Raw genomic sequence first — 72,089 nt, 5'->3', positions numbered from 1 at the left:
CTAAGGGACCAACATTTACTTTAGTCACTCTTTTCCGTTTTATATATCGGTAAAAGCTTTTACTATCTGTTTTTATGTTTTGCGCAAGTTTACTTTCATAATCTATCTTCCCCTTCTTTATTGCTTTCTTAGTCATTCTTTGCTGTCGTTTAAAATGTTCCCAATCTTCTAGTTTCCACTAACCTTGGCCACCTTATACGCATTGGTTTTTATTTGATACTCTCCTTTATTTCCTTGGTTATCCACGGCTGGTTATTGTACATTTCTGTCTGGCATAAAAATAAAAAGGGAAGGTGGCTCAACCGTGGCTATCAAGGGAAATCAGGGATAGTATTAAAGCCAAGGAAGTGGTATACAAATTGGCCAGAAATAGCAGCGAACCTGGGGACTGGGAGAAATTTAGAACTCAGCAGAGGAGGACAAAGGGTTTGATTAGGGCAGGGAAAATGGAGTATGAGAAGAAGCTTGCAGGGAACATTAAGACGGATTGCAAAAGTTTCCATAGATATGTAAAGAGAAAAAGGTTAGTAAAGACAAACGTAGGTCCGCTGCAGTCAGAATCAGGGGAAGTCATAACGGGGAACAAAGAAATGGCGGACCAGTTGAACAAGTACTTTGGTTCGGTATTCACGAAGGAGGACACGAACAACCTTCCGGTTATAAAAGGGGTCGGTGGGTCTAGTAAGGAGGAGGAACTGAGGGAAATCCTTATTAGCCGGGAAATTGTGTTGGGGAAATTGATGGGATTGAAGGCCGATAAATCCCCAGGGCCTGATGGACTGCATCCCAGAGTACTTAAGGAGGTGGCCTTGGAAATAGTGGATGCGTTGACAGTCATTTTCCAACATTCCATTGACTCTGGATCAGTTCCTATGGAGTGGAGGGTAGCCAATGTAACCCCACTTTTTAAAAAAGGAGGGAGAGAGAAAACAGGGAATTATAGACCGGTTAGCCTGACATCGGTAGTGGGTAAAATGATGGAATCAATTATTAAGGATGTCATAGCAGTGCATTTGGAAAGAGGTGACATGATAGGTCCAAGTCAGCATGGATTTGTGAAAGGGAAATCATGCTTGACAAATCTTCTGGAATTTTTTGAGGATGTTTCCAGTAGAGTGGATAAGGGAGAACCAGTTGATGTGGTATATTTGGACTTTCAGAAGGCGTTCGACAAGGTCCCACACAAGAGATTGATGTGCAAAGTTAGAGCACATGGGATTGGGGGTAGTGTACTGACATGGATTGAGAACTGGTTGTCAGACAGGAAGCAAAGAGTAGGAGTAAATGGGTACTTTTCAGAATGGCAGGCAGTGACTAGTGGGGTACTGCAAGGTTCTGTGCTGGGGCCCCAGCTGTTTACACTGTACATTAATGATTTAGATGAGGGGATTAAATGTAGTATCTCCAAATTTGCGGATGACACTAAGTTGGGTGGCAGTGTGAGCTGTGAGGAGGATGCTGTGAGGCTGCAGAGCGACTTGGATAGGTTAGGTGAGTGGGCAAATGCATGGCAGATGAAGTATAATGTGGATAAATGTGAGGTTATCCACTTTGGTGGTAAAAACAGAGAGACAGACTATTATCTGAATGGTGACAGATTAGGAAAAGGGGAGGTGCAAAGAGACCTGGGTGTCATGGTACATCAGTCATTGAAGGTTGGCATGCAGGTGCAGCAGGCGGTTAAGAAAGCAAATGGCAAGTTGGCCTTCATAGCAAGGGGATTTGAGTACAGGGGCAGGGAGGTGTTACTACAGTTGTACAGGGCATTGGTGAGGCCACACCTGGAGTATTGTGTACAGTTTTGGTCTCCTAACCTGAGGAAGGACATTCTTGCTATTGAGGGAGTGCAGCGAAGGTTCACCAGACTGATTCCCGGGATGGCGGGACTGACCTATCAAGAAAGACTGGATCAACTGGGCTTGTATTCACTGGAGTTCAGAAGAATGAGAGGGGACCTCATAGAAACATTTAAAATTCTGACGGGGTTAGACAGGTTAGATGCAGGAAGAATGTTCCCAATGTTGGGGAAGTCCAGAACCAGAGGTCACAGTCTAGGATAATGGGTAAGCCATTTAGGACCGAGATGCGGAGGAACTTCTTCACCCAGAGAGTGGTGAACCTGTGGAATTCTCTACCACAGAAAGTTGTTGAGGCCAATTCACTAAATATATTCAAAAAGGAGTTAGATGAGGTCCTTACTGCTAGGGGAATCAAGGGGTATGGCGAGAAAGCAGGAATGGGGTACTGAAGTTGAATGTTCAGCCATGAACTCATTGAATGGCGGTGCAGGCTAGAAGGGCCGAATGGTCTACTCCTGCACCTATTTTCTATGTTTCTATGTTATCCCTTCTCTTACCGCCCTTCTTTTTCACTGGAATATATTTTTGTTGAGCACTATGAAAGAGCTCCTTAAAAGTCCTCCACTGTTCCTCAATTGTGCCACCGTTGTGCTAAGATGCTCCACGCGAGAGCGTAGACCACCTGAGAGACTGAATGTATAAAGACAATAAGACCTTGGGGGAGGGTGATGTCATGTATCTCACACTACTGTATATAACTGTATCTTACCATGCTATACATGACTGTAACTAGATATGACCTGTCACCACAAGCATACTTTACCACCAGGGGTGCACTTGCAGGACACACTGCATACCTGTTCCACACAGGTACATAAAGGCAGGTCTCAGGCAAGTGTGGCACTCGAGAGCTGTGAAATAAAGGTGCAGGTCCAGGGCGACCTTGAATTCAGCATGTGCCTCGTGTAAGTCTGTACTGCAGGGTCAGGACTTTACACTTCTGTCTTTGCCCACCTACTGCTGAAACCCTCATCCATGCCTTTTTCACCTCTAGACAACAGTTCCACATGTCTCCTGTCTGGCCTTTCATCCTCCACCTTCTATGAACTTCAGTTCATCCAAAACTCTTGTATTCTATCTTGCATCAAGTCCCACTCATCCATCACTCCCGTGCTCACTGACTTACATTGGCTCCTCTCCCTCAACGCCTCCAATTTAAAATACTCATCCTTATAGAAACATAGGAAAATAGGTGTTTCAACTCTTTTGTGGCCTGGCCCTTCCCTATCTCTGTCACCTCCTCCAACCTTACAAACCTCTCTCAAACTCTCCCTTCCTCTGACTCTGGCCTCTTATGCCTCCCCATTGCCCCACTAATGCAGCTACCTGGTCTCCAACATGATGGAATTCCCTTCCTTAGCCTCACTGCCTCTCCCACTCCTCAAAAGACCCTCCTTGAGCACCTCTTTTACCAAGCTTTTGGTCACAATGTCTCCGTCTTTGTTTCAGTGTCCATATTTGATTATGCCTCCATGAAGTGCCATGGGACATTTTTCTATGTTAAAGGTGCTATATAAATGCAAGTTGTTTTAATACATATTATCATCATCATATGCAGACGCTCAGAGTCAAGGATGACTTGCTTCCACTCTTAGAGTGAGTTCTCAGGTGACTGATGAATCCAATGAGGGACCTACAGTCTCTGTCACAGGTGGTGCAGACAGTGGTTGAAGGAAAGGGTGGGTGGGAAGCCTAGGTTAACGCATGCTCCTTCCATTGTGTGCTTGGTTTCTGCTTGTTCTCGGTGGTGGGACTCGAGGTGCTCAGCGCCCTCCTGGATGCTGTTCCTCCATTTTGGACGATTGTGGGCCAGGGATTCCCAGGAGTCGGTGGGAATGTTGCACTTTATCAAGGAGGCTTTGAGGGTGTCCTTGAAGCATTTTCTCTGCCTACCTGGGACTCGCTTGCCGTGTCGAAGCTCCGCGTAGAGCGCTTGCTTTGGGAGTCTCATGTCAGGCATGGGGATGATGTGGCCCGCCCAATGGAGCTGATCGAGCGTGGTCAGTGCTTCGATGCTGGGGATGTTGGCCTGAGCAAGAACACTAACGTTGGTGCGCCTATCCTGCCAATGGATTTGCAGGATCTTGCGGAGAAAGCGCTGGTGGTAATTCGCCAGCATTTTGAGGTATATGCTGTATATAGTCCACGTCTCTGAGCCATATAGGAGGGCAGGTCTCACTACTGCATTTAGGGTTAGGGTTAGACCATCAGCCGGATTTGAGGTCCTAGTCTTCACACACTCTCTTCCTCAGGTGACCGAAGGCTGCACTGGCACACTGAAGGTGGTGTTGGACCTCGTCACCAATGTCTGTTCTTGCTAACAGTAGGCTCCAGAGGTATGGAAAATGGTCCACATTGTCCAAGGCCTCATTGTGGATTTTGATAATCGGGGGGGCAGAGCTGTATGGTGGGGTCAGGTTGGGAGAGGACCTTTGTCTTGAGGATATTTAGCTTAAGGCCCATGCTCTCGTACACCTCGGTGAAGCTGTTGACGATGGAGGCTGAACTCCAAGCTGAGTGTGCGCAGATGTAAGCGTCATCTGCATACTGTAGTTCAATGAGAGTTTGGGACGACCTTGGATCTGGCCTGGAGGTGGCGGAGGTTGAACAGATTCCCATTTGTTCTATAATTTAGCTCCACTCCAGCGGGGAGCTTGCTAAGGGTGAGGTGAAGCATTGCAGCAAGGAAGATCAAAAAGAGCATTGGTGAGATGACGCATCCTTGCTTGACCCCAGTCCAGATGTGGATTGGGCCTGTGGTGGATCCATTGGTCAGGATCACGGCTTGCATGTCATCGTGGAGCAGACGAGGAGGATGGTGACAAACTTTTGAGGGCAGCCGAAATGGAGGAGGATGCTCCATAATCCCTCACAGTGTCAAAGGCCTTTGTGAAGTCAAAGAAGGCCATGTACAAGGGTTCGTGCTGTTCCTTGCATCTCTCTTGTAGTTGTCACATTGTGAAGATCATGTCCGTTATTCCCCTTTGTGGACGGAATCCGCATTGCGATACTGGAAGGAGCTCTTCAGCCACAGGGAGCAGATGATTGAGGAGGATTCTTGCGATGACTTTCCCTGTGGCCGACAGCAGGGAGATTCCTCTGTAGTTACCGTAGTCGGGCGTCCGATTGGTGAGTAGCTTTTCTTTTTATTTTTTATATCAGTAAATAAACTGTAACATTGTTGTTACCAATTTAAGGGTATCTAAGGGTTAAGGCATGGCAGGAGAGCTCGGTCACGTGTTATGCTCCTCCTGTACCATGTGGGAACTCAGGGACACCGGAAGTGTCCCTGAGGACTACGTGTGTGAGAAGTGTATCCACCTCCATCTCCTGACGGACCGCGTTGCGGAATTGGAGCTGAGGGTGGATTCACTCAGGAGCATCCACGATGCTGAGAATGACATAAGTGGCACGTGTAGTGAGTTGGTCTTACCGCATGAGAAGGATCCACAGCCAGCTAGGGAATGAAAGACCAGCAGGAAGAGTAGTACAAAGAAGGTAGTGCAGGGGTCCCATCTTGTCATCCCCCTGCAAAACAGATACACTGCTTTGAGTGCTGTTGAGGGAGATAACTCATCAGGGGAGAGCAGCAGCAGCCAAGTTCATGGCACCGTGGCTGGCTCTGTTGTACAGGAGGGCATGAAAAAGAGTGGGAGAGCGATAGTGATAGGGGATTCAATCATAAGGGGAATAGATAGGCATTTCTGCGGCCGCAACCGAGACTCCAGGATGGTATGTTGCCTCCCTGGTGCAAGGGTCAAGGATGTCTCCGAGCGAGTGCAGGACATTCTAAAAAGGGAGGGAGAACAGCCAGTTGTCGTGGTGCACATTGGTACCAATGACATAGGTAAAAAAAGAGATGAGGTCCTAATAGATGAATTTAAGGAGCTAGGAGCTAAATTAAAAAGTAGGACCTCAAAAGTAGTAATCTCGGGATTGCTACCAGTGCCACATGCTAGTCAGAGTAGGAATCACAGGATAGCACAGATGAATACGTGGCTTGAGCAGTGGTGCAACAGGGAGGGATTCAAATTCGTGGGGCATTGGATCAGGTTCTGGGGGAGGTGTGACCAGTACAAACCGGACGGTCTGCACTTGGGCAGGACCGGAACCAATGTCCTAGGGGGAGTGTTTGCTCGTGCTGTTGGGGAGGAGTTAAACTAATATGGCAGGGGGATGGGAACCAATACAGGGAGACAGAGGGAAACAAAAAGGAGACAAAAACAAAAGACAGAAAAGAGATGAGTAAAAGTGGAGGGCAGAGAAACCAAAGGCAAGAAACAAAAAGGGCTACTGAATATAAAAGGACTGCAGGAGGGGTCAAAACTAAAAATCATGGTTTAAAAACTAGGATGAAAACACTCTACCTAAATGGACGCAGCATTCGAAATAAAGTAAATGAGTTAACGGCACAAATCATTACAAATGGGTATGATTTGGTGGCCATTACAGAAACATGGTTGCAAGGTGGCCAAGACTGGGAATTAAACATACAGGGGTATCTGAGGTTTCAGAAAGATAGGCAAGAAGGAAAAGGAGGTGGGGTAGCTCTGTTAATAAAAGATGATATCAGGGCAGTTGTGAGGTATGATATTGGCTCCAATGAACAAAATGTTGAATCATTGTGGGTGGAGATTAGAGATAGTAAGGGGAAAAAGTCACTGGTCGGCATAGTTTATAGGCCCCCAAATAATAACTTCACGGTGGGGCGGGCAATAATCAAGGGAATAATGGAGGCATGTGAAAAAGGAACGGCAGTAGTCATGGGGGATTTTAACCTACATATCGATTGGTCAAATCAAATCGCACGGGGTAGCCTGGAGGAGGAATTCATAGAATGTATACGGGATTGTTTCTTCGAACAGTATGTAACAGAACCTACAAGGGAGCAAGCCATCTTAGATCTGGTCCTGTGTAATGAGACAGGAAAAATAAACGATCTCCTAGTAAAAGATCCTCTCGGAATGAGTGATCACAATATGGTTGAATTTGTAATACAGATTGAGGATGAGGAAGTTGTGTCAGAAACGAGCGTACTATGCTTAAACAAAGGGGACTACAGTGGGATGAGGGCAGAGTTGGCTAAAGTAGACTGGAAACAAGGACTAAACGGTGGCACAATTGAGGAACAGTGGAGGATTTTTAAGGAGCTCTTTCATAGTGCGCAACAAAAATATATTCCAGTGAAAAAGAAGGGCGGCAAGAGAAGGGATAACCAGCCGTGGATAACCAAGGAAATAAAGGAAAGTATCAAATCAAAGACCAATGCGTATAAGGTGGCCAAGGTTAGTGGGAAACTCGAGGATTGGGAACATTTTAAGCAACAGCAAAGAATGACTAAAAAAGCAATAAAGGGAAGATAGATTACGAAGGTAAACTTGCGGAAAACATAAAAATAGATAGTAAAAGCTTTTACAGATATATAAAACGGAAAAGAGTGACTAAAGTAAATGTTGGTCCCTTAGAAGATGAAAAGGGGGATTTAATAATGGGAAATGTGGAAATGGCTGAGACCTTAAACAATTATTTTGCTTCCGTCTTCACAGTGGAAGACACAAAAACCATGCCAAAAATTGCAGGCCACAGGAATGTGGGAAGGGAGGACCTTGAGATAATCACTATCACTAGGGGGGTAGTGCTGGATAGGCTAATGGGACTCAAGGTAGACAAGTCCCCTGGTCCTGATGAAATGCATCCCAGGGTATTAAAAGAGATGGCGGAAGTTATAGCAGATACATTCGTTATAATCTACAAAAATTCTCTGGACTCTGGGGAGGTACCAGCGTATTGGAAAGCAGCTAATGTAACGCCTCTGTTTAAAAAAGGAGGCAGGCAAAAGGCAGGTAACTATAGGCCGGTTAGTTTAACATCTGTAGTGGGGAAAATGCTTGAAACTATTAAGGAAGAAATAGCGGGACATCTAGATAGGAATAGTGCAATCAAGCAGACACAGCATGGATTCATGAAAGGGAAATCATGTTTAACTAACTTACTGGAATTCTTTGAGGATATAACGAGCATGGTGGATAGAGGTGTACCGATGGATGTGGTGTATTTAGATTTTCAAAAGGCATTCGATAAGGTGCCACACAAAAGGTTACTGCAGAAGATAAAGGTACGCGGAGTCAGTGGAAATGTATTAGCATGGATAGAGAATTGGCTGGCGAACAGAAAGCAGAGAGTCGGGATAAATGGGTCCTTTTCCGGTTGGAAATCAGTGGTTAGTGGTGTGCCACAGGGATCAGTGCTGGGACCACAACTGTTTACAATATACATAGATGACCTAGAAGAGGGGACAGAGTGTAGTGCAACAAAATTTGCAGATGGCACTAAGATTAGTGGGAAAGCGGGTTGTGTAGAGGACTCAGAGAGGCTGCAATGAGATTTTGATAGGTTAAGCAAATGGGCTAAGGTTTGGCAGATGGAATACAATGTCGGAAAGTGTGAGGTCATCCACCTTGGGAAAAAAAACAGTAAAAGGGAATATTATTTGAATGGGGAGAAATTACAACATGCTGCGGTGCAGAGGGACCTGGGGGTCCTTGTGCATGAATCCCAAAAGATTAGTTTGCAGGTGCAGCAGGTAATCAGGAAGGCGAATGGAATGTTGGCCTTCATTGCGAGAGGGATGGAGTACAAAAGCAGGGAGGTCTTGCTGCAACTGTATAAGGTATTGGTAAGGCTGCACCTGGAGTACTGAGTGCAGTTTTGGTCACCTTACTTAAGGAAGGATATACTAGCTTTGGAGGGGGTACAGAGACGATTCACTAGGCTGATTCCGGAGATGAAGGGGTTACCTTATGATGATAGATTGAGTAGACTGGGTCTTTACTCGTTGGAGTTCAGAAGGATGAGGGGTGATCTTATAGAAACATTTAAAATCATGAAAGTGATAGACAAGATAAGAGGCAGAGAGGTTGTTTCCACTGGTAGGGGAGTCTAGAACTAGGGGCACAGCCTCAAAATACGGAGGAGCCAATTTAAAACCGAGTTGAGAAAGAATTTCTTCTCCCAGAGGGTTGTGAATCTGTGGAATTCTCTGCCCAAGGAAGCAGTTGAGGCTAGCTCATTGAATGTTTTTAAGTCAAAGATAAATAGATTTTTAACCAATAAGGGAATTAAGGGTTACGGGGAGAGGGCGGGTAAGTGGAGCTGAGTTCACGACCAGATCAGCCATGATCTTGTTGAATGGCGGAGCAGGCTCGAGGGGCTCGATGGCCTACTCCTGTTCCTAATTCTTATGATCTTATGTCCCCTTTTTTGAAGATGGTCACAATTACTTTATTCCTGAGATCTCCTGGCATGCTCTCTGCCTTCCAAATAAGAGAAATGTGGTCATGTATTCGTGGCAATAGTGCTTCTCCGCCATGCTTTAGTGCTTCGCGGGAATTCCATCTGCTCTTGTTGCCTTGTTATTCTTCAGCTGAGGGATGGCCTTTTCTACCTCGTGCTGGGTTGGGATTGTGCTGAGATGGTGGTGGGTAGCATGCTGCAGGATGGAGTTGAGGACACTTGCGTCGAAGACAGAGTCTCGGTTAAGGAGATCTTCGAAATGCTCCTTCCAACGGGCACTAACTGCCTCTATCCTTGATGAGTACCTCACTGTTCTTGGCCAGCAGTGAGGTAGGGCCTTGGGTGCTTGGGCCATAGGTGGTCTTGACTGCGTTGAAGAATCCACGCACGTCGTGGTTGTCGGCTAACTGCTGGATCTCCTGTGCTTTCTCCACCTATCATCTGTTTTTTAGATTTTTTTGCTGGACCTCGGCCTTCAGCCGTCAGTAGAGCTACTTCCTTGCTCTCGTATTGGGTTGCTGTTTTATTAATACATAATACAATTAACAACAGCCGCTTTATTATATTTGGCAGCAGTCATCGTTTGTTCTTTACAAAAGCAAAATACTGTGGATGCTGGAATCTGAAATAAAAACAGAAAATGCTGAAAATCTCAGCAGGTCAAGCAGCATCTGTGGAGAGAAACAGAGTTAATGTTTCAGGTCTGTGACCCTTCATCAGAACTGGAAAAGTTCGAAACGTAACAAATTCCACCACCCTCCTGCGCCTGGCAGAACTTATTCTCACATTGAACGACTTCACTCACTTCCTCCAAATTAGAGGTGTTGCTATGGGAACCCACATGGGTCCCCTTCTATTGGTGCCACAAGGGCCGGTAATGAGTATGCAAATGAGTTCTGGCCAGGCGGCCAGCTTCCAGCGCCCCGCTGAGAAATTTGTTGCCGGTTTTGCAGGGGTGGTGAGCAGTACCGCTCGGCGGCGTCGAGCCAGTGTGCAACATCCCCGGTTGTGACTCCGTTGTGAAATTTGTTTGGAGTGAGACCCGTAGTGCCCCATAGCGTGCCGTAGTGGGACTGCCTGCGAAAACGGGTGGTCCGAGCTGTTCTGGCAGCAGTGAGGGAAGGAATGACAACATGAGGTAAGTGTGATTGTTTTATTTTTGCGATTTATCTTTATGTGGGGTGAGCAATGTATTTGGAATGTTTTTCGTGTTTTTTTGGGCAATTTTTTTTTTCCCAGGGAAGCCTCTCTTTGGGTGCTCCAACAGATTTTCAGTTGCTCAACCAGCCTCGCGCCTTAAAAGAGGTGTGGAACACCTCCCTTAGCGTTCCGCTCCACACTCAGAGCCCAGCTGGTGAACTTTGTGACTGCAGACGGAAATCATTTCCCAGCGCAAAATTTACCGCCCCACCGCCATTATTGCCCGAAAAGGCCTCCACCGAAAATCCAGCCCCAGGTTCCAGAGCTACTTGGATTCCCTCCCTCACCTCGTTTTCCAGTACATTGATGACAGTATCGGTGCCGTTTTCTGCTCTCACCCTGAACTAGAAAATTTCATTCGCTTTGCATCCAATTTCCACCCTTCCCTCACCTTCACATGGTCAATCTCCGACTCTTCCCTTCCCTTCCTCGACCTCTCTGTCTCCATTTCTGGGGATAGGCTATTGACAAACATTCACTATAAGCCCAGTGACTCCCACAGCTACCTGGACTAACTTCCTCTCACCCCGCATCCTGTAAGGACTTCATTCCATTCTCCCAGTTTCTCCGTCTCCGTTGCATTTGTTCTGATGATGCCACCTTCCACACTAGTGCCTCTGACATGTTTTCCTTTTTCCTCAACCGAGGATTTCCCTCCATCGTGGTTAATATGGTCCATGAACGTGTCCATTCTAGTTCCCATACTTCTGCTCTCACCCCTTCCCCTCCCTCCCAGAACACAATAGAGTTCCCTTTGTCCTCACCTTTCATCCCACCAGCCTCCACGTACAATGGATCATCCTCCGCCATTTCTGCTACCTCCAATGTGATCCCACCACCAAATTCAACTTCCCCTCCCCTCTCAGCATTCCAAAGGGACCGCTCCCTCCGCAACACCTGGTCCACTCCTCAATTACCCACTCTCCTTTCCACGGCACCTTCCTGTGCAAGCGCAGGAGATGCCATACCTGCCTTTTACCTCTTCCTTTCTCACTGTCCAGGGCCTCAAGCACTCCTTCCTGGTGAAACAGCGATTTACTTGCACTTCTTTTAATTTAGTATACTGTATTCCCTGCTCACGATGTGGTCTCCTCAAGAACAAACACAGATTAGGTGACCGCTTTGCAGAACATCCGTTCAGTCTGTAAGCATGACCCCGAGCTTCCGGTCGCCTGTCACTTTAATTCTCTGCTCCACTCCCACTCTGATCTCTCCGTCCTTGGCCTCTTAAACTGTTCCAATGAAGCGCTATGCAAGCTCGAGGAACAACACCTCATCTTTCGTTTAGACACTTTACAGCCTTCTGGACAATATCGAGTTCAACAATTTCAGACCATGACCTCTGTGACCTCTGACCATACTTTTTTCCCTTTTTTTTTACAACCTCCCCCCCTCTTTTTTTCTCTTCCCCATAGCAGTTGGTGATCATTCTGCCATTCACACCCCATCTACACTCATCTTTTGTTTCTTAACTTGTACCATTACCATCACATTTTTGCCCATCATCCCTTTTGTCTCTTAGGGCTGGATTTTCAAGAGGTTTGCAACCGGGTTTTCGCGATTTGACCCACTGCGACGAAAACCCGGTCGCAAAGCCCGGGCGGGACCCTCGAGTACCTGTTTGCGGCGGCGCTTCCAAGTACTGCTGGGGAGAGGTGTGCCGACGTGCAATGACTCCGAATGCATTTGCAATCGAGTTTCGGCACTCTCCCGACCCGTATGCTGGGCCCCGAACACCGCAGACCTGCCAGCAGCGGTAAGTATGAAAACCTGCAAAAAAAGTAAGTTAAAGTTTTAATTTTTATTAATTTTTTGCAGCGATTAGTTAGATAAGTGTCTTGTAAATGTTTTTAGAATGTTACTTAGAATTTTATTCTCCCCCTCCCAAGGCCTCTGTCGCAGCGCTCCCGGCCCCGCACTAAAGTTGGCGAGGATCACGTTTTTGTACCGAGAACGCTTGTGCAACGCCTCCCTTTGCAATGCGCCCCCCCCCCCTCAAAGGCCGAAAGTTAGGCCTTAAATTGTTAGCGCAGCGAAAATGGTAATTTTCACTTATCACTTGCGTTTTCACCCAAAAATCCCAAAACACGAAAATCCAACTCTTCTGCCTTCCACCCTATCACAGATCTTCCTTTTGGTTCTTTCCTCCCCTCTCCCTTTCACTGCCCCTACACTTCCTTAAGAATCTGTTACATCTCAAACTTTTCCAGTTCTGACGAAGAGTCACAGACCTGAAACGTTAACTCTGTTTCTTTCTACAGATGCTGTTTGACCTGTCGAGATTGTCAGCATTTTCTGTTTTTATTATCGTTTGTTCTTTTATGGTTTTGAACTTGATCATAATAAAAAAAATTGTGCATGTAATAGCATAACAAGATGTTTGTGAGATAGACTTCAAAAAATATATTTTACAGACATAGCTAAATAAAGTCATTGTATGTTCTTAGTCAATTTATTCAGTAAGGCTATCACACAGACATGTTCAGTTATTGCACAGAAAGGGACTAGATCTTCTCTTTGATTTTGCAATAGTTCCATTTTGCATTATTGCACATCCAGAACAGCACTGGATGATAGAATATATTAGTCTACAAGGGGCAGTCTTTGGCATACTGTGTTGCCAACCCATCAAATTCTAGATGGATCCTAGGGCATCTTTGACCAAATTGGCAGCTTTCCACCAACTGTTATTTTTTGTTTTGGAATGTGTTCTGGGAAACAGACCATAGAGCATAGTCCCCTGCTCAGGAGATACTTCATAACCAATCAATTTGTATCCTACTTTCTTTGCAAACTCAAATTCTGAAAGACGTAATGTGGCACTTTTCAATGCTATGTTAAAGACTTTCCAGCTGTATATAAATGAACTGACTGAGGGTTCCTCCCTCATCACCATCCAAAAGTCACTAAAGATGAGATATTCTTCCAGACTTAGCTGTCCTCTGAGGGAACTTTCTCACATGTTCCAGTGCCTCCTCCCTTTGGAGAGCCATTAACAATGTTCCAAATTGAGTCATTTTCCTGTAAGAATTTTTCTATGAAGGATAGCTAATACAAAATGTTCAATATGACCGGATTTATTACTCTTAACACAGGGAGCATATCTTACACACACATATTTGCACACAAATCCACCCAGCACATATTCCCAGATACTTTTATCCATATCCACACTGCAGCCCACATCCATGGATACTTTCTGTACACATCCACCCTTTAGCACACACACCAGATATCGTCGTCAAAGTGCCACATAATAGGCTTGCCAGCAAAATTGAAGCCTATGGAGTAAAAGGGACAGTGGCAGCCTGGATACGAATTTGGCTAAGTGACAGGAAACAGAGAGTAGTTTTGACCAGTTGTTTTTCGGACTGGAGGAAAGTGTTCCCCAGGGGTTGGTTCTAGGACCATTGATTTTCTTGATATATATTAATGACTTGGACATGGATGTATAGGGCACAATTTACAAATTTGCAGATAACACAAAACTTGGAAGTATAGTGAACAGTGAGGAGGAGCGTGATAGACTTCAGGAAGACATAGACAGGCTGGTGAAATAAGCAGACGTGGTAGATGAAATTTAGCGCAGAAAAGCGTGAAATGATACATTTTGGTAGAAAGAATGAAGAGAGGAAATATAAACTAAAGGGTACAATCCTAAAGCGGGTGCACGAACAGAGAGACCTGGGGGTATGTGTGCATAAATCGTTGAAGGTGGCAGGGCAGGTGGAGAAAGCAGTTAAAAAGGCTCCACCATTTAATACGATCATGGCTGATCCGATCATGGACTCAGGCCCACTTCCCTGCCTGCTCCCCATAACCCCTTATTCCCTTATCGGTTAAAGCACTGGCTTGGCCCTAACTGGAGTACTGTGCCCAATTCTGGGCACCACACTTTAGGAAGGATGTGAGGGCCTCAGAGAAGATGCAGAAAAGATTTACGAGAATGATTCCAGGTATGAGGGACTTCAGTTACGTGGATAAACTAGAGAAGCTGGGGTTGTTCTCCTTAGAGCAGAGAAGATTGAGAGGAGATTTGATAGAGATGTTCAAAATCCTGAAGGGTTTGGACAGAGTAGATAGAGAAAAACTGTTCCCATTGGCAGAAGGGTACAGATTTCAGGCGATTGGCAAAAGAACCAAAGGCGATGCAAGAAAAAACCTTTTTACGTAGCGAGTGGTTAAGATCTGGAATGCACTGCCTGAAAGGGTTGTGGAGGCACACTTAATGTTATCTTTCAAAAGGGAGTCGGATAAGTATCCGAAGGAAAAAAATTGCAGGGCTACGGGGAAAAGGCAGGGGAGTGGGACCAGCTGAGAGTTGGCACGGGCTCAACGGGCCGAATGACCTTCTTCCGTGCTGTAATTCTATTCCATACACATATCCACCCAGCAGCACACATCACTGGATATCTTGTGCACCATCCACCAAGCAGCACTCCTCAATGAATACTTTGCACATATCACCGGGTACTTTCAGTGCAGTAATGAACATAAGAACAGAAGAAATAGGAGCAGGAGTAGGACATTTGTCCTCTCGAGCCTGAAACACCAATCAATAAGATCATGGCTGATCTGATCCTGGCCTCAAATCCACTTCCCCGCATGCTCCCCATAACCCTTGACTATCATTCAAAAATCTATCTATCTCCACCTTAAATAGATTCAAAGACCCAGCCTCCACAGGTCTCTGGGGTAGAGAATTCCAAAGATTCACAACTCTCAGAGAAGAAATTCCTCCTCATTTCTGTTTTAAATGGGCGACCCCTTATTCTGAAACTATGCCCTCTAGTTCTAGATTCCCCCATGAGCGGAAACATCCTCTCCACATCTATCCTGTCAAGCCCCATCAGAATCTTATATGTTTCAATAAGATCACCTCTCATTCTTCTAAACTCCAAGGAGTATTGGCCCAACCTTCTTCATATGACAACCCCTTCATCTCAGGAATCAACCTCGTGAACCTTCTTTGAACTGCCTCCAATGCAAGATCAGGCAACTCTCGATTATCCGGGTCCCTCAGGGATCGGGCTATTCCGGGTAAATGATTTTGCCGCTAGAGCAAGTGCACGTACTTGGCGAGAATGTTTGGGTCCCAAATTTGACGTGGAAAGGTAAAAACACGGGCAAGGATAGGGTGAACCCTATTGTGTTGGAAGCGGATATTCCTAAACTCTCTGGAGTGGGAACATTCAATAAATAATTAATTGCACCCAGGACTGCAGTTACTCACTGATGTCAGCGCTTTCGTGCAAACAACGGATGGTGCAGAAAGGGGTCAGCGCAGGACTGTGTGTGGGGTGGGTTTAATGGTCGTGTGCAAGAGCGTGTTAAAGACCAAAAATGAGCAGTTTGGGGAGCTTTGCATTGCTTTCTGTTGTAGTTGGGATCAGCTTGTTTTCCGGTGCTGAGATTAGAAAAACAGCGAAATGTCCATCTCGCTGCAGATGTATGCAGGACACTATCACAGTTTTTAAAAGTGCCGTTGCAGCGGGTTCTCCGTTCGATCCGTGTACGGATAATCGAGAGATGCTTGTATATTCTTCCTTAAATAAGAAGACCAAAACTGTATGCAGTACTCCAGGTGTGGTCTTACCAATGCCCTGTACAGTTGGAGCAGGACTTCCCTACTTTTATTACTCCATCCCCTTTGCAATAAAGGCCAGCATTCCATTTGCCTTCCTGATTACTTGTTGTACCTGCATGCTAACTTTTTGTGTTTCATGCACAAGAACCCCAGGTCCTGTGCTGTACTACAGAATTTTGAAATCGCTCCCCATTTAAATAATAATTTGCTTTTTTATTTTTCCTACAAAAGTGGATAACCTCACATTTCCCACATTATAGTCCATTTGCCAAATTTTTGCCCACTCACTGAGGCGATCTATGGGCTCAATTTTCTCCAGTGATTTGCGTCGTTTTTTTTGGAGTAGGCTGCTTTTTTTGGCCTAAGTTAAAAATTCACAGTTTCCCCAATCAATTTGCACCAGTGTAACTCAGTTAATTAAGATTTTTTTAGGTAAGTTTTTTTTCAGCCAAAGGGGGCGTAACCAGCCACTTACACCAATTCTGGCCATTTAGGGAACTTTTGCCAGCTGAGAGTTACTCCAGTTCTGCGTAGGCCAACATATGTGACCTCTCCAGAAAAACCTTGCGGAGAGTTAAAGAAATCGGCGCAGGTAAGGAAATCGGAGGAGGCCATTCGGCCTGGGCTAGGGGCGGGGAACGGACCAGGAGGGCACTAAGGGCCAGGGTCGGCGGGGGAGCGGATTGGCAAACCCTTCTGCCAGGGCTAGGGTCAGGCAGCAGATTGGGAATGCACTCGGGGCCAGGGTCAGGCGGGGGAGCGGATCGGCAAGCACTTAGGCCTGGGCTAGGGGCGGGGAGTGGACCGGGAGTGCACTTGGGGCCAGGGTCGGCGGGGCTAGGTTCACCTTTATCCACCCTGCTCATTATATCCTCAAAGAACTCCAGCAAATTTGTCAAACATGATTTCCCTTTCATAAAATCATGCTGACTCTGCTTGACTGCATTATGATTTTCTAAATATCCTGCTACTACTTCCTTAATGATGGACTCCAGCATTTTCCCAAAGATAAATGTTATGCTCACCGGTCTATAGTTTCTTGCTTTCTGTCTCCGTCCTTTCTTAAGTAGAGGTGTAAATTTGCAGTTTTCCAGTCCGCTGGGACCTCTCTAGAATTCAGGGAATTTTGGTAGATTACAACCAATGCATCCACTATTTCTGCAACCACTTCTTTTAAGATCCTAGGATGCATGCCATCAGGTCCAGGGGACTTGTCCACCTTTCGTCCCATTCATTTGCCTAGTACTTTATCTCTAGTGATAGTGATTGTTTTAAGTCCCCCCCCACCCCCACAATAGCTCCTTGGTTATCAATTATTGGGATGATTTGAGTGTCCTCTACCATGAAGACCGATACAAAATATTTGTTCAAAGTCCCTGCCATTTCCCTGTTTCCCATTATTAATTCTTCAGACCTATCCTCTAAGTGACCAACATTTACTTTAGCTACTCGTTTCCTTTTTATATACCCGTAGAAGCTCTTACTATCTGTTTTTATATTTCTTGCTAGCTTACTCTCATATGCTCTCATCTCTAGGGCCCGAGTTGGGTCGACTTACCGCCGACTGTTGTCTGGGCGCTCTCCCCTCCGAGCGAGTTTGGTCAGGTCCTCACGCCGGCGGGGAGAGAAGACCCTGGGGAGCGTCCGCCAGTGTGCAACGCCAACAGAAGTCCTCCCCGCCCGCTGCATCCCCAGATTGGTCCGGGCGGTCCTCCGCTCCAGCAGCAGAAGAGACTGCCGTGTGGAGGCAGGTGTTACCTGAACTGTAAGTATGAAGACCTGCAAGAAAAGGTTAGTGCACTTTTCTTTATTTCTTTTGCCGGGATTTTGGTCGATGTGGTCTTCTGAAGGATTTCTGGTAATTTTTTTTTATTGTTTGAATTTTTTATTTTTGCTCCCCCCTCCCTGGCCCTGACTCGATCCTCGGCGGCACTTTACCAAGAATTGCATTTGCTGGTCGGAATGCGACCTACCACCCACTGCCACCTAGAATCGGCATGTACGGGCCATTTTTTCCGCTGGGTGGTTTCCCCCACATTTTTTCACCAAACTTCCACCCAAAGTACTGTCAGGGTCTTAGCAGTCCTTTCAACGGTACTTGGGTGGAACTTAGGTTTCACCAAACTCGGGCCCCTGGTCTTTATAATTTTTTAAGTCATCTTTTGCTAGTTTCTAAAAGTTTCCCAATCCTCTGGTCTTCCACTGTCCTTCGCAAAATTGTATGCCTTTGTTTTCAATTTGATACCATCCTTCCTTAGTTAGCCAGAGATAGTTCATCCTTCTCTTAGCATCTTTATTTCTCACTGGAATAAATCTTTGCTGAGAGTTATGAAATATCTCCATAAATGTTTGTCACTGCATTTCTATATTCTTACCCTGTATCATATCTTCACAGTCCATTTTAACCAACTCTGCCTTCATACCTTTGTAATTACCTTTATTTAAGTTCAGGACACTAGTTTGAGACCTAGCTTTCTCACCCTCAAACTGAATTTGAAATTCTACCATGTTACGATCACTCTTCCCAAGAGGATCCATCACTACAAGATCATCAATTAATCCAGACTCGTTACACATTACCAGATCTAAAATTGTCTGCTCCTTGGTTGGTTCCACCGTGCATTGTTCCAAGAAACCATCCCGCATACACTCTATGAACTCTTCCTCAAGGTTACCATTGCCAATTTGATTTGTCCAATCAAAATGAAGAATAAAATTGCCCATGATTCCTGCTGTACCTTTCTTACAAGCCTCCATTATTTCTTGATTTATACTCTGTGCCACAAAGTGGTTACTGTTTTGGGCCTGTTGACCAGTCCCACCAGCGACTTCTTTCCCTTATTACTTATCGCCACCCAAACTGATTTTACATCTTGATTTTCTGAGCCAATATCACTTCTTAGTATTGCACTGATCTCATCCTTTATTAACAGAGCTACCCCACCTCCTTTTCCTTTCTGCCTATCCTTACGAAATGGCAAATATCCCTGAATATTTAGTTCCCAGCCTTGGTCACCTTGCAACCATGTCTCTCTAATGGCAATCAGATCATACCCTTTATTTCTATTTGTGCCGTCAACTCATCTATCTTGTTACGAATGCTTCGTGCGTTCAGATATAGAGCTTTTAATTTTGTCTTACTTGTCCCACTCTGGTTATCATTACCCCTATTGCTACCCTGCGTTTTTGCCTTCTCCTTTCACTTTGACTTTTTAAATTTCCACTCACCGGATCCCTCCCCCCAACTATTTAGTTTAAAGCCCTATCTACAGCCCTAGTTATTTGATTCGCTAGGACACTAGTCCCAGCCTGGTTCAAGTGAAGTCTGTCCCAACGGAACAGCTCCCTCCTATCCCAGTACTTGTGCCCAGGAATTGAAACCCATTCCTCCCACACCAATCTTTGAGCCACGCGTTCATCGCTTTGATCCTATTTACCCGATGCAAATAATGAGAGAGGGCTGCATTGCTGGAGGCGCCGTCTATTCAATGAGATATTAAATCGAGCTACCATGTGCCTGTTGAGGTGGATGTGAAAGATCCCATAGCAGTACTTTAAGCAGAACAGGAATTTCTGTTCCTCATTTATTTTTTATAATTTCTATCTCTTCTCACTTCTGTTAATCTATCTCCTTTTATAGTTCTCCCTTTTCTTGCTCTCCTTTTCTGGTTCTCTGTTCCACTTCTTGTTTGGCTCAATCTTTCTGGTTCACTTTCTTTCTCCCCTTTTCTGGTTTACTCATACTCCCCATGTTCCATGTGTATGTAGTGTGTGAGGTTGCAGCCCCTCTTCCATTACTTGAAGGGACTGGTCCTCGATTTTTGGTTGCACTTCAGTCCCACGCTCCTGATTTTTGGGCACCTGGTAATGAAGGGAGCAGGCAGGTCGGAGGACCTCCTCGTAGGACTGCTCCTGGGCTTGGCCAAGGTGGTCATTAACAGGTCCAGGCAGTGGGCGGTCGAGGGACTTGTCCAGCCCGACTGCCTGCCATTCTTCTGCAGCTATGTTTGCACCAAGGTGTTCCTGGAGATGGAGCACGCGGTGTTCCACGAGAGGTGGGCACCGAAAGGACTGGAGTGCATCATCACCCCCAGCAACCAAACTTTAATTTGACCGTTTGACGGTTTATAAAGTTTTATTTGTTAATTTGTCAATTCTAGTGCCCCTTTAATAAGGGGGTACTTGGGTTTATAGTTTAATTAAAATAGTTGTAGTAAATTATTTTTAAAGACTTTTAAAATTTCAGTTTTAAATTTTTTCCCTTTTCTTTTCCCCCTCTTTTAACCTAGTCTTCTTTTCCTCCCTTTATTTCTCTTTCCGCACCTGATTTGACTCTAATTCACCCACTCTAATTCATGCTCCTTCTCAGTTGTTTCTCTGTTTTTTTCCCAATCCTTAAATCGACTGAAGCTATTGTTTTCAGTCCCTACCACAAACTCCGTTCCCTAGCCACTGACTCCATCCCTCTTCCTGGCCACTGTCTGAGGCTGAACTCAACCATTCACAACCTTATTATCCTATTTGACCGAGATGAGCTTCCGACCTCATATCCACTCCATCACCAAGACTGCCTTCGACCTCCATAACATCGACTGTCTCCAGCTCTGCCTCAGCTCAGCTGTTGCAGAAACCCTTATCCATGTCTTTGTTTCTGTCCCAACGGTCACCTGGTCGGCCTCCAACCTTGCACTCGCCATAAACTTGAGCTCATCCAAAACTTGGCTGCCCATGTCCTAACTCGAACCAAGTCTCGTTCACCCATCACCCCAGTGCTCGCTGACCTTCACTGGCTCGATTTTAAACTTCTCATCTTTGTTTTCCAATCCTTCCATGGTTTCACACCTCCCTATCTCTGTAATCCTCTCCAGCCCTACAATCCTCCAAGGTCTCTGCGCTCCTCCAATTCTGCCTCACTTGCACATCCCCGATTTTGATTGCTCCACCCATTGGTAGCCATGCCTTTAGTTGCCTAGGCTCTAAGCTCTGGAATTCCCTCGCTAAAATTGCTCCTTAAAACCTACCTCTTTGTCGAAGTTTTTGGTCACTTGCCCTGATAGCTCCTTGCATAGCTTGGTGTCAAAATTTGTTTGAAAATGCACCTGTAAAGCACCTTAGGACATTTTAAAGGCGCTATATAAATGCAAATTATTGTTGCTGTTAAGGAGATAGACTCAGATCCACTATGTCCCATTGCCCTTGCCACTCCTTTATCAGCTCGTACTTCCAGCAAGTTACGGTGCAAACATTTTTCTAGCTTGAAGTGTGTTGATAAAAGTCTAATGTCATACACCACGAGATGCCCAGCTCCAGCAAGATTTGGTCCGTTATTAACTTGTCTGTCCTTGCCAGGAATGAATGTTTTCAGCTATTTCTGTTTGTGTTTCAGATTTCCAGCTTCTTGATTTTCATTCATATCAAATTTAACTTGCCTATTTGTAAGAACCCCCTGGCCACAGTTGCAATTTTAAAGTAACAACAGAAAAAATACCAATTACCAACAGGATGCCCATCCAGTGAGGGATTTATTCAGAAAGATTTTGTATTTAATGGGTAGGAGCTAATGTAGATATTAATGTGTATATAATTGGATATCTTGTACAGTCATCATTGATACCTCATACACACACCTCCACCCAGTCCTGTACATCATCACTGAGCCCTTTACAGAGGATACCACTTTACCCAACAGCCTCTGTAAATGCAACGTCGTCAAAGATGGCGGCCGCCTGCTGCTGAGAGAATCTGTGTCCGAGCCGCTCGACTGATCAACGGGCTTCAGTCGCACTTCTCATTCCGATACGACACGTTCTTGACGAAACCCCGTGTCGTGGGAAGCGGTGACTTTTGAGAGGTGAATAGGCGGCTGTTCGTGCTTGTGAATCTTTCTGTCTGTCTGTCAGGCGGCGGGTGGAAAACGCCGGTAAGCGAGCAACTCAACCAACCGTGATGGCGGCAGTGTCCCGCCCCCTCCCGGACAGCTGATTGGCTGAAGAGGGGCAGTGGCGTTTGTGATTGGTTCATGGTGCCTGTCAATCGGGGTGACGGCTGTAAGTTGGGATGTGGCGGCTGGGTTTGCGCCGGGCAGTTGTTGCCGGCTGAGGCCTAGTCCCGGTGTTCGCCGAGTTTGTGTTTCTATACTCGAGAAAAGGAGGCTGGGCAGCTGCAGTGACGTTCAGCCATGTCCTGATCTTTGTTATTTCATTTTACAATTGGCTCCAGTAGTTAGGCTTGTGCATCTGCACAAAGTGGGACTCATTTCCTCTATCACTCAGATAGAAATTCCACTTATATGCAGTCTGATACCATCATTGTGCTGCTGCCACGTTTGCACCAAAGTAGATTGCAAATGTATTTTTTAAAGCAAACTGTTGGAAATCGGAGTTATGGCATTCATAGCAGCTTCACGAGCATTTGTAAATAGAAATGTCAGGCTCTAATTTTTGGTTGGGGCTCTTTGTTTGATTGGTTTTCACCTAAAATGCCAGCAACTTTAAAGAGAAATAATGTTAATGTTGAAGTGAGGAGAGGTACATTAAAATGGAGGAATTTGAGGATTGAATTCCAGAATGTGGGATGTGACAGATATGACTGCAACCGATTTGGGAAGTCGGGAGGTGGAGGGAGGATGTGATAAGGCCATGTCATGATGGGATGGGATGTGTTGTGTTAGGGATGCCAATTGTGGGGATGAGGGTATTAATGCTGCACGAATTAGGTAAAGACAAAGGTATAACTAAGTAGTGTTAATAATGGATAGGATATGGAGTTTGAAACTCTGGTCAGGCTCATTTAATACACTGAAGTTTCAAACTGTCGGGTTCAGCCTGAGCAAGTAGCCAGGAAGAGAGATAGAATCTAGGGTTAACTGTGGCTCTGTGGGTAGCACACTCTCATCTGAGTTAAAAGGTTGTGGGTTCAAGTCCCACTCCAGGGACTTGAGCACATAAATCTAGGCTTACACTCCAGTGCAGTGTTGAGGGAGTGCTGCACTGTTGGAGGTGCCGTCCTTCGGATGAGATGTCTGCTCTCTCAAATGGACGTAATAGATCCCATGGCACTATTTCGAAGAGAGCAGGGGAGTTATCCCTGGTGTCCTGGCCACTATTTATCCCTCAATCAACATAACAAAAGCAGATTATCAGGTCATTATCACATCGCTGTTTGTGGGGGTTTGCTGAGTGTAAATTGGCTTCTGCGTTTCCCACAATACAACAGTGACTACACTCTAAAAGTACTTAATTGGCTGTAAATTACTTTGAGACATCCAGTTGTTGTGAAAGGAGCTATATAAATGTAAGTCTTTTTCTTTTAAATGTGGAGTTTCTGACAGAAATGAGTAGGTTGATTTCAGTCTTGTCATTGTTAGGTTGGAAAAGCTTAATTTGTCAAGCAAGCAAACATACAGTACAATAGTAATTATGCAGTTGAGAGTGGTGCTATAAGATGGATTGAGATGACGTATGTGGAGTTCATCGATCAGATAATGTCTTGAAGGGCAGCATGTAGTCGAGGTATGGAGGGGCAAGGATTGAATCTCGGGCATGGCTATGGCATAAGTTTTCAACCTGGACTGCCGAGATGATAGCGGGTCTGTGAGAGTCCCACAGGGGATCTCTCCAGTCTCCGGTTTCTGTACTTTCTCACTGTAAACATACTAGCATTTAATTTCATCGTGCTGCCTTTGGTGACTGGCGCTCGCACTACACTGGTAGCATATAAATTAGGTTGGCAGACCAATTTGCCGTGGTTCCGACACCGGCCATTTTCAGCACATGCAGTGTGCACTACCTCCCAATCCAATTTCTAGGCTCATGGGTCTAAGTTGACTGATTACCCACGGAAAAACTGTTGTGGGGGTGTCCTAGCAGTATTGAAGTAGATAACCTGTGGACCCATGAGAGGCTGGTGCCAGGAAAATGGACAAGATGCAGTTATCAGTCATGTCAAAAAGCCATTTTATAGGTCAGGGAGGCAAGAAAGGATAACTTCCTACAATTGTAGTCACAAAGCATATGACTAACAATGTTGTGAAAGGCCTTTTTAATTCTGTGAGTAGAACAGAAAACAGGCTGATGGGTTTTTGAACAGGAAATTGTGGGAGAAATGTATGTGGAAATGATGCATTTTAGGTCCATACAGAGGAACAGGAGGTGTGCGATGGGGTCAAGTTGAAGAAATAAAAGGCCCAAGTTTCCACAGGATAAAAAACGGGTGCCCCTCCGAGCTGGGCGCCCGTTTTTCGCACCTAAAACGGCGGCAGAAAAAAAACGCGCTATTCTCGAGCACTTTGCAGCTCCTTGTCTGTTTGGCACGGCGCCCAGGGGGGCGGAGCCTACACTCGTGCCGATTTTGTAAGTGGGAGGAGGCGGGTACTATTTAAATTAGTTTTTTTCCTGCCGGCAACGCTGCGCGTGCGCATTGGAGCGTTCGCGCATGCTCAGTGTGAAGAAAACATTGGCACTCGGCCATTTTTGTAGTTCTTTGTAGCTGTTTAATTTTTGAACATTTTTTAATAAAAGCACATTGCCATCAGCACATCAGCACTGAGGCTATCCTCCTCACTGTCTCCTTCCCCTCCCTCCACGGCAACAAGCCGCTGTCTCCTTCCCCTCCCTCCCCTGCGCGGCAACAAGCCGCTGTCTCCTTCCCCTCCCTCCCCTCCGCGGCAACAAGCCGCTGTCTCCTTCCCCTCCCTCCCCTGCGCGGCAACAAGCCGCTGTCTCCTTCCCCTCCCTCCCCTGCGTGGCAACAAGCCGCTGTCTCCTTCCCCTCCCTCCCCCGCGCGGCAACAAGCCGTTGTCTCCCTCCCCTGCGCGGCAACGAGCCGCTGTCTCCTTCCCCTCCCTCCCCAGCGCGGCAACAAGCCGCTGTCTCCTTCCCCTCCCTCCCCTCCGCGGCAACAAACGGCGGTTTCCTTCGAACGACGGCTGAAGCACTTTCACACAGGTAGGAAGATGGTTTATTTAATCTTTTCTTTGCTTATAAATGTTTATTCAGGTTGGATTTATTTGTATAATATTTGTAGAAGTATAAATAAGGATTGATTGTAGAATTTAATGAGTTCCCTTCCCCCCCCCCCCCCTCGTTCTGGACGCCTAATTTGTAACCTGCGCCTGATTTTTTAATGTGTAGAACAGGTTTTTTCATTTCTACAAAAATCTTCACTTGCTCCATTCTACTTTAGTTTGGAGTACGTTTTCACTGTGGAAACTTTGAAATCAGGCACCAGTGGCTGGACACGTCCCCTTTTGAAGAAAAAATTCTGTTCCAAAGTAGAACTGTTCTACCTGACTAGAACTGCAGAAAAAAAAATGTGGAGAATTGCGATTTCTAAGATAGTCCGTTCTCCACCAGTTGCTCCTAAAAAATCAGGCGCAAATCATGTGGAAACTTGGGCCCAAAGAGCTGGATTGGGGATGTATAGAAAGTGCTGATGTGGCATAGGTTTTGTGTCCCTATATCAGTTGCATCCATATGACTGAGTGTATCTCCTTCCCCAGCCACTTGTTTAGACTGAACCAGGTAGGACTATTTTTTTGACTTTATGCTGAGATTCAAATCCTACATTTTATCCATCTCACTGTTTTACGTGTGCAGCATTGTCAACCTCAGCCCTTCGGCCGCTGAAATCCTTATCCGTGCCTTTGCCACCTCTAGACTCAACTATTTTTTTTTCTGGCCTCCCATCCTTTACCATCCACAAACTCCAAAATTCAGCTGCTTGTATCCAGTCCTGCTTTCCCATAACTCTGTTTACAAAATGGCAGAAAAGCAACACAGCTCATGTTGGTGTGGTATGCGGAGACGAGTGGATCCACTTTAATCTGAAACACCAGCTACAACTGCTGAAATCAGCAAGGTTCACAGAAACTGCTTAAAAGGGCAGGGTGGATAAAATCACAGATTACTGATTCAACAAGGCATCAAAGGAAGCTGGATATCTTGAAATTGACTGGTGAAGTAGATTCAGAGAAACCAGTTCTCAGCAAGCTTCAGAATGTGGCAGTTCTGTTAAGTTGAAGCCATCAAAGATATTGCATTAAGAATTGATTGCGAATGATCAAATTCATCAAACTGCCTTTTACAGTTGTGTTTAATAATTCAATAAGTATAGTTACTTAACTAACCATACAGTTAATTTCAATGTTTGCCAATAATGTCAATTTTAGTGGATTGATTGTGGCAGTGAATGATGGTATTGTATCAACTGACTAAATAATCAATTATTGCTTAATTATTTGTTTAAACCCAGGTAAAAATTGCTAAAAGTTCAAGTACGCTTAATTATACTTTGAGAGCTGTTTAATATTTCAACTGAAAATGTGAACTATGTAAGCAGAGAGCTGGGAAATTGGGACCAAAAAAGATAACATCTCAGCAGAAGTTTAGGTATTTTCACTTTGATTGATTTTGTTAAAATACAGTATTAAAAATCAATAGCTAAAATAAATTCAAATTCAGACCAACGATGATTCAGAATAGATCATTATTCATCCAGAGCAGTACATCACCACAAATTGGATTTTTCCCCATGCCCTTCACCTCGTAATATTTTTGCGCTATGAATTGCTGGAAATGTGAATTTATAATGGTGTGGTGAGGTCAACGAGACATCTGGGACTTCATGAACATCGGGTCCAATGGTCTGTCTCATTAACCAATGAAATTGAAGGATAGCGAAAGAAATGGAGTGAATGACAAATAAATAAATAGGGTGAATTAGAGACAGAAAGAGAAACAAAGAGAGTGACAGAAACATTGGATAAAGGGACAGAAAGGAAAAGTAAGAAAAATATTAAGGAATCTAAAATTTTAAAATCCTCTAGGAACAATTTACTACCGCAGGAGTGAGACTCCATAGTTTCAATTCTTCCCTTTCTGAACCTCCGAGGTTGAGTGGCAATGCTGAAGCATAAATCACATCATGCATTGTGAAATAGCAGCCATACTATCTGCAGCCAGATTAATTTGTGTTTACGGTGAAAATCCAGTAATTCTTTAACACTCATGAGGGAGGTTGACAGCGAGCTAAAGCTTGTTCAAGGCTAACAGTAGATATCTGGTGATTCACAACTTGTGGCATATCTCTTCCTTGCCACAAATTGTTGGATTTTTTACATAATAATGGAGAGCTCTGTGAATATTATTTTCCCAGCAATTTCTGAGTCAATATTTGACTGTTAATCCAGTAATGAAGTGTATATGTTTTTACCCATCCTAATTAAGATGTCTATTATCCTATGAAGACAGATTGAGTAGACAAAGCTTATATTCTCTAGAGTTTAGAAGAATGAGAGGTAATTTTATTGAAACGTACAAAATTCTTAAGGGGCTTGACAGGGTAGATGCTGGAAGGAGGTTTCTGTTGGCTGGGGAGTCTAGAACTAGGGATCACAGTTTCAGAGTAAGGGGTTGGTCATTTAGGACTGAGATGAGGAGAAATTTCTTTACTTAAAGGTTGTGAATCTTTGGAATTTTCTACCCCAGAAAGCCGTAGATGCTCAGTCGTTGACTATATTCAAGACAGAGATCGATAGAATTTTGGATGCTAAGGGAACCAAAGGATTTGGGGATAGTGCGGGAAGGTGGAGTTGAGATAGAAGATCAGCAATTATCTTATTGAATGGTGGAGTGGGCTCGAAGGACTGAATGGCCTCCTCCTATTTGTTATGTTCGTATTGCTAGGATTCTGTGTCTGAAGCAATCTCTGGCTAAGGAAAGCTGATGCAACATTATTGGGTACAGTATGTCTTATAATTAAACATTCGATTTGTGTTGAGAATTTGACTTTCCTGGATTTAATTTTCTCTCCTTTCCTGAAGGAGAGAAAGTTGACTCCCTGCTGAGGTATAGTTCCGCGGTTGCTGGTAGCTCCTTCATATCTTGACCAAGTGGCCATCATTTATGTTTGAATCTTGACAGTGAGTGTTGGGAGGCGAATTGACCACGGGGGAGTGGGAGGATATAGAAACATAGAAACATAGAAAATAGGTGCAGGAGCAGGCCATTCAGCCCTTCTAGCCTGCACCGCCATTCAACGAGTTCATGGCTGAACATGAAACTTCAGTACCCACTTCCTGCTTTCACGCCATACCCCTTGATCCCCGGAGTACTAAGGACTTCATCTAACTCCCTTTTGAATATATTTAGTGAATTGGCCTCAACTACTTCCTGTGGTAGAGAATTCCACAGGTTCACCACTGTGTCTCATTGCCAAGCCTTATTTTCCCCTTTAACCCAGAGCTGCTGAGATTAGTCGTAGCGACCCAACTGCTGCCTTCGGTGAGATCCTCGGAACTTAGCACAGATTTGGGATCAAATCAGGGATCTTCCTGGTCTGCGTGGCTCCGCTATTCCAGGGACCTTCTTGATCTGTGTGACCCAGCTTAAACTTGCATAACCTTTGGGGGAAGAGTAGTTTGTTGGGTATCATTTTGTCGATGGAAAAATTGTTAAGGTGTAGAAATATAAGCTCATCTGTGCACTTTGAAACCTGCTGATTATGCTCCTCAAATGTGGCAAAATCACAATGTAAGCAAGTCAGTCACCACAATCCAATGCCAAAGATAGACTTAAACCTCTGCTTTACATTTACCTCCGGGACTGTCTGCATAGTAGAGCATAACAGTAAAGGGCAGTAGTGCCATGCTATTTCTGCCTTTAATACAAACTTCAGGAAAAGGTACAGAATGGACCTTCTCTTGTGTTTAGAGATATAGTATAACTTTTCCTGTGATACACTAAACTGTAATTCCTTGATTGCTCAGTTTTAATTGGAATTAAAGACTTTGCATTTTCATAGCACCTTATCACATTCCCAGGATGTCCCAAAGTGATTTACAACCAATGAGTACTGTTTGAAATGCAGTCACTGTTATTGCAAAAAAACCTGGCAGCTAATTTGTGCACAGCAAGGTCTCAAAACAGTGATGACATGAATGCCCAATTGATTTTTTTTTTTGCGTGGTGTTGATTGAGGGAGGTTCGTTGGTTTGGACAGCAGGAGAACTCTGTTTCTCTTCGAATAGTACCGTGGGATCTTTTTCATCCATCTGCGCAGGCAGATGATTTAATGTCTCAACTGGCACCTCTGACAATGCAGAACTCTCAGTACGGCATTGAAGTGTCAGATTCGATTATGTGCACAAATCGTGGAGATGGGCTTGATTCCATAACCTGACTGAGTGCTACCAACTAAGTTAAGCTGTATCGGCCAAACATCGAGAGAAAATGGTGGAAATACACAACAGGCTAGTCAGCATTTGTAAAGTGGAAAGATAGGTTATAACATATCTCTTTGACAGATGCTGATAGACTTTGCTAAGTAGTTCCAGCATTTATTTTAGATTTTTAGGATTTTCAGTATTTTATTTTTTACACAGCCAAGCTGTACTCAACCAGTTGTTTGGGACACAAATTAGCATAGGTATTTTCAGTAAGTCAGGACACTGACCCTTACCATTTCAGGCACTGCAGTACATCTTCCACATTTTACCTTTTCTAAAATGATTTCTGCTGCAAGGATTGAACAGTAACTATCCAGCAGCGTTGTACTGTGTTGTAATATTTTTCTTTGTTTGCTTCTAGACACCATGGCAAGTCCAAGGACAAGGCGGGTTCTTAAAGAAGTGAGGACTCAAGACGAAAACAATGTATGTAACCATAAAAAAATGCTAATGCAGCCTAATGTATACCTAGTGTTAAATGCAGTTTGAATTCACTGAAACATGAATGTTCCACAAGTCTATAGAGAGAGTTAAGCATTTTATCTTGTTTGTGCACCAAAACTAAGGCTTAATGAAAAGGAAATTAAAAAAATTGCGGTATTTTGAAACCAGTAATTTTATAACTTTTGATGATTGACACTGGATGCAGCTTGTGCACAGTTTTGCAATCTGGTATGTTTTCTATTGAATAATGAATTTATGCAACTTAATAACATTTTACTGAATAAATTTGCTTTGTTAGAGACAAATTTTGGGACATTTCCTATTTTACTATCGTACTATAACTGAAAAGAAAATGTAAACATGAAAGGTTTTTTGTCTATTATTATAGTTGAAAAGCTGCAATTAATACATTAATATACTTTTATAGACATGAGTCAGTTTACCATTGTTTATTTAAGATAACCCTTTGCAAATGTCAGTGAGTTGCTTGTATTAACATGCAGTTCTAAGTAGTATTGGATGGGGCAAATAACTTCTTCATGTACATGGAAATAAAAGGTTGGAATAATGTTTGAGGGTTGTAAGAAGGTGTTTTAAATTCCAGGAGAAGCTTGAATATTTAGTCATTCAAACTGTGTTCGAACCTTGAGCAAACCTCATGTTTTCATTTCCTCCTTATTGAAGTAGAGTTTAATTCCATTTATCTTTTTATTGTTTTACTGTTGGAGTTTGGCTTCGTTGTTAGTTACACCTGAGCACCTAGATTGAGCTTTATATAGTTTGTATTATGGGTCAGGAAGAGGCAGTTTATTAAAAACATACTGCTTGGCCAGAATCATAATTGTCGCAGTTGTTAAGAGGGATTTAGTGAGAAATAATATTTTCCAGAAAGGTAGCATTCCTGCATGCATTTCTGTGTACCAGAGGCACCGATAATTGAATAAAGTCTACAATTCCTGGCAACAGCCTATACATTGGGTAATTCATCTTGAATTTTAAACCATCAGCATAAATGAGCAGAGTTAGAAATGACAAATTCCAATTTTTTGACTGCTAGTGAGTTCTTTCCTTAATTACCCCCACTCTCCACCCAATTCTAATGCAAGATCTGCTCTGTTATTTAAATTCAGGGTCATTAAGGCAACCCAATATGTCTGATTCTGTTTTTTTTAATTGCATAGGAATTTAACCAGTGTTTTGATGATTCTATTCTTTTATTCTATTAGTTTATAATTTGCACTGTTGATTTATTGTGATTGAACAAGTTAAATTGAATTTTTGTTACTGTAGTAATCTGGGACTTGTGTCCTGTTTCCATGAAAACTACAAATGAATGGCTTTGATTACTGCAAAATGTCTTAAGAAAGCAACGTGACAATCTTTGATGGAGAGTGACGCTATGGGCCCAAGTTTCGAGCCGCGCCTAGAACGGCGCAGTCCCGACCTGGACGCCCGTTTTTCGCGCCACAAAGTGCGCCTAAAAAAAATCTCCAGATTCTCCAGCTCCCTGCAGGTCCTCTGGCCCTCGCCGCAGAGCAGCAGGAGCTGTAGGGGGCAGAGCCAGGTCTCTGCGCTGAAAACAGTGCCGGGACCTCTGCACATACGCGCTACAGTGGGCGTGCATGTGCAGTAGCTCCAGGTACCCAAAACTGTGTGGGAGGGGCCCAAAGCACGCAGCCCCTAGCCCTGGCCGAATGGCCTCACTGGGGCTGTGTGAATAAGGCTCGTCCCATAGCCAACTCCTGCTTCCTCCCGACCCGACCTGACTCCCGCTCCCCGCCCCCGCCTCCGGACTGACTCCCGCGCCCCCCGGCCCCTGCCTCTGGACCGGATCCGACCCAACTCCCGCTCCCCCCCCTCCCCCGCCCCCGGACTGGATCCAACCTGACCTCCCTCCCCCCGACCTGACCTCTCTCTCCCTCCCTTCCCCCGAACCGAACCGACCTCCCTCCCACCACCCCCCCGACCCGCGCTCCCCCCCGACCCCGACCCAACGCCACCTACCTGTAAATCTGGTGCTAGGGACAGGCCCTGCCCGAAGTCTCGGGCCCTGCCCGTTCAGCCTCCCTCCTCCTTCTCCTTTTCCCCCCACCCCCCAATCTCCTTCCCCCCTTCTCCTTTCCCCCCCTTCTCCTTTCCCCCCCTTCTCCTTCCCCCCCTTCTCCTTCCCCCCCCTTCTCCTTCCCCCCCCTTCTCCTTCCCCCCCCTTCTCCTTCCCCCCCTTCTCCTTCCCCCCCTTCTCCTTCCCCCCCTTCTCCTTCCCCCCTTCTCCTTCCCCCCTTCTCCTTTCCCCCCTTCTCCTTTCCCCCCCTTCTCCTTTCCCCCCCTTCTCCTTTCCCCCCCTTCTCCTTTCCCCCCAATCTCCTTCCCCCCCCAATCTCCTTCCCCCCCCCAATCTCCTTCCCCCCCCCAATCTCCTTCCCCCCCCCCAATCTCCTTCCCCCCCCCAATCTCCTTCCCCCCCCCAATCTCCTTCCCCCCCCCCAATCTCCTTCCCCCCCCCCAATCTCCTTCCCCCCCCCCCAATCTCCTTCCCCCCCCCCAATCTCCTTCCCCCCCCCCAATCTCCTTCCCCCCCCCCAATCTCCTTCCCCCCCCCCCCAATCTCCTTCCCCCCCCCCCCAATCTCCTTCCCCCCCCCCCCAATCTCCTTCCCCCCCCCCCCCCAATCTCCTTCCCCCCCCCCCCAATCTCCTTCCCCCCCCCCCAATCTCCTTCCCCCCCCCCCCCAATCTCCTTCCCCCCCCCCCCCAATCTCCTTCCCCCCCCCCCCAATCTCCTTCCCCCCCCCCCCCCAATCTCCTTCCCCCCCCCCCAATCTCCTTCCCCCCCCCCAATCTCCTTCCCCCCCCCCAATCTCCTTCCCCCCCCCCCAATCTCCTTCCCCCCCCCCCAATCTCCTTCCCCCCCCCCCAATCTCCTTCCCCCCCCCCCAATCTCCTTCCCCCCCCCAATCTCCTTCCCCCCCCCCCAATCTCCTTCCCCCCCCCCCCCCCCCCAATCTCCTCCCCCCCCCCCCCAATCTCCTTCCCCCCCCCCCCCCAATCTCCTTCCCCCCCCCCCCAATCTCCTTCCCCCCCCCCAATCTCCTTCCCCCCCCCCCAATCTCCTTCCCCCCCCCCCAATCTCCTTCCCCCCCCCCCCCAATCTCCTTCCCCCCCCCCCAATCTCCTTCCCCCCCCCAATCTCCTTCCCCCCCCCCCAATCTCCTTCCCCCCCCCCCCCCCCCAATCTCCTCCCCCCCCCCAATCTCCTTCCCCCTCCCAATCTCCTTCCAGCACGCTGTTGGAGGGCTCCCGGTGCTGCAGTCGGTAAGTAGAAAATGTTTTATTTATTGATTTAAAAAAAATATATTATTTCTTATACATTTTTTTTGATTGATTTATTGGTTGATTTATTGATGTATTTATCATTTATTATTGATGATGGCTCTTCATTTGTAAAACTGAAGTGTTTCATGTTTGTAAACTTCCCTTTAAACCCCCCCCCCCCCATTCCCTACGCCTGATTTGTAACCTACGCCTGATTTTCTAAAGTGTAGACAAGGTGTTTTCCAGCGTACAAAAATCTTCACTTACTCCATTCTAAGTTAGTTTGGAGTAAGTTTTCACTGACGAAACTTTGAAAACAGGCGTAAGTGGCCGGACACGCCCCCTTTTGAAAAAAAAAATTCATTTCCAAAGTGAAACTGTTCTAACTGACTAGAACTGGAGCAAACTAAATGACGAGAATTCCGATTTCTAAGATACTCCGTTCTACACCAGTTGCTCCTAAAAATCAGGAGCAAATCATGTGGAATAGGAGCAACTGGTGGAGAACGGACTATCTTGGAAATCGCAATTTTCCACATTTTTTTTCTGCAGTTTTAGTCAGTTAGAACAGTTTCACTTTGGAACTGAATTTTTTTTTCAAAAGGGGGCGTGTCCGGCCACTTACGCCTGTTTTCAAAGTTTCGTCAGTGAAAACTTACTCCAAACTAAAGTAGAATGGAGCAAGTGAAGATTTTTGTAGAATGAAAATAACTGTTCTACACATTAAAAAATCAGGCGCAGGTTACAAATTAGGCGTCCAGAACGAGTGGGGGGGGGGGGGGAAGGCAACTCATTAAATTCTACAATCAATCCTTATTTGTACTTCTACAAATATTATACAAATAAATCCAACCTGAATAAACATTTATAAGCAAAGAAAAGATCTTCCTACCTGTGTGAAAGTGCTTCAGGCACGGAGAATGCTGCAGTCAGCCTGAGGCGCCCGTTCTTCCCGCGGGGGTGGGGAGGGGGAGAGGAGGCGCCCGTTCTTTCCCGCGGGGCGGGGTGGGAGGGAGTGGAGAGGAGGCACCCGTTCTTTCCCGAGAGGAGAGGAGAGGAGAGGAGAGGAGAGGAGAGGAGAGGAGAGGAGAGGAGAGGAGGCGCCCGTTCTTTCCCGCGGAGGGGGGGGGGGGGAGGCGCCCGTTCTTTCCGGCGGAGGGGGGGGGGGGGGGAGGCGCCCGTTCTTTCCTGGGGGTGGGGGGCGGCGCCCGTTCTTCCCGCGGGGGGAGGGGGGAGGCGCCCGTTCTTTCCGCAGGGGGCGGTGGGGGGGAAAGAGAGGAGGCACCCGTTCTTCCCGCGGTGGGGGAAGGGAGAGGAGAGGAGGCGCCCGTTCTTCCCGCGGTGGAGGGGGGAGGGAGGAGAGAGAGAGGAGGCGCCCGTTCTTTCCCGCCGGGGGGGGGAGGAGGCGCCCGTTCTTCCCGTGGGGGGAAGGAGACAGTGAGAAGGCTGCAAGTGCTGATGTGCTGATGGCAATGTGCTTTTATTAAAAAAATGTTCAAAAATTAAACAGCTACAAAGAACTACAAAAATGGCCGAGTGCCAATGTTTTTTTCACACTGAGCATGCGCGAACGCTCCAACGCGCACGCGCAGCGTTGCCGGCAGGAAAAAAAACTAATTTAAATAGTATCCGCCCCCTCCCACTTACAAAATCAGCGCGAGTGTAGGCTCCGCCCCCCTGGGCGCCGCGCCACGCAGACAAGGAGCTGCAGAACGCTCCAGAATCGCGAGTTTTTTTTTAGGCGCCGTCTCGGAGGGGCGCCCGTTTTTTATCGTGTGGAAACTTGGGCCCTATATTTCTACTTGTGTGTTATGTTTTGTACAATGTCTATTTTCTCTCCTAGATTTGCTTTGAATGTGGAGCTTTCAATCCACAGTGGGTCAGTGTGACCTACGGAATATGGATTTGTCTTGAGTGCTCAGGAAAGCACAGAGGTCTCGGAGTCCACCTCAGGTATGTGCATGGTTTAAAACAGAAGGAAAGCTAGCTGCAAAATAGAAGTTAGATATTGGTTCCTCAGTTGATTTGAGCCACAGAGACTATTGCTACCCTGCCTGAGATCAGTGTCCCTGTTTAGGAACAATAGAAAAATAGGTCCCGGTTCCAGTATCAATACCTGTCCGGTTTTATTTTTCTGAATGTGATGAATGTTAATCAAGGACAGGATTCACCTCGTGATGCCTGCCACAGTTGAAATTTTGAGACTCTTATGACAGTGGCCACTTGGATAAAGCATCAAAATGTGACTGAACTGTACCCTAGCAAGCCTTTAAAGCATTCAGGACAGGAGAGGACACTTATAGTAAATAGATACAGTTTTAAGAAATTTTAATATTGTAAGGGTTAGATTTGGTGAAGCGGGTTTTTCTTTTTTTCTCTGTAAACAAAGTTCGGAATGTTGCTATTCAGGAATGGAGCTCTTACTTCAGGGTCCAGTGTGAACATCACTCCAGGTCAGGTATAGCATAGCCAAAACCTCAACAACATGCCTTAACCCCAACTTCAGAAGAGCATCCTCTTCTGCAGCAGTGAGACATTTTTCCCACTTGCTACACAGCTATTCTGTGGTCACTCTGAGTAAGATTGCCAAATAGTACTGAATGATCATTTTTTTGCTGTAGGCCCATGTTCACTGGGAAATGGATTTGGACGGCCCAAACTCATTTCATATAAGACCGTTTGGGAGAGAGGGACTTGCATCAGCTTGTGCTGATTTGAGCCTGGCTATCGGAAGTGAAAGGCCACTGTCTCCCTGTGTCTATCTCATTCTGCCGGACTGTCCTGCAGCTGTTTATGAGGAAATTCGCTCTAGATATTTTTGTATGCTGATTTTTAAAATAAAAAAATAAGGTAGTATCAGTAATGGTGACCATAATACTACTGGATTGTTATAAAAACCCACCTGATTCACTAATGTCCTTAAGGGAAGGAAATCTGCTGTCCTTATCCGGTCTGGCCTATATGTAACTCCAGACCCACAGCAATGTGGCTGACGCTTAACTGCCCCTCTGAAATGGCCTAGCAAGCCACTCAGTTGTAACAAACTGCTACAAGAAACAATGATGAGAATAAAACTGATCAGGCCGAGCAAGCCACTCAGTTGTATTCAAGAAGGTGGCTCGCAACCACCTTCAAGAGCAATTAGCGATGAGCAATAAATGTTGACCTTGCTGGTGATGTCCACAACCCATGAATGAATGGATGGAAAAAAAAGTTGTTTCTTTATCCTTGAGGATGCAATACCAATTGTAGTGCTCTCACCAACTGGGCTTAGCTGACTTGTCTGGGAGCTTCAATGCCACATCATGCATTGCATTTGTCCACTAAGTCGTTGGAGTAGTGTATATTTGGAAGATATATTCTTTATGCTCGAAATGAGGATTAATGTAGTCGGCCAAATGAACCTAATTTGCATACATTAATTGCATCATTGGAAAACAGACTTTTTATTAATCAGTTTTTAAAAAGCCTTTTGATTTATTTGGTCTCCTGGCTCAATGTTTCTGATTGCAATAATTTAGCGTAAAATTCACAACTGCATATTGTATTTTAATGTCCCAATTATTGAGACTGCATAAAGTTACTGTTCTTCTGTTGTTGATCTCACAGTAAATGTCAGTGTTTTGGATAATACATAGAGCTAGTCTTGCCCAAACTTTGAGAATCTAATGTGCATTTAACAGGTAAACTAAAATAAATTGTTTCCTACTGTCTTGTAGCTTTGTACGGTCTGTCACCATGGACAAATGGAAAGATCTAGAGTTGGAGAAGATGAAAGTTGGAGGCAATGGAAAATTCCGCCAATTTCTGGAGTCACAGGATTACGATCCATGTTGGTCACTGCAAGAGAAATATAATACTCGTTCTGCTGCTTTTTACAGAGACAAGGTACTATAATTGTTGCTATAATGTGGTTATATGCTATGTAGTGGGTCATTAACAATGGAGATTAACTGATCTTCTGAGGCTTTTTGTTAAACTAAATTTCACTGCATTAGCCACAACTTCCATAGATTGAAATTGTATAATCTTTTTAAGTGAAACTGTAACTAAGCTTTTCTGCTTCATTCGTTTATCATTGCTTTGATACTTACAACTTGCAACTGAAATTCTTAGTGTTTCCCTAGCCTGATCCAGCTTCCACTGGTTGCAAAACCTTTAGTGCGGGATCTTTCTAAAATGTCAAAGTTTTCAAAAAGGAGTAGGTTTGTTATAGCTCTCCTCTTGAGATGCATTTGGTCATCTTTAGTTTATTGCCTCGTTGCCATACAACAAGTGATCATAATATCTATAGGAGATAAGTATGATGTATCACATATCCCAATATTTGTACTAAAATGTATTTTAAAAGCATAAATTGTCCTTCATGATATTTGTCCCTAATTAACGATGATTGTCGATAACACGTTTTTGTATACTGTCATCTATTGTCTCACTGCATAGATGCATGTTAATGAGCTGTTTACTTTCTGAAAAGTACATGCATTTCTATATCTTTCTTTCCTAAAAATCAAAAACCTATTTAAGTTAAACTTTTAAGTTAAACTTTTAAGTATCTGTATGGTTCAGATGGGAGCAGTCTTGCCCTTGAGTCAGAATATTTTGGGTCCAAACCCCATTCATGGATGTGAGAGAGTGCTGCTTTGCAAGAAGTGTTGTCCTTCCGATGAGACATTAAAATGAGGTCACATCTTCCTGTCTAGTGTTTCAGATGAATGTTCAAAATCCCATGGCACTATTTGGAAAAAGAATAATCGTCACTCTGTTGTCTATTATCTGTGAAATGCTTTGGGAGACATGGTTAAGTGCAATGACAAAAAATGATGTCTTTATTTTCCTATGATGACATAGATTAATCTATTCAGAGCTTCACAAACCATGTATTGCTGTTAATGGGGTGGTCTGATTTTAACTTGATTGTAAGAAAATTGTTCACCTATTTTTGATAACTTATTGATGAGAAGAAAATAAACTTTAAGGACATGCATATTTTCAGAGTTCAAAATGAATCACCAAATATTTTAACACATGCACAAACAGTATTAGCAATTTACTTGCCAGTGCTGCTCTCTGCAGGACACTCAAGTTGTCTCTTTTTTTTCCCCCCATCGTATCCTGAAGGTATTGATTCCTTCCTGGAGTAAAGTTTCATGGGTATTGTTACCCTTATGGAACCTTGCCCAAGTAGCTTCTACAGTGTGTGAATATTGTGTTGGCTACCGATTTGATTGGTTGCTGATTTTGTCCGTAACTACTGTCAACATGTGCACACCACTGCATAGTGTTCAGGAGTGGAAGGCCTTCCCAATTCTTTTCATTCCTTAACCTAGGAGTGATGGTTTAGTTTCATAGGAGATCATTAAAGTGCAGAAAATTGTAGGATAGTATGAGGTGGTTGTGGTTAGTTGCATACTGCTGTATTTCATATTAGAAGAACAACAACTTGTACTTATATAGCGCCTTTACGGTAGTAAAACATCCCAAGGTGCTTCACAGAAGCGTAATCAGATGAAAAATAGAGGCAGTAATTGGGATCAGTCTGTGCATACGTATTAAACTTTTGAGCATTTATTTATCCATTTCTGGTAGTTCCTAAGATACTAGTGTGTTTACTTGTGCCTTCCTTCAGCATGTTGTCAGTGACATATTAAGGAATATCGAAGATGTGTAAATCCTTAAGGAAATAATTAATGTGCACTTTCAGTGGTAATAGTTAGAGACGCAAAATGATCCACAACTTCCCGACGAGCACCTCACTGACCGTCCTTATTAATAATTAGCAACTAAACAAGAAATCATGTGAGCCAATTCAGAAAGCAGCTGCTGCTATGACTTCCCCACAGTTCCATGTAAAGAACAATAGGAAACTTTTTTGGGAGCTGTTTAAAAATACACTGTTTTTGCATTATTTTTGTTGTATCGTCTTGTGTATGTTCTGTTGCTTTGTGCAAATAGTGAAGGTTAGGGTTCAGCATACATTTTCACCTTGTTTCTTGGCAACCGCCTTAACAGCCTAGTTTCTGCATCATTAACAATGTACACATTCATATTAATGCAGTTTTTTTCAAAAAAATCTCTGGATCCATAATATGTTATGAAATTCCGAGTAAAAAATTGCAAGCTGACTCATCTGTCACTCTGAAACAGCAGTACATGCACTTATTTTTCTTGTTGATTTTCAGATTGCTGCCTTAGCTGAGGGTAGAGAATGGTCTATTGAAACATCAGAAGCTCGGAATTGGACCCCACCAAAGCCTAAAGTATCTCTTTCTTCAGCTCATCGGTATTTAGTCATCACTTTTTAAAAAAATTACCCAGAACAAGTATTCCACAGTTAAACAATGTATAGTTAAAGCCTTTTGGGATCAAATAGGTTCCAGCAGGATGTCTAACCTTTTTGTCCACTTAAGTTACATACCATGGCGACAAGCCACTTATAAATAATGGTGACATCATACGTCAGTGATTTGACACCAAAATTTAAATAAACATCATGATTTTGTTCAAAGCAAAACCACAAAGGAAATTAAAACATGCAATTTGACTTGTATACTTCACATAGCACTGTTCACAGACCCAGATCTCTAATGAATCCCATTAACCAGATTGAACTTAGCCAGCATTATGTGCAACCCTCAGGCACTGAACCCTGATCAACCTGCTTTCTTCATGTCGTCATTTTTGGGATTTTTTTGTTCTTGGGCTCTGCATCACCAGTTGTACGCTACAATCAGATGTACATCTTTTCCTGTCCAATATTTTGTTGAACAATAGCATACTCAAGAATTGTAATAGAGAGCCATTGCTCCATATAGTGGGTACTGAAATGCATCATGTTGAGCCACACACAGTCTCTCTTTACAACAGATAGATTAAAAAGCTCTGTTTTCAAGTTGAGTCACAACTTCAAGCTAGTTTATTTTACATAAAATATATGAATGAACAGTAGTTTTCACTGTGAGAACAGTCAATTTTCCTACGCTCCTTGGATATGAACAATAATAAAGGTGCAAATTATGAACTCACTAACCCTGGGTTCACTAGTTCTCTAGCTAAGCTTTTGAAAGCCAAGCTGGTTCAGACTGTTAAAATGTAGTCAGCTGTCAATGAATGACCGCATCTGCAGTATTTTGCTTTTGTAAAAATGTAGACAGCTTCTTGCTGCTCTTGTATAAACACAGCTTACCCTTTGTGTTTTTCATGTAAAAGAGATAGTGAGAGAGCTTTTTCTACCCACCTTCAGTATATAGACAATATATTTTTCATGATTTAATTTACCAATGGTGAATATTTCACTAACATTGGCCTGGAATTTGCCGTCGCGATGATGGCAAACGGGCAGCGTTTGGCATCATTCCGCTTGTGAAACTGACTGCAACTTCGGATTTCACATGCGGAAATTATGAAGTTGCGGTCAGCATTTGACAGCTCTGAAACTGGCTATGCTATACTGCCCCCCTTCCCCCCCCCCCCCCCCCATCGTCCCACAGAGCTGGCAATCTGTGTAATCAGCCAAATCATTGAAACTGATGAAAGCTTTAGCTCTTCCGCAGTAGTTATGCTGTTAAATTCTCTATTAAAAGTTAGACCCAAAGGGATTAGGTTTCACTAGGGTTGTGATGGCATTATTATTGCTAAACAAATGTTAAGGGTCTGGAAAACTAATTTAATTTTGTGCAGTGTGAAATTTGTCCATTTTTAATAAACATTTTTTTAAGAAACTTTTCAAAAATGTATTTAATTTGTCCATCTTTTGCCTTTTCCCCTGGTGAGAGCCCCAATCTTTCTGTTGCTCCTTTTAACTATTTTTAAAAGTTAGAATTTGAAGGGCTTACTCACTTCGTTGTTTGGTATCTGAGAATTCTGCCTTTTGATTCGCTGCTTGATATCACAGCTGTTCAAACAAGGGAATACCATTAAGTTCCGTTGAATTGAATTGAAGGTTGGAAAACTTGAATTTCTCAACGCAGGGATTGTGAGAGACTTGTGTGAGCATACTTCGGGGCCAGCAGCGAATGCCTTCGCTTTGTTGCTGACTGCAAATTCGGGGCCAGTAATTAAAAGCAGAGAAGACCATCTTCATTGGCTTAAGATTCTTATCAAAGGCTTGACCATTTAGCTAAAGGGGTCTTTTCATTGTTTCAAAGCTACAACAATTGTTGCTTTCACATCTGGGATGGGCTGCTATGCCCTCTCCCCTGAAAAACTTGCATGACCTTTTTGAGCTGATGCTAGCAGTACAAAACATATTTAAGTTCCAAAGTTAAGCTCCAGCGATTAAAATCCAATTTGCCACACCTCAAAATTATAATGTGATTCTTGGACTCATATCTGTCTACATATAGATCAGGATCATTACCTAACACAAACTTAACGATCATTAAATACATTTTTACTAAGATTAAGATAAATAGTTGTGAGCATATCATGGTCAGTCCCTAATAATATCCAAGTTTGTTCCTGCTTCAAACACAATCTTGCTGCTTAACTGAACGTGTATTTGAAACAGTTTTAAAAGTGGAATAGAAAGACATGGAAGGAAACAGGATTGTCCCTTGAATGTTTTTTTTTGTCTGCTTATATTTGTGTGCTTTTTGTATATGACCAAATTGATTTGGCAACATGTAGGATACATACTTCTCAATCGGTATGTTGTGTTGATTCAGGTTCTGGATCTGTGGAGGACTTTGTTCAGGCTCACATTTGCTGTCCTTCCCCTTATGACTGAGATTCTGGAAGCTTAACATGCAGAAGTAATCTATGGTTAACTCCACCATTTGGGCTTTGGTTGATTATGTTCTCTGTGCCTCTTTGTCTTTACAGTTGCTCCATCATTATCAGACCCTTTTTCTGACAAAACTAAGAATTTAATTGTATCTGCTTAATTATACTTGCCTAAGTAATTATTTGTATTTGAAGAACTTTGACATTCCTGAGAGACCGTGATGGTGTTATATAAATACAAGTCATGTACATTATGGCAAATGTAAGGTTCATAATACAGTAGAGAACTAAGCTGAATATAAAAAGAACAGTGAAGATCTAAAAAAGGGAATAAGAGGGCAAAGAGTGAATATGAGAATAGATTAGTGGCTAACATAGAAGGGAACCCAAAAGTCTTTTTATAAACAAAAAGATCGTAAAAAGGTAGTCAAAGAAAGTGTGGGGCAGATTGGGGACCAAAATGGAGATCTTCTTGAGGAAGCAGAAGGCACTGCTGAGGTACTAAATGAATACATTGCATCTACCTTCACTAGAGAAGTGGGTGCTGCCAATGTAGCAGTGACAATATTGGATAAGATAAAAATAGATCAAGAGGAGTTACTTAAGGTTGGCAGTCCTCTGGTTCAGATGTTATGCATCCAAGGTTACTGAGGGGAGTATGGGTGGAAGTTGCAGAGGTTTTGGCCAAACTCATCCAATCCTTCTTGGATATGGGGGTGGTGCCAGAGGATTGAGGATTGCAAATGGTACACCCCTGTTGAAAAAAAGGGGAGATGGATAAACCCGGCACTACAGGCCAGTAGCCTTATGTTGGTGGTGGAGAAACTTTCAGAGATAATAATCTGGGAAAAAATAAATTGGCATTTGGAAAAGTACGGGCCAATAAATGACAGTCAGCACAAATTTGTTAAAGGTAAATCATGTTTGACTAAAACTTGATCGAGTTATTTGCAGCAACGGAAGAGGGTTAATGAGGGCAGTATGGTTGATTTTCTGTGTATGGAATTTCAAAAGGCGTTTGACAAAGCACCCCATCATAGACTTGATAGAAAAATTAAAACCCATGAGATTAAAGGGACAGTGTATACAAAATTGGCTAAGGGACAGAAAGCTGAGAGTAGTGGTGAATGGTTGTTGTTCAGACTGGAGGGAGGTGTACAGTGGTGCTCTCCACGGGTCGGTATTGGGACCACTGCTCATTTTACAAAGTATCAAATAGGGACAGGAGGCCATTCACCCCCTTCGAGTCTGTTCCACCATTCAATTATATCATGGTTGATCTGCAACCTAACTCCCATGTACCCACCTTTGGCCATACCCATTAATACCTTTGGTTAACAATCTCAGATTTAAAATGAACAATTAATCTAGCATCAATTCCCATTTGCGGAAGAGTTTTCCAAACTTCTTCCACCCTTTGTGCGTAGAAGTGTTTTCTAATTTGACTTCTGAAAGGTCTGGCTCTAATTTTTAGACTATGATCCCAACCCTAGAATCCCCAACCAGCAGAAATGGTTTCTCTCGACCCAATCTATTCCCTTTAATATCTTGAAAACTTTGATCAGATCACCCCTTAAACTTCTAAATTCTAGGGTGTGCAACCTTAATTTGTGTAATCTCTCCTCGTAATTTAACCCTTGACATTCAGATATTTACAGCACAGAAACAGGCCATTCGGCCCAACGGGTCCATGTTGGTATTTATGTTCCACACGCGCCTCCTTACACCCATCGTCATCTAACCCCATCAACATATCCTTCTGTTCCTTTCTCCCTCATCTAGCTTCCCCTTAAATATATCTGTTACTTGCCTCAACTGCGCCTTGTGGTGGAGAGTTCCACTTTCTGGATAAAGAGGTTTCTCCTAAATTCCTTATTGGATTTATTAATGACTATCTTACATTTATGGCCCCTTGTTCTGGTCTCATCTTCTTCAAGTGGAAACATCTTCTAAGTCTACCCTATCAAACACTTTCATTATAAAGACCTGTGTCAGGTCACGCCTCAATTTTCTCTTTTCTAGAGAAAACAGTCCCAGCCTGTACATCCTTTCCTAATAGAAATAATCTTTCTTTTTGATATCATTTTAGTAAATCTTTTTTGCATCTTCTCCAGTGCTTCTATATATCCTTTTTATAACATGGCTATCAGAACTGTTCACAGAACTCCCAAGGTTCGATACACGTTTAACATAACTTCTCTGCTTTTCAACTCTATCCCTCTAGAAATGAACCCCGCTGCTTTTTTCCCTTTTTTTTAACACCCTAGTAACATGCATTGCTGCTTTGTGATTTGTGTATCTGTATCCCCAGATCCCTCTGCTCCTCTACACCATTTAGACACTTATTTTCCCAGGGGTATGTGGCCACCTTATTCGTCCTACAAAAATGTACCACGTCGGACTTGTCTATATTATTGATATATATGACCTGGACTTCGGTATACAGGGCATAATTTCAAAGTTTTCAGATGACACAAAACTTGGAAATGTAATAAACAATGAAGAGGATAGTAACAGACTTCAGGAGGACATAGACAGACTGGTGAAATAGGCAGACACATGGCAGATGCAATTTAACTCAGAAAAGTGTGAAGTGATACATTTTGGAAGGAAGAAATGAGAAGAGGCAATATGAATTAAATGGTATAGTTTTGAAGTGGTTGCAGGGTTATATGTGTACTTATCTTTGAAGGTGGCAAGACATTTTGAGAGAGCTGTTTTTAAAAAAAAAAAAATGGGACTCTTGGCTTTATTAATAGAGACAGAGTACAAAAGCAAGGAAGTTCAGCTAAACCTTTATAAACCACTGGTTAGGCCTTGGCTAAAGTAATGTGTTCAATTCAGGGCACCATACTTTGGGGAGGATGTCAAGGCATTAGCAAGGGTGCAGAAGAGATTTACTAAAATGGAACCAGAGATGAGAGACTTAAGTTATGTGGAGAAACTGGAGTTGTTTTCCTCAGATTTGATAGAAGTGTTCAAAACTCATGAATGGTTTTGGTAGAGTAAATAAGGAGAACTGTTTCCAGTGGCAGGAGGGTCAGTAACCAGAGGATATTCATTTAAGATGATTGGCAAACGAACTAGAGGCGACATGAGGAAACAATATGTTACATAGCAATTTGTTATGATCTGGAATGCACTGCCAGAAAGGGTGGTGGAAGCAGATTCAACAGGAACATTAAAAAGAGAATTCGATAAATACTTGAAAGGAAAACACTTACAGGGCTATGGGGGAAAAAGCAGGGGAATGGGACTAACTGGATAGCTCTACCAAAGATCTGGTACAGGCAAGATGGGTTGAATGGCCTCCTGTGCTGTATCATGCTATCTCCTGTCTAGGCATGTTTCTCCCAGAGCACCTTTTCGTCTCTTTGGCTATGCATTAATTACAACATACTTAGTCTTTGCAGGTTTCAACAGAAAGACTAATTTATCCAAGGGCTGTCTCTTTTCTATTTAATTTGATATCTTTTGCTGTGTGGTTTGCTTGTCTGATACTGGTAGGTTTTGTAGTTTGGAAAGCTTGGTTCTCGGTGTTACTCCATTGTTGGTGGATGCAGTTTTAAATCCAGCAATGAGGGAGCAGCACGAGATAGATTTTTTTAAATGCCGTGTCTGCCAGGGTGAAAAGAGCATAAACATCGGAAATAAAATTGAGCACGCTGCAGGAGGGTGAGTTGCTTGGGATTCACAGGCTGGATTGCCAGAGTTTCATAGACTCACAGGCCATAGTTTTTTTTATTGTAAGATCAAAGTAAAGGGCCAAGATCCATAGTTCAGTGCATTGTTTAAAGTTCAAAAGAATAAAAGCATGTGTGGGAGATGGTAGATGAGCCTCTTCAGATGTGAGAACAGTATTCACATCTTGAATGGACTTGAGCTTCACAGCAACAACAACTACTTGCATTTATATATGGTTAGAGGCTCAGCTTAGGTTAAAATAGGACGCTGACACAACGGACAGTCTGGTTCAACTTGACACAGTGGCCACGGAGAGCGATGGAATCAATTAGCATGGGGGTCAGAAAAGGGAATTGGGTGGTCAGCAATAGAGTGGGAATAGGGTCAAGAAAACAGGTCTTGTGGATAAGATGAGCTTGGAGAGGGCGTGAGGGGAGATTTGACAGAAACTAGGGGAAGATGTGAGCCCAGGGTAAGGGTAGACAGGAATCTTGGGAGAAGCTTGGCTTGGTGGGCAAGGAGGGATGCAGTCTATGAGCTCCTTGCACATTTTAGGAGGTGAGACTGGAGCGAGCAGGGAAGGGGTTTAAGGAGACAGTTGGTAGTCGAGAAAATAAGCTGGGGTTATCAATATATTACAAGATGATCCTGGAGCAGTTTTGGCAGAGGAGGACCCGATCATGCATGATGTGGCCCAGGCAGATCTGGCAATGAAAGGCTAACCCAGTTGTGTGCCATAAACATTCACATCTGTGTCTCTTGGACTTAAGGGGCGCAAGGGTAATGAAGACAGAGAATTGAGTTGTTGAGAGCAGGAGGCAGATTTAGCAAGGAAGGAGATTTGGGAGTTTTATTTGAGGTCAGAGGAGACAGCGAAACCAAGACATTGATGCATTGATAGATGAAAGGCGAGGGCAGTAGCTGTTGTTTAGACTTGACAGGGATAAATAAATTGTGTTTTAGGGTAAAACACTTGAAGTGTGAGAAGCAATCTGGATGTAATGACTCGCCAATTGGACTGAAGAGGTGCAAGCATTGATTGTAAGCAATTTGAAGGAAGTTAATGCGGTTAGAGCGGAATCAGTAGCAAAAGAGTGGTTAGGGTTGGATGATGGGTGAAGGAGGTCATTAATAGAGAAGCCTTTTAGCAGTATGTAAGGGGTCAAGTTTCAGCCTGAGTTGCTCCTATTTTTTTGGAACAACCGGTTTAGAATGGAGTATCTTAGAAATTGTAATTCTCGGCATTTAGTTTGTTCCAGTTCTAGTCAGTTGGAACAGTTTCATTTTGGAACAGATTTTTTTTTCAAAAGGGGGCGTGTCCGGCCACTTACGCCTGTTTTGAAAGTTTAGGCAGTGAAAACTAACTTAGAATGGAGTAAGTGTAGATTTTTATACGCTCAGAAAAACCTTGCCTACACTTTACAAATCAGGCGTAGGTTACAAATCAGGCATAGGGAACCGGGGGAAGGGGGAAGGGAAGTAATTAAATTCTACAAACATTCAACAGTCTTGTACAAATAAAGAGCCATCCTGACTAAAAAATTATAAACAAAGCAAAAAAAAAATATTGAATATTCCTACCTGTGTGAAGCAGCAGTCTTCGAGCTGCGGTGCTTCAGGCAGGCCTTCCTTCCATGTAGGAGACAGCGGCGGCGTCAGTGGCTCGACAGCAGCCGAAGACACAGCAAGCAAGCAGCCTTCGAGCTGCGAGGGAAACTGAGGCCATTCGACCACGGGATGGAGCGGCGGCAGTGGCTGACGGTGGCCGAAGACACAGCAAGTAGCCTTCGAGCTGCGAGGGAGACTGAGGCCATTTGACCAGGGACAGGGAGAAGCAGCAGATAGCCAGTTTGAAACTTAAATTTGCAGAATGGGTGCTGCATTGTCAACACCACGGATTATGCAATGGTTCGCCAGCAATTCACTGCATAGGAGAGAATTGATTCGAGCTCATAGCCCATAGGCTGATGGGCAGGAGACCTTACCCACGTCGTCAATATCGAGCCAGGCGCTCATACCTGGACATGAGCGAGGCTGATTGTGTCAAAAGGCTGTGTTTCCGCAGAGAAGTTGTCGCTGAGATCTGTGATATACTGAGAGCAGATTTGCAGCCCAGAAGCAGAACGCCAACTGTCTTGTCTATTGAAGTGAAGGTAACAGCTGCACTTGCCTTCTGTGCCTCGGGATCGTTTCAGGCTTCAACTGGAGATATGTGCACCATCTCTCAACGTGCAATACATGCCTGCGTTTACCAAGTCACAGCTGCACTGTATGCGCGGAGGAATGACTTCATCAATTTCCCAATGACCGCACAAGCGATCCATGAGAGGGCTGTGGGCTTCTTCAGGATTGCCGGCTTCCCAAAGATACAGGGCTGCATTGATTGTACTCACATAGCCTTGCGAGCACCTGTGGAGGATTCCAAGCAGTACAGGAATAGAAAAGGTTTCCACTCCATCAATGTGCAGCTCGTGTGTGACGACAAGCAGCGCATCATGTCAGTCAATGCGAGATACTCTGGCAGCACCCATGATGTGTTCATCCTACGTGACAGTGTTATATCTGACATGTTTGAGCAGCAGCCAGAAGGACAGAGCTGGCTACTGGGAGACACTGGATAAGGCATGACCACCTGGCTCATGAAGCCTATTAGCGTGACACGGACAGAATCTGACCGTCAATACAACATGGCGCTCATTGCGATATACAGCATCATTGAGAGGACCATTGGCATATTGAAACAGCGTTTCCGATGCCTGGACCATTCAAGAGGCCACTTGCAAATACTCTCCTGACCACCTGGCTCATGACGCCCCTACGTGTGACATGGACAGAAGCTGACCGTCAATACAACATGGCGCACATTGCGACGCGTAGCATCATTGAGAGGACCATTGGCATATTGAAAGAGTGTTTCTGATGCCTGGACCATTCCGGAGGCCACTTGCAATACTCTCCTCAGATTGTCGGTCACTTCACTGTTGTGTGCTGCATGCTCCATAACTTAGCCATCATGAGGCAGCAGGAGCTGGTAATGGAACCAGAAGACCCACGTGAGGGTCCAGTGCATGATAGTTTTACGGAAGAGCAGGATGTGGATGATGACAACGATCAGGAAAGCATGCAAGTGACTGATGCCAGAGCACGAGGTCGGAGGAGGGCCGTCCATCGTGCTCCTTTAATGATTGCTTGAGCCCTGCGCCAGCAGCTCATCGTGAACGCTTCAATTACTGATGCCTGAGGGCTCTGCGACCACTGTTGCGCATGGACATGTTTATTCTTTGCAGTTGTTCCTACGTTGTGTTGTGTTAATGGAAGATGATTCAGTTTTAATGAAAAAATATTTTATTGAAAAGTTAACGTCACTGTAATAAAATATTTGTTGTATCAAACTTTACTTTTTAATATGACTCTTGAAGATCACTTATAAACTTGTAAAGTTACAAAACAATTTCAATGTGAAAAATCTTACACTCTCTTAAGATCACTTAAACGTCAGGATCACTTTTTAGGTGCAAAATTAAATAAGATACAAAATGAGAGCATTTACACCAAGATCATTTAAAAACCCTGAGATCACTTATAAGTTGTAAAGTTACAAAACTTACAAAACAATTTCAATTTGAAAAACGCTGCTACATCAAGAACAAGAACAAAAGCAGCAAAGAAAGGCTGCAACCATCTCTCATCCACATCTCAGTGAATGTTCACTTCTTCATGGGGGTGTCATTTGATTGGCGGGGCTGTGTGCCCTTATTGCAGCAGCTACCTCCATGACGGCCTGTGCCGTCACTTGCATGCCCTTCCTGATGGCCTGTGCCGTCACTTACATGCGCTCCCTGACGGCCTGTGCTGTCGATTGCACTCCCTCGGACATTCCCTCCCTAAGTTCCCATGTCACTACTTCTATTTCTCCCGTCAGGACCGTCACCTCTTCACCCACTGCACTGACGCTATCGATGAGTGATCGGGTAAGCTCATTAGTCTCCATACCCAATGCCACAACCTGAGCCACATCTGTTGCATGCTGCATCTCAGACGAGCGTGTCTCCAATCTCCTTCTCCTCTGCCTGGGTCTGCCTCGTGACACCACTACACTGGGAGGCGCGGGCACGGACAGTGGACGCTCGGTGTTCCAAACGGCACCACTACACAGGGAGGCGCGGGCTGGAATGGTGGGACGCTCTGTGTTCCAGACGGCAGTACTAGAGAGAGAGGCGCGTGCTGGGATGGTGGGTGAATGGGTGTAAACTGTTCCATTATATCACCAGCACCACTGGGACCCGCAACGTTGGAATCAAAACCATGGAAGGTGGAACCAGAACCTATGCGAGTGGGAGGCGCAGGCTCGGACGGTGGTGCACTGGCTGTAAACTGCTGCATTACACCAGCAGCACCACTGGGACCCACAACACAGAATCAAACCCATGGAAGGTGGAACCAGAATCTATGCAAGGGGTTGAGACTCTGATGCCCCTTAAAGGGGGCTCATAAACATTAATTTGGAAGCTCTCCCCTGTAGACATTCAGTCGTCGCCGCTATCATCCGGTCTGGGTCATCCGCACCTGGTTGTACTGTTTCTTGTTCTGTATCTTCAGGATCCTCAGGGTTATCATCATCATCTTCATTATCATCATCTTCATCTTCATACACCAGAACAGTCAAATGTTTAACAGCGGCAGGATGGATGACATGAGTACTCTCACACATAGCAGGCCAGGCAGCAGGTTGATTTGAAGGGCCACGATGCATTTTCAGGATTTACCCTCTTCCTCGCATGCGGGCCCAGCTTGTGCTGTACTGATTGCTTTTCTCCATATACGACTCATCATAGCAGCTACCCTCTGTTCCAAGGGTGTCAGTGGATGCAGATTGGGCGTACCTCGTCCTGTTCGAGTTGCTTCCCTTTTGTTGTGGGCCAATTTCTTCTGCAAAGAGTAAAATATAACTTTTTACAGAGTGCGCCTTTCTGCAGGGTGGGACATACAGATAGTCACATTACAATTACGATTACATTAAAAATGGAAAATATTACTTGCACACTAACTACTTGACCAAGGTCGTGCCATTTCTTTTTACACTGGCTTCCAAATCTCATGGTATGCACCACTGCGCAGTAATCTTCTGCAACTTGGTTTCAGCGTTTCTTCATTTCCTTAGGTGGCACTTTTATGCAACCTCTGTTGCTGGTATCTAGCTCCTGCCATCTCTCCTCAATGACGTTAACTAATATCTCCGCTTCCTCATGCAAGAAATTATTTGTTCTTGGTGGACGTTGTTCCTTGCTGTATTGAATTGACACTCTTATTTTTCAAAACACACAGTCCTTAATTTGCATGCACCAACGCAGCACCTGTTCTGGAAGTTTAGCAGTGAAAAGCAGCACTCGCTGATTTCAGCAGGTGATTTATTCAACAGTGCTGCTAAAAGCACTCCTTCAGACACAAAAAAAAAATCAACAAAATTCAATCCCAAGCCTTTCCAAAGGTCCACGAGACAAATCAGCACTTTTCTTTAAGTTTATTTAAAAATGGCCGAGTGCCAATGTTTCTGGGCTACTGCACACGCTCCAACGCGCATGTGCAGGGCTGCCGGCACGACGTTGCCTCGTTTAACTTAGCCCCGCCCCCTCTCCACTTGCAGAATAGGTGCGACTCTGTGGCTCTGCCCCCCGCTGCTGTGTGCGCGCTGCGCTGAGCTCCCAGGGTCCAGCAAGGAGCCGGAGAATTGAGGTATTTTTCTGTCGCGCTTTTAGGCGCGACAAACGGGCGTCCAGGTCGGGGCTGCGCTGTTCTAGGCGCGGCCCGAAACTTGACCCCATTGATTCTAAGTTCAAGAAAAGGTTAAACTGCAGCAGTATTATCACTTTGAACCACAATTGTAGGACAAAGAGGAATATAAGCAAGAACTGGCACATTACATTTTTAGGACTGATGTCAGGAAACATTTCTTCATGCAGTGTTAATAAATGGTTTTCCAGGTAGGATAGCGGAGGCAAAAATTCTGGGATATTAAAGACAAAGTTGGATGTTATGATGGGGTAGAGCCATGGATTTCTTTGGAACTATGAACTGAATTAAGTTCGATGGCCTCTTATCTGTACTTATCTTTATGATTGATATGAAGATGGAACGGCTCAAGGTTATTGGATATATTTAAAAACTGATAAGATCAAATTATTTGAACTGGTACTCATTTTTTTTTAAACACTGCATAATGCGATCTTCTGCAGAAAATACAACATTGTAACTTACTACTAGTGCAATATTCCATCAAACATTAATGTCAATAGAACATATTTGGGGACAGTAAAAATTCAATAAACCTAATGGCATTGGGCGCAGTGAATATATAAGAAAAATGAAGGATTCTGAAGATACTGCCAACTGAGCAAGCAGCTGAGAATAGGTAACTAAATGTGAATATGTGTTAAGACTATCAGCACAACTTTGGACTTTCTGAATGAGAGCTTTGTACTACTTATTTCCTTCATATTGCAAATACAAAATTTCTACAGTGACAATCCCTCGGAAAACTCATTCTAATAACCAGTTCCATATGGATACTAATTGTATGCGGCCTCTTTTGGTTGAAAGTTCTATTTACACTAGCAAATCTCCCGTGGCGCTACTTCCACGTGTCTGGCAGATGACTGCGATGCTTAGCTGTTAAACCTGGCCTGTCTTTGCTACCACTGCTCAGGTATTCCGTTTAGGAATGTGATCGACATCTGTTCCCCGATCAATTAAAGCCTAATTGTTGTTGGAAGCTTTTTTTTTGGCAGCTTCTTTTATCTTCTGATTAGTTGAAGATCGGGAAAAAAACAACAGGAAATGACCAGCTTTTTCTCTTTTTAAAAAAAATGATATTTAAAAATTGCTCAGTTTTGATTTGGAATTTTATTTGAAGTGTGAGGCATGAGCGTGACAGACTATCTCAATCCTTATGTAAATATATTAAAAATGAACAGACTGTCAGTAATATACTTACTACTACAACCGTGGTATAAAATAATATATATAGTCTCATCATATATTCTCTGTTTAACATGCACCTTAGCAAGGAACCTATTCCTGAGACTCGAGCTAAAGAATCAATTGAGAATTTTTCAAGTGCAGCATGGTTGTACCTATATGTCAATATTAAGGTTATATGTATTTTATGCATTTATATATTGTGTTTTCAGTGGTAGATCTGGACCTAACCAAACCTCTGGATTATCCTCTGATAAAATGTTTGAGGACTGGCTGAATGATGATAACTCCTATCAAAGGTAAAATGACACATCATTTCACTAATGCCAAGATGTGTATTATGTTGTTTGATATTCATCTTGCTGTACTGTTTTCAATTGAAGGAATGGTGCTTAATGTCCTTTCATTATTTAAAGTGGTGAAGGATATGGTAGTCAGGATAATCGTTACGTTGGATTTGGAAACACTGTATCTTCTCAGAAAAAGGAAGAGGATTTCCTCAACAATGCCATGACTTCTCTTTATTCGGTATGAAAATATCTTGATTTTATTTCAGAACTATAGTTGAAGATTTTTTGGACTGCTAATCAATAATAACTTTTATATTTATATAGCGCCTTTAACGTTGTAAAATGTCCCAAGGCGCTTCATAACAGTGTTGCAGACAGATAAATTTGACACCGAGTCACAGAAGAAATTAAGGCAGATGATCTAAAGCTTGTTTAGAGGTAGGTTTTAATGAGCGTCTTAAAGGAGGAAAGAGAGGTATAGAGGTTTAGGGAGAGAGTTCCAGAGCTTAGGGCCCAGGCAGCTGAAGGCACGTCCACCGATGGTTGAGCAGTTATAATGAGGGATGTTCAAGAGGCCAGAATTTGAGGAGCGCAGACATCTTGCGGGATTGTGAGGCTGAAAAAGATTAGAGATAGGAAAGGGCAAGTCCATGGAGTGACTTGTAAACAAGGATGAGAATTTTGAAATCGAGGCATTGTTTAAGTGGGAGCCAATGTAGGTCAGAAAGCACAGGGGTGATGGGTGATCTTGGCGGTGCGGGTTAGTACACAGGCTGCTGAGTTTACGTAGTGTGGAAGGCTGGCCAGGAGTGAGTTGGAGTAGTCAAGTCTAGAGGTAACAAAGATATGAATGAGGGTTTCAGCAGCAGAAGAGCTGAGGCAGGAGTGGAGGTGGACAATGTTACGGAGGTGGAAAAAGGCGGTTTTAGTTATGACGGGGATATGTGGCTGGAAACTCATTTCAGGGTCAAATATGACACCTAAGTTGCGAACAGTCTGGTTCACCCTCAGATTGATGCTAGGGAGAGGGATTGAGTCAGTGGTTAGGGAATGTAGTTTGTGGCGGGGACCAAAGATAATGGCTTTGGTCTTCCCAATATTTAATTGGAGAATATTTCTGCTCGTTCAGTATCTAATTTTAATTATGTATGACCATTAAGTGACACAGTTTTATATAAATGTTATCATGTAATGTGTTAAAGATTTGGGAATAACCTTGTATCTGTAATCTAAACTGTGTACTCATAGTGTAAATAAGTTAAGTCTGTTTGTTGAAGAAAATTGATTTTATGGTGGCTTTAACAACCTGCCTTTAGACTTGAGATTTTTGTGCTGTCGATTGATTTTCAAATAAAGTGTTGCAATGTTCTACAAATAATAGATTGAAGTGAAAATAGGTTATTGGTAGCATTATCCAACACTCAGATGTTTCTTGTTGATGTTTATGAATTTAATTTGGCAATTTCTGAACATTAAGTACACTGGAAATTGTAGCACTACTATATAGCTATTATAGTTTTAAGAACATAGGAATGCATAGGGCCAATTGACCAATTCAGTTCCAACCTTACCCAATGCTTACTTACAGCAATTAGATTTTCCAGCCTTAAAGCGACATAGCTTCATGATAGCAGAATAATACATTCTACTTTATAATGGTATAATATAGGTATGGTTCTTATTGGTAGTAAACAATGTCAGGGAAAGAAAGGTAGAATTTGCATTTATATTCACATATTCCAGATATCCCAAAATGCTTCACAGTTAATTAATTATAGTCATTATTGTTTTGTAGACAAATGCAGCAGCCAGTTTGTGCACAGCAAGGTCAAACAAAAAGCAAGGCGATGAATGACCAGCTAATCTGTTTTTAATGGTGTTGGTTTGGAGACCTCCTCTGCTGCTATTCATGTAGTACCATTAAATCTATTATATCTACCTGAGCTGGCAGATTGGGCCTCAATTTAATGTCTCATCCAAAAGATAGCATCTTTGACAATGCAGCACTCCTTCAGCACTGCGCTGAAGTGTCAGCCTGGATTTTATGCTCAAGTCTTGGAAAGGGGTTTAAACCCACAACCCTCTGACTTGCGAATGTGGTACCACTGAGTTAAAACTTTTGAGATCTGCTAACGTGTATATACAATATAAAGTAAGGATCCCAAGATGAAGTCCTGGCTTTTGCTGCTCGTAACCTTTTTCAATAATATAAAGTTCTCACTTTTGACTACCCTATTTTGAAGCATAAAAAAACTCCACACAGTAACTTGGATTTCTACTCATGCACGTATATTATATAACATTTTAATCTTTAATGGGAGCTCCGTGCTCAAAACTTTGAACTGTCCTTATGAATATAGGAAACCTTCCTTCTCTTCTAGTTAGTTGCACGCACTGCTTACTAATTGACCTGTGGACTACTTGATTTGAGCATATAGGCATGGGAGGAGAACTATACTCGGCATGATTGTTTATCTGAGTTGTTGAAAGCTTCACATGACTGACAATTTCTGAAATATTGTCTAGTATTACATTTGGAATTATAAACCAATATTACAGAAATGGAAAACGAATATAGTTACTATAAATGAGCAATGATGAATGATATTGAGTCAGTTCACTAAGATATATTCACTGTTTTACAGGGCTGGAGCACTTTTACTGTTGGGGCCACCAAGTTTGCATCAGCAGCGAAAGAAGGTGTAAGTAGCACTATCTCAGTTTCTGATTTATTCTGGTTTTATTAAGATACAGAAGCAGACTTCCAAATGGATAAATGTAGTGAGACAGCATTTTTGTGAACATTTAAGTTTGCTAAACCTTTCCTCTTTTGTTAGAAACATAGAAACATAGAAAATAGGTGCAGGAGCAGGCCATTCAGCCCTTCTAGCCTGCACCGCCATTCAATGAGTTCATGGCTGAACATGAAACTTCAGTACCCCCTTCCTGCTTTCTCGCCATAACCCTTGATCCCCCGAGTAGTAAGGACTTCATCTAACTCCCTTTTGAATATATTTAGTGAATTGGCCTCAACTAATTTAGTTGTTGAGCTTCAAGAGAGATTCAAAGGCCTAAGCACTTATTTTAAAAATACACAGGCAGATATATCTATGTTTTAGCAAATAAAAGTGTAAAAATACCAAGTGTCAGGCATAAAAACATTTTTTTGTATTCAATTAAGCAGTTTTTTTCCATTGCCATTTTTCTCCATCATGACCAGTTTGCTTATTAAAATGTTGAAGCAAGAGTAATTCAGTCTTGAGAAGAATGAATGTATGTGGGTGAAATTAATCATTTTTTCTTCAAACAGGCAGCGAAACTTGGAAGTCAGGCAACGCAGAAGGTACTGTTCTTTTATTCCATGTTGTTCCATATTCTGTTTGTTGGGTATTTCCAGGTGTGGCTAAGATGGTTTAGGACCAAAGTTAACAGGCTCCACCAGAACATATGATGGAATCTAGATTTCTGCTTCAAATTAAGCAGCATTTCAAATGTGATCATGATCCCATGTTACAACATTGAACATTTTTTTAAAGTTTTCTTTTGGGACAAGGTTTAACCGTGCGCTCTAACTGTCAACAGTTCTTCTTCTAGTGGTGCATTTGTTATTTATAATCTGAAGTAAACCGTTTTGTTGGGGGAGAAATGGTGAATTGCTAAAAAAGTGCTTGTTCTGTCCTTGTTGCTTACTTGCTGGATAAAGGTCTGGGGCTACAAGCAGCAACCAGAGCCGGTAACGTGCCTACTTTCTGTGCATGTCAGATTCTTCTTCAGCATGTGGCATTAATATCCTCCGTTTATTTGGTCGACTTCACTTGATTTCATAATTACCCATGTGATTAGTCATTATTCAGGAACTTATTTTGAACCATACGTTAGTTTGTGCAATCAATGCATGTTTTAGCAGACATGGTAGGCATCTTTTGTTATTGCTGAGCAAGTGGTCCATATTTTCCGTTTTGCAGTCCAGCGACTTTCAGAAGATGACCACTAGTATTAACAGTGTAATGACATCTGTCACATTATAAAGGTCCCCACTACTTTTCTCACTTCTCTCCCTCAATTTCCTATATTGTATTCCAGCTTCATTTTATTAAGTAATAGTTACATCCAATATGTGTGAAAGTTGACCAAAATAAGAAAAGGTGTTGGACCAAATTCAGGTATTGTTTTATTTATTTTTCTTCCTTGCCGCATTCTCTCCTGAAGGTACTGACTGATGCTTGGGTAGAGTTCTGGGCAACAGTCCAAGTAACCATATTTTGTGTTGGTCTGGACATTGAGTTTTGACCATTTGACCTTTCTCACCATCACCATACACATGTTTTACCAGCAGTGTCTCTGGATATCACTTATGATTGTTAATAATCCTGTCTGTTTAAAGTGAGAATTATTGAGAGAACTTTCTGCTTGTTTAGACACTTATAACTGCCCACCAATAAGTCCTTTTAAAAATTAAAAACTGACCAATATTTATGTAACATAAGTATAGGCTTTTTCTGACAAACAATCTTCTCTGCCTTTGTGGAAGACCTTTTAGAGCTCTATTACAGCTTTATTACTGATTTAGATAGAAAGCTTCAAAGGTCATAGTGTCTGAGTAATTGCAAAAGTTAATGGCTTACAAATGTGATTACATACTAGTACAGAAATTCTCTTCAGCAGTGGAAGTTTAGCTAACTGGTTTAACAATATTTGCTAAATGTGTTTGGAGATTATCCAGTAAAATTTTATTTTGAGCCCTTGGGAGTAAAATTCTACTTCGGTGGAGTGCAAAACAGCCGGTAGTGGATCGGCCATCTCCCTATATGTCAGCATGATTTTTTTTCGGCGGTGCTTATAATAGGCAGCCGAACTGCTATCACCCGTTTGGCATCCCCATCAAAGTTTGAATTTACTCCATTATATTTAAGGTACTACTGTAGCAAAAATGATACTTTGGACAAAACTGGTTAGGATTTGAAAAAACTTTTACAATGAAACATAGACCTTTTATAGTGTTACTTGGGAGAGACCTTTAGAATTCAGACTCAGCTAAAGTAAAGTTGGACTGTATGCCTGGCTGTGAATAAAAATTGTTGTGTGACCTACTTGTCTCTCATGCATTTGGTAGAATTTGCAATGTAGCAAAATAGATGCCTGGCTGAAGCTCTGCCTGTTGTATTGACCATGCCTTTGTGTCATGTCTGCATGCATTCTGGTAACGTGCTAGTGGTTCATGCTGAGGCAATTGTATTCTTGAGCTATTTGCTTCCTGCACATTTGACATATATCCAAGATGTACACTATTCAGTACTGATAAACTCTTTTCTTGCTTTTAAATAGGCTACAGAGTTAGGTCACACAATTAGTGAGAATGTGATCAAACCTGCTCAGGACAAGGTAACATAGTCCTGCTTAAGGAGCTCAAACTGATGATCAAGACACTAATTAATTACTTGAACTCATGATTATATCATAATTTGAGGCAATATTTTCCCAATCAAGCATTTGTAATATACTTGATAATGCAAGCCAATGTATCATAGAATGATGTAATAAATAATCCATTGGGCCAGATTTTGCTGTAACAGGGCATCTTAGACTTGCCCCTGCACCCTTCAGCTCAAAAGATTTTTGCCCATTAAGTTGCTGAAAGTGAGAGCTGATAACGGTGCAGAGAGGGATACAGGGCATCTAGGACCTGAATGAACAAGGAACCAACAGGGCATCTACTTAATCAATGAGATTTAAGGATTGGGAAATGATCAGTGGAATGACTGAGAAGGAAGGTGAATTAAAGGGGGTGAAGTTAATGTCAGGTACAAAAAGAGAAACAGCGGAAAGAAAGATTGGATTAAGAGAGTGGAAAAAAGCAAAGGCAGAAAGGCAAAGTAAGAATTTTAGAAAAAATTTAACTAAAATATTTTGACATTTTATGAATTTAAAACAATTCACAACCTGAAGGAATGAGACTCCACACACTTAATAGCTAGCTTTCAGTGCCAGAGAAGTTGATTGGCAGTAATTAACACCCATCACTTCGGTAGAAGGGTACTTGTGCTTGTAATTACTAACCCTAAATATCTGGGGTGGGTTTAGTTTGTATTGACTGTGTAAACACAGTTTCACCACATTCAATGCTTATCAATGGTGAGACAGACAGTGAAATGCCGCGAAAGTAATGGCAACTCGGACAGCAACTTTTGGATATTTGCATTTAACCGCTCATCTGTCCTTTGCCTGAAGTGGCTATACCATTTAACCATAAATAATGGAAATATTTTGACAGCAAAATCTGGCCCATTGTCTGAATTGATATGACAGATTGTTAATCTGTACATTTTACATTTTATAGTGTGTTAGCTATAAAAATACTATTTCCCATTTCATTTTATGGTTGGAGTATTAGATTTTGGAGTATCTTCAAAGACTAAAGTACCTACCTATTCGACTCTCTTCCAGATGAATTTGTACAGTTTTACTGTCTCTTAATTGTATATCCTGTCATCTTATTCCCTTGTTATATTGCACTTTGTCATTTACTATTCCATTTATATTAGAATGTACAGCAGAGACACAGGCCATTTGGCCCATCTGTTGGTGCTTTTCTCTCAATGAGCCACCTAGGCTAATCCCACTTTTTTGCTTGGTCCCATACTGTTTAATATTGTTTTTAAGCAGCTATCTAATTCCCTTTTTAAAAGAATTTACAGGCTCTGCTTCAGAAATTGTAAGTGGCAGAGAATACCATCTCTATCTACTCTTCGTGCCGACTTTTTTCTAACCTCTCCTTCATTTATTGTACTCCCTTGTTGCTGCCTGGCCAACCAATAGAAATAATCCATCACTATTTGCCTTATTACCCTTCACTATCTTGAAGACTCCCATTAGATCATCCCTTAGCTTTCTCAGCTTTAGTATAAAAAAAAGTCCTAACTTCTCAAGTCTCTTAATAAAAGTAAACACTCATCTCTGGTAATATCCTCAAGGATCTATGCTGCATATTTTCCATTACTTTTATATCCTGCCTATAATGGGGTGTAAAGAAATCTACACACTATGCTCTGACTGACCTAACTAAATTCTTCCAAGTTTAATATTACTTCCTTGCTTTTGTATTCTGTGCCTCTAGATACATAAATAATCTTTTTATTGGCTTATTTATTTGCATTTCCATCTGTGTATCTACATGGAACTCTCTGCTCCTCTATATTTAAAATCTTCCCATTTAAAGTGTGTTTCTTTTCACTGTTCTTCCAAAATGTATTACTTTCAATTTTTCTACATTGAACTACATCTGCCACTTATCTGCGCACTCTGCTAGCCTTTGTACTCTGTAGCCTTCGATAATCTTTATCACAATTTGCTATACCCTCACCTCCACATGCATTTGGTATGAACAATTTTCAATGTTTCCTTAATTCTTAAATCCTGATCATTTATGTATATAGTAAATATAACAGCAGCCTCAACTGATCCCTGTAGAACACCATTCAGCATATCTTTCCATTCCAAGGAATTTCCTTTGACTGTTATTCTTTGCAATCTGCCCTCCAAGAATATCTCTCTCCATGTGGCCGCATTCTCATTAATTCCACGTGCCATTGCCTTTGCCATAAGTCTTTTATGTGATACCTTATCAAGTGCTGTTGTAAGTTGCTTCCAGTCCCACAATATCACCTAGCAGCCTGTCTGCCAAAATTGTCCCAGTGTGTAGTCTGGCAGTATGAAAATCACATTGCTGGCCTATACAGTTAACCCAGTAGCTTAGCTTCTATGCAGCCAGAAAAAAAAAACTGTGGCCCAACAGCATGCAGCATCCTTGGTGGCCATTCACCCTTGCTATCAGTGGAGTGTTGCCCCTGGAGGCAGGAAACAAAATCACATTCAGAGGTGGTTCGCCTCTTCTGGAGATGTGTATCCCAGTTGAGAGCTGCCTCCAAAAATAGCATTATATAAATGGAGGGGAGGAGAAGTCTCTGGTGTTTTCAGTCTGACACGAGTAATAAATGCAATATCTGATCTAGCTAATAGTTTCCAAACAAGTTGTTCCCAATTTTGCCCTTTTTCTGTTTTTTTGTAATAGCAGATTATATTACTTCAATATTTTAGTATGTTTTCCTTCAAAAGAGAAGAAAAAGTATTATTTTTGAAAGTTGCCATCTTTCTATCTATTTCATTTTTTAAATTTTCTACATTATTTGCCTGAAGGCACAGATGTGCTAGGATACTGTTCCACAGCTAATTGTGACTTTCTAGTATCTTGCCCAAATGGTCAATCATTATGTCTCAATTGAGACAGTTATTGTCAACAGACTATTCAACTGAGGAAGCTGAACAGAGCCTGATCCTTCCTGACCTCCACCACCACCATGTCCACATTTGTACATGTTGCACTCTTTGAAAGTTTTACATTTTTGACTACTAACGATGTATTAAAACAGCAACTTGTATTTATATAACGCATTTAATGTAGTGAAATGTTCCAAGGTGCTTCACAAGCGTATTATGATATTTTTGAAAATTGACACTGAGCCGCATAAGGAGAAATTAGGATAGATAGGTTTTAAGAAGCATTTTGAAGGAGGAAAGAGAGGTTTAGGCAGGGAATTCCAGAGTTTTGGACCTAAGCCAAAGAAGACACTGCCACAAATGGTTGAGCGATTTAGAATCAGGGATACTCAAGAGGGCAGAATTAGAGGAGTACAGGCATCCCACGGGAGGGGATTGTGGGGCTGGAGGAGATTAAAGATAGGCAGGGGTGAGGCCATGGAATTTGAAAGCTAGGATGAGAAATCGAGGTGTTGCTTGACCGGGAGGCAATGTAGGTCAGCAAGCACAGAGGTGATGGGTGAGCGGGACTTGGTGTGGGTTAGGACACGAGCAGCCGAGTTTTGGATCACCTCTAGTTTACGTAGGGTAGAATGTGGCAGGCCAGTCAGGAGTGCGTTGGAATAGTCAAGTCTAAAGGGCCTCAGCTATTTACATTCTATATTAATGACCTAGAGGATGGGACCGAGTGTAATGTATCCAAGTTTGCTGATGATACAAAGCTAGGTGGGACAGTAAACTGTGAGGAGAACACACAGTGTCTGCAAAGGGATATAGATAGACTAAGTGAGTGGGCAGTAAGGTGGCAGATGGAGTATAATGTAGGGAAATGTGAGGTTATTATTCACTTTGGTAGGAAGAATAGAAAAACAGAATATTTTTTTTTAAAGGGTGAGAAACTTTTAAATATTGGATGTTGAGAGATTTGGTTGTCCTTGTGCAAGAAACAAAGCTAGCATGCAGGTACGGCAAGCAATAAGGAAGGTAAATGGCATGTTCTTTATTGCAAGGGGATTGGAGTATAAGAGTAAGGAAGTCTTGCTACAATTGTACTGTGCACAGTTTTGGTCTCCTTATCTAAGGAAGGATATACTTGCCTTGGAGGTGGTACAACAAAGGTTCACTAGATTGATTCCTGTGATGAAAGGGCTCTGTCTTTCCACCTCCCTCTCATTAGAATCCATCTCTATGATCAGGCTTTTGCCACGCCTCCTAATATCTCCTTTGGTTCAGTGTCCATTTATTTCTGGTTATGCCTGTGTGAATTTCCTTGGGACATTTATCTTTAAGAACACTATTTAAATGCATCATTGTATTTTATTTCTGCTTATTTTTACATTGATAAGGTTTTTTCAATCATTGGTTCAATAAAGTGTTAAATACAGCTTCGCAAAAGGTGCTTTTTTTTCTTAATTAATTGAAGGCATTTTTACATATACAGGTGAAAGATGGAAAATTTTTAGATGATGTTTCCAGTGGTGTGTCACAGTTTGCTAATAAGGTATGCAGAAGGATACAATTGGTCATGTCTCAAAGTCAGCCTTCATATTCTGTGCAACTGCTGCTAGAAGCTCAGCAGTAAACTTAAATTAAAAGCCATTTTCTTAAAAATGGTTGAATGCCTTATTGAAGCAATATAAAAGTACATTCTATTCATTGGGCAATAAATTCCCCAAATTCTAGAAATCACTGCTGTCAGTGGGCTTGGTAGCTTACTAACTGAATAGTAACTAAAAAGATTTTATATGAAATTATTAGGTTGCACTTGTACCACAATTGTGTGGATATGAATCTGTTGTGCAAATATTGAGTGGGGCCCAGCCTAACTCCAGAGTGAAGTGGACTGAGACTTCCTCCTAACTCTGGATTGACACTGCAACTTTAGCATAAGTGCAAAGCAAAACCACGTCAAGTTGTAGTTGACATCAATGCTGTCGGAGAAATGCCATCTTGGGTGCACAGCTGCCAAATATGGAGACTGGCTTATTGTGGCCACACAAACCTTTTTTGATTCAGTGCTAATTTGTTTTTATCCCTTTTTTTTTTGCTATCATTGTTAATTGATGATGTGGTGAGTGTCTACATTGAAAACTGATTTGTCAATCAAAATTGTAAAGGGAACCAATACATTTTATAAAGTTCATTCTCTCTCTCATAACCAATAATTCAAGTTGGAGCTATCCTTAAAATGCATGTGGCTCTGGAATTTTAACATGTAATATTTAATCAAAATGTACTGAGATTTAAACAACAAAGCCTAGATATTACTGTTGATATTAGTAAACAACTTCTCAACTCATTGGAATGTTGTATGACCTTCCCCATCTATTATTTAAGGAGAGGGGTTACCCTATTTAGAATGAACAGGGCAAAACCTGAATTCTAATGGTTTACCTGGCTCTGTTGGTTCAAGTGATTATGTTAAGGGTTTATTAATGTTAGCAACAGTATTTTCTAAGCTTAAATGTTAGAAAACTAATTGCTAATGGTGTAATTTTTTGAAGTATATATATTATCATGGACTTGGATTTATTTCAAAGGTTTATTCAGTCTTTTTATTAATATTCATAGGTACAGGGAGTGGGCGTGAAAGGGTGGCAAGATGTCAGTTCTTTCTTTACCAATAAAGAAGGTGAAACAGCTGCCTCAGAAGGGTAATGTACAACTAAATGCACCAAACCTAAATACACCATCACATTTCTATAAGTCAATGCTTTAATGAATCACTATGTATCAAAAAGAAAACTACGAAAAGTTTGTACATCGCAGAATTATGTTTTCTGTCATTTTTTGGATGGTTATTCCCATGTTCCAGATCATAACTTCTTGAGCTTTTCTAGGCATACCCAACATTGTAATGCTTCCTCCTCCCAGAGAAGAAGATTAACCGGCTTTAAAAAAATCAATGTTTTAATTGATTGGAAATCTTAGATTCTGATCTATACAATATTCTTGCATAAATTTTGGTATGCTACTGTAAAGTTATGTGCGTTCAAAGTAAAATTCACATTTTAACAATGTACAGTTTGCATAGGATTTTTCTTTAATGGTTAATAAATGAGCTTTTTTTGTGTGCTCCCAGTTGAGGATCAGTTTGAAAACACAGGAGTTTGCCATTTCAGCGTCATGTGAAAAAGGTGTTATAGTTTGTACTTTTATATTGTATCAATTGACTCAGATTATATCTCATCTTCTGTAAGTGGTCCTAAAACCATCCTCTTCTGTGTCTGAGGCAAGGTTACATGACCAACATAGTACCCTTGACTCTGAATTAGGTTATTTTTTTGAATTGCTGCAGAACTTACCACTCTCTAACAGGATGTTTGTGTGTAGCATTGTATAATGTAATAAAAATATAATTTTATTGCACACTTGCATTTGTATCATGAATGCATCAGAAATCTTCCATTATAAGGTGCAGCTTGTATTACAAATTCTTACATTGCAGTTCATTTTTCAAATACCTGATCAGTTCTGAAGTTTGGTATTCTCTATACTACAGACAACCACACCCAGTTGGAGAAAGCTACCAAAACAGTGGATTTGAAGATGGCTTCTGGGAAAACTTTGGCCTGGATGAGAATTATAAGGCGAAGGTACCCCCAAGTACAGGTGTTTGGGGCTCAGGCGAAAAGAGCGATGATGCCTGGGGCACAGAGGACAGCACGAGAAAGCAAACCAACCATAGCGATGCCTGGGACAACTGGGACAATAACTGGGCTGCTGGCGGGGAAAGCAATAATAAAAAGTCACCGAAAAAGGAAAGCAGAGGAACTGCGGATGATGGATGGGATAACCAAAATTGGTAGCTTGGAAAAGTGCCTCAAATTAAAAGGACCTGCAATTCACTTTGCTTTATTTTGCTTCGTTGCTGTCCTAAACCAATTTGTATTCCTGTCTATAAAGAATCAATGTTTCAGAGATCTATTTTTCTTTCTAGAGACTGGTTACGTGCATATTTCACCAACAAAAGAAGTCTTCATGATGAACAAGTCAGTATTGTAACCAGAACATTGCCGCTTTACAGTATGTAGTTTGAGTTCGACTATACCATTTTTACATAATGCATTGGCAAATACATTTTTCTATTTAAGGGAATATAGTTTTTCCATTCATTCACCGCAGATTTGTTTTTTTGTGTACATAAATACTCATTAGAAATCTACAGGGTATCATGGAGAAAAATGTAAAGTTAATTAGTACAGTGATTAATTTTAGCTCAGGTTTTTTTTCAAAAACTCACCAAATGTAGCATTTACTGCATGTTCTATACTGTGTCTGTCTTCAGCTTTATGATGTGTAATTGTACAGGGCAAGTAACGCTTGCGAATTCATACTTGGTGTTCTCAGTGTGATTATTATAGGTTTGGTACCTAGCTGATTGAAATAAAACTGTGGATTATTAATTTAACGTTTATCTATTCCAATCATAATTGTTTTCTACCTTTTACTCCATTTTCATTTTACATGCCTTACTAACCAATCTATAAGCCTGAAGTTGCTGGTATTAGCAAACACATGCTCATTACATTTGTATAACATTCCTTCGTCTACTATCTTCACACAACCATTAACTTGTTAACACTAATTGGTTAACACTTCTGCTAAAATAGTAGATAAAGGAATATATAAATGAATTAAATATTCACCTGCTAATGCTGGCAATATTCATTTCTAGGCTTGTGTCTATTTTAAAATTTTTTATTTGGATCATTTTATTGGCCGTTAGCATCAAACTAAGACACGTGTTCTCTATTCTTGCCTTTTAAATGTATAAAACGTGAATCTATAAACACCTTTTTAATGGTTTAATGTTCAGAGGTGAAATGCATTCTATGATGTCAGATTTAATTTTTGAAAAGTATGTTGATGTGTAAGTGTGGTGGCATTTCTTGCGTATGGTCTGCTCCCGCCTCCAAAACCTACCCCAAACATTCCAGTTGCATATAGTGTGAATGTGGGTATAGTATGAATGATTGATCTTTCAGTATTGGATCTATGACAAAATCTGTGCAATATTTTTGAGCATGAGCAACAGACTAATGTGTTCGCATTTCTGTACCTTGGGAATGATTGAGCTTTTATGCCTTAAAAGCTGACATGGAAGTTTTTGCTGACTTGAATGGACATCTACAAATATAGCAACTTGTATGTTGCTAATTACGTTGCACCCATTTTTGTGTGTGGTTGCTTATTTGATGATGTATGACAATAAAGCAGATGAAAATTAATAGGAATATTTTTGCTTAATTGCATAGAAAGTGTTCTTAACTTCCAAGTTTACTTTAAAAATTCATTCTACATGAAACATTAGATTTCGACATCTTGAAGCATTTTTTAAAGAACATTTTCAGCATAAAAGTGTTGAACAACGTAGAAAAGTTAATTCAAAAGGTGACCCAGACGGGATCGAACAGCTGTCAAAACTATTTGCTGCTCTTGGAAAGCCTTTGGGCTAGAAATTCGGCAGTTTTGCGCCATGGCGAAGCGAAAAAAGTAATTTTTTGGGCGCTAAACGAGTCACACAAAATTTAGCGCCCAGGTGGAAAATTTGACAGCGCTAAAAATTATCGCCCGCCTGTTTTTTAAGCCGTTTTTATGATGTCAATCGGCGTGTAACACTGCGCTGTCGCCGGGGGTGGAAAATTGGCTGATATCATCACTTTTACCCGCCCGCCCAAAAATACACCTGAAAAAAATTAAGTCTTATGCAGTCGGATCCAGGGCGCACTTGGTCAATCTTGGAAAAATAGAGCAGAAGTTCAGTGTATAAAAGGATTTGGAGGGAAGACTGCATTTTAAACAGTGAGCTTTGTGAGTTTGTTTTTAAAGGATATTTAAAAGAATGGGGGCTATAATAGCTCTGCCATTATTCCTTGCTGCTTTTTCTATGTAGCATCGAGCTGGAAGAAGGCTTATTCAAGAGCATTTTGAGCTTAATTGAAGAGCTCGCAGATGTATGGGGAGGAGGCCTTACCCCCCCCCCCCCCCCCCAACGAGTTTTTACAGGAAATAGTGCTCATACCTGCAGCTGTCTGAGGCACAGTGCGTTTGAAGGTTGCGCTTCTGAAAAGAGATGGTCACAGAGATACGCCAGCTCATAAAGGCGGACCTATAGCCTACCAGCGGCAACAGGACTGCACTGCCCGTCGAGGTGAAGGTGATTGTGGTACTTGCCTTCTATGCCTCCGGCTCCTTTCAGGCATCAGCAGGGGAGATGTGCTCCATCTCGCAGTATGCTGCACATCGCTGCATTCGCTGGGTGACTACTGTACTGTACGTACGCAGGATGGACTTTATAAAGTTTCCAATGACCGAGGAGGCACAGAATGAGAGGGCTATAGGTTTTGCACTGACTGCTGGCTTCCCCAAGGTTCAGGCTGCCATTGACTACGCACATCGCCCTGCGAGCACCTTTAGAGGAGCCCAGAGGTTTACCAAAAGGGTTCCCTGAACGTACAGATCGTCTGCGACCATACTCAGTGAATCATGGCAGTAAATGCCCAATTTCCAGGGAGCATCCAATGATGCTTTCATCTTGCATGAGAGCAGTGTCTCGTACCTGTTCGAGCGTCAGCCACAAGACCAGAGCTGGATGCTGGGGGACAAAAATTACAGCCTCGCCACCTGGCTCATGACCCCTCTCCCGAACCCTCAGACACAAGCCGAGCATCGCTACAATAATAGTCATATAGCAACACGCAACATCAGCGAAAAGACAATTGGAGTGCTCACGCAGCACTTCCGATACCTGGACCACTCTGGAGGCTGCCTGCAATAATCCCCTCAGCAGGTCTCTGAGGTCATTGTGATGTGCTGCATGCTACAGAACTTAGCCATCATGAGGGGACAGGATTTGTCACTGGTGACTGCAGGACCACTTGAGGGGAAGGGGGAAAGGAGGAGGATGAGGAGTCTGGCGATGAACCCATGCCACCATCACCACCACAGGGGAGGCTTCATAGAGCTTTTGTTACTGCAAAAGCCTTATGTCAGCAGCTCATAATTCAATGCTTTGCTTGAACAGTGAACGACATGTTTCACCGTTGCCTGCCCACTCTGTCCCACCATGTTGATTATTTCCCCCTCTTATTCTGTAAATGAGACACTCCACAGGAATGGTTAAGGTGAACTAAAGAATTTATTAAACATACAGTGTCTTGATAAACATTATAACTGGAATAAGATTTAACTTGAATAAAATTTAAATATCTCAAAAGTGGAACAAAATTTATTAAACATTATTGTGAATTGGCAAACTTTTATAAAATAACAACAACGACAACCCCTGCAGTGTACGTCTTTTTACCTGCAGCCCCTCCTCTCCCTCATCCTAACTCCCCTCCCTTGCGTCATGACCGTACCCAAGGTGGTACCAAAACGTCGTGCAGCAATGCGGCCAGAGTCCTGCTGTAAAAGGGGATTGAGAATGGAGCTGCCATGTGTGGATCCCTTGGAGAGGCTCGAGGTATGGAGGGCCCGGCTTCTGAGTGGCAAGGCTCTTGCTCAACCTCACCACTCACAGGTGGTGTCGGTCTGGGTGCTGCGACACGGGGGACTGTAGTGCCAAAGGTCGAGACCATCAACTGTGCGTGGGCATTGACTGCCTTGGTGTTCTCGCGGGTTGCAGCGACAATCTCCGACATGCAGATTGCGGGAAAATCACCCAAGAGCTGTTGGCTGAGCTGGATGCTCTCCCTGGACCGTCCCACCATGTCCAGGTGTGCCATCTGCCTGTCTGTCAGCAGACCGGCTTTGCCGACTCACCCTTCGGAGAGACGGCATATGGGATTCAACCCTGGGAAAGCGGAAAGCGTTGTTGCACGCCACTTGTACCCGGGGCCTCGGATGGACGAAAGCCCAAGAATGTTTCTTCCTCAGAAGAACTAGTAGTTGCAGCAAAAGGAGGCGGTAACTACATCGGCACCCCCTACCCCCACCAGAATAGCTTCATCAGTTACCTCCTCCCGAGGAGGTTCCTCGTCCTCGGCGTCTTCCTCGGCCCCCCTCCTCCACCCCACATGAGCTGAGGTGGAGGCTTCCATTGGAGGATATGGCGCCGCCTCATCTGGAAATAGAAAACACAGTCGAGTGGTTAGCAGCAGGGGAGGGGACGGGGTGACATGAGTAAGGTCACAACACAGGCTCATTTGAAGGACCGGGGCTACTCCATTATATGTAGCCCACAAACACTGCATCACATTGCTCAAACCCTAGTCCACACACACTACTACATCACGTTGCACCAACGCAGCCCGGGGATTTTGCAGGATTTACCCTCACTTTCGAACAGGGACTCAGCACCTCAACGGGTAGTTGACCTCCCTGAGGCACCGATCAGAGCTGCCACTCTCCCCAAGGTCCGTTAATGGCAAAGATGACAATTGGAATGGTTACCAGAGGGTAACCTGGTCTTGTGGCACACACAGCCATCAGAGCACTTATACCATACTGTGAGCATTTAATACAGTCCTCTGTTTAATGGCCTTGGTAGTTGCATGTGGTTCATGAGGAAGACATCGAAGTACAGAAACATCTTTTAAGATGTTAAAAAGCAGTCAATAATGTGTAACAATCATTCATGGCAAATAAAGTGCAACACTGAGCCGACCAATATCAGCATGTGCCAAATTTACAATTTAAGTAATGAAGGAGTGCATGAATAAAAAATATTACTCTGGCGACCCTGCAATGGTCATTGAACTTTTTCCGACACTGCTTGTGGTCCCTCCTGATGTAGTCCACTGCGGAAACATCCTTGGACATGCTGGTCCATAGATGCTTTAGAATAGTTGGGAGGTGTTTGCTTGCACCCCTCCTATTAAAATCCACCCATCTACTCTGCACAGCTGAGATGAGGGCCTCGTTTGCCTCATGGCTAAATTTCTTGGCTTTCTGTCTGCTGAACTCTCCTTTCACCGTGGCTGCTGTGTGAAAAATAACTGATTCAGTTCTGGATGTACTGCGCCATCGCGGGTGCACCCTGACAGCTGACCAGAATCGCCGGAAGAAAGAAATCGGAAAAAATACGCGCATGCGCAGAAGGTCCGTTTTTTTTTTTAACATTGCTAATTTCGGCTCCGGCGCGCACATGCTGTTGTGCAACGCCGGATTTATCGCTATCACTGGTCACTGGCGAATTTTGCAAGGTCCAGCGAAAGCAGTTCCCCGGCAGTAAAAATAAGTCCGTCGCGATTATTGCCAAAAAAAACAGCGAATGCAAATATCTGAATTTCTAGCCCATTATCTCTCTTCCTTCCACACCCTTTTTGGTTTGTTCTGTTGCATTAAAGGTCTTGCTTCCATTTCTAATGAAGGGCCTACGCCCAAAATTTTAACCATTTTTTTTTTTACAGATGCTGATATACCAATGATACATAATTTATTCTTAAGTGAAGACAGTGAGTGAGATCTTGGCCTTTCTCACAAGTAGGAATTATTTACACTATCCATAACATTATTTTCTGCATTTTGTTTAAAGATTCCCTCGCCCCTTTACTGTGTCTCTGCTACATGCTATACTTTAACTTGGAGAACCTGCTTCCAGTCCTCTGCCATTGTCGCTCTTTAATCGGTCAGTAGGTGGTGCACTTTTTTCAAATCACTTTCTTCATTTCAGAGAAATAAAGTTACCTGTGAGGAAGCTGGGCTCTGCTTAATGGCTTTTGGTATGGCTACAATTGGAATCTAATTGTGTGGAAGATTCTTCAAAATGGCTGCGTTCTGTCATTCTATAGTACAAAGTGTTGGGAGCTCTGCTGTGCCATCTCGCATTACAGATACTGACATTTATATTTATTACATTGTCTGATTGTATATATGGTGCTTGACTTTATATACTCTGGGAAATTGAAAGTGATCTTTGCCCAGCCCTCCAAGTCCAAAATCCAAGTCCCTTCCTGTTCCTTCAATGGCATCAAGAATTAACAACTGGGCAACCTTTTTTCTTCTGAGTGAGTAGAGAGGTTGCTATCCAGTGCTGCTTAGATGTATCAACTCCATCAACATTAGACTTAAATTTCCAGGATTTCACTCATGAGATTCCCTAAACCTCCAGGGATTTGTGAGGGAAATGCTTTTTTCAAAATAGCAGTGTCTGAGATTCACAGAAAATCTGATATTTTAAGGTGACTGAGTTGCTAATTGAACACTTGCACAACTAGCAGCCTATGAAACCGGTACTGCACAGCATTAGATGCTGACTCTAGCAGCTGTGTGTCATGACGTAATGATGGATGCTGATATGTGACAGAAAGTTGAACAGCAGATTCTTGAAGAGCAGCAATTCGGAGGAAAGGTGAGAGGATACCAAAGCAAAATCTTGAAGTAAAGAGAAACAGTAAGTGAATGCTGCTTTTATATATACCAGTGAGTTTTGTTTGGATTATTCTTTTATGTTAGTTTTCTATAATTTTCCTTTATCGTGCACATAGTCCTGCACACAGCACCTGATGTCCACTAAGCACTGATGTTTCAAAGTAGGAATTCATTGTGCGGGGCATCATGTGTGAATTCATGACCGACCATTTCATAGTGGGAGATATTGACGGGCTGCACCACTCTGCTTCCTTGTACTAGTTGACTTTCTGTATTGTTCATGGACAAAAAAATCTCAATTATCTCTTGCTGTACCTGCCTCCTGCTTGTCTTCCTCTCTAATTTTATGTTTTACTCTTTCCTGATTCTCCCTGCCTTTCTCCCCCTTTTGCTGTTTCACTGCCCCTCTCACTGTGTCTGTCTCTTTTGCATTTCAGTGTCTCCATTTGTTGCTGGCTATTTTTGGTACATTTGCTTTTTATCGGGGCTGCTATTTTGTCTTCAATCTTTAGGCTTCTGTTAGCTGTTTTTGTTTCCATTTGTTCAGTTGGAGAGGGTGAGCGAGAAGTAACTTTGTCTGATTTAAGGAGGAATATCAAATGGTGGCGAGGAAGAGTAAATTAGTAGAGCAAGAGTTGTACATGGAAAAAAATGTAAGCTATAGTGGCTATAGGCCTGGATTTGTAATGACGCTGAGATTGAGCCCCAGTGGAGATATGTAGCAAGAAAGATGCTGAAGGCTGTAAGTAGGGTGAAGCAGACACTGGTGCTGTTAGAACAGACTATACTCTATTGAAGGGACTACACCTGAAACTTTAACCTGCCTTTCTCTCTCAAAATCTGTGTATTTCCAGCATTTTCTATTT

General features: G+C 43.0%; 1 protein-coding gene across 5 annotated transcripts; it reads left to right on the top strand.

Moving 5' to 3' along the window:
• The first annotated feature begins 21,644 nt into the window (after positions 1-21,644).
• On the top strand, positions 21,645-66,137 carry arfgap1 (ADP-ribosylation factor GTPase activating protein 1). 5 transcript variants are annotated; one of them, XM_070896133.1, is made up of 14 exons: positions 21,645-21,790; positions 29,527-29,591; positions 34,764-34,873; positions 36,640-36,808; positions 39,103-39,203; positions 52,516-52,602; positions 52,720-52,831; positions 55,239-55,295; positions 55,904-55,936; positions 56,297-56,326; positions 57,919-57,975; positions 62,348-62,407; positions 63,478-63,560; positions 64,409-66,137. In XM_070896133.1, the coding sequence occupies exons 2-14, from the start codon at positions 29,532-29,534 to the stop codon at positions 64,713-64,715; spliced, it is 1,266 nt and encodes a 421-aa protein (XP_070752234.1). In that variant the 5' UTR covers positions 21,645-21,790; positions 29,527-29,531; the 3' UTR covers positions 64,716-66,137. The 5 variants fall into 5 exon arrangements, with proteins under 5 accessions (XP_070752234.1, XP_070752235.1, XP_070752237.1 ...); XM_070896134.1 differs by having other exon boundaries at positions 21,645-21,859; XM_070896135.1 differs by lacking the exon at positions 21,645-21,790 and adding an exon at positions 24,805-24,885.
• Positions 66,138-72,089: the final 5,952 nt, after the last annotated feature.

Source organism: Pristiophorus japonicus, chromosome 12 (assembly GCF_044704955.1).
Source record: "Pristiophorus japonicus isolate sPriJap1 chromosome 12, sPriJap1.hap1, whole genome shotgun sequence".
NCBI classification, from domain to species: Eukaryota; Metazoa; Chordata; class Chondrichthyes; family Pristiophoridae; genus Pristiophorus; species Pristiophorus japonicus.
The sequence above is the reverse complement of the archived record's forward strand: the minus strand, read 5'-3'. Positions and strand labels throughout refer to the sequence as shown.

Coding starts and splice junctions, on each gene's coding strand:
- arfgap1 (XM_070896133.1), top strand. CDS start 29,532: ATGGCAAGTCCAAGGACAAGGCGGGTTCTTAAAGAAGTGAGGACTCAA. Junction 55,937..56,296: donor GAAGTCAGGCAACGCAGAAG/GTACTGTTCTTT, acceptor TGCTGGATAAAG/GTCTGGGGCTACAAGCAGCA. Junction 63,561..64,408: donor GAAACAGCTGCCTCAGAAGG/GTAATGTACAAC, acceptor TCTATACTACAG/ACAACCACACCCAGTTGGAG.